This window comes from Xenopus laevis, chromosome 4S (assembly GCF_017654675.1).
Source record: "Xenopus laevis strain J_2021 chromosome 4S, Xenopus_laevis_v10.1, whole genome shotgun sequence".
NCBI lineage: Eukaryota > Metazoa > Chordata > Amphibia > Anura > Pipidae > Xenopus > Xenopus laevis.
The window spans coordinates 77,732,673-77,804,761 of NC_054378.1; the positions used below are offsets into that span (position 1 = coordinate 77,732,673).

General features: G+C 39.6%; 2 protein-coding genes across 5 annotated transcripts in view; both read left to right on the forward strand.

Moving 5' to 3' along the window:
• Positions 1–232: 232 nt before the first annotated feature.
• Positions 233–51,141, forward strand: rc3h1.S (ring finger and CCCH-type domains 1 S homeolog). 4 transcript variants are annotated; one of them, XM_018260934.2, is made up of 21 exons: positions 234–448; positions 17,533–17,697; positions 22,998–23,378; positions 25,455–25,581; positions 28,457–28,696; positions 29,344–29,519; positions 29,720–29,920; positions 30,073–30,205; positions 31,637–31,755; positions 32,647–32,759; positions 36,027–36,299; positions 36,891–37,099; positions 37,645–38,027; positions 40,403–40,573; positions 41,719–41,871; positions 44,411–44,621; positions 45,230–45,320; positions 46,074–46,182; positions 47,106–47,279; positions 48,160–48,266; positions 49,227–51,141. In XM_018260934.2, the coding sequence occupies exons 3-21, from the start codon at positions 23,148–23,150 to the stop codon at positions 49,375–49,377; spliced, it is 3,372 nt and encodes a 1,123-aa protein (XP_018116423.1). In that variant the 5' UTR covers positions 234–448; positions 17,533–17,697; positions 22,998–23,147; the 3' UTR covers positions 49,378–51,141. The 4 variants fall into 4 exon arrangements, with proteins under 4 accessions (XP_018116425.1, XP_018116423.1, XP_018116421.1 ...); XM_018260936.2 differs by lacking the exon at positions 17,533–17,697 and having other exon boundaries at positions 233–448; positions 40,430–40,573; XM_018260932.2 differs by lacking the exon at positions 17,533–17,697.
• A 9,983-nt stretch (positions 51,142–61,124) lies between these two features.
• Positions 61,125–72,089, forward strand: part of serpinc1.S (serpin peptidase inhibitor, clade C (antithrombin), member 1 S homeolog) — an 11,794-nt gene continuing 829 nt past the window's right edge. Inside the window, exons 1-6 of the mRNA XM_018260937.2 lie at positions 61,125–61,254; positions 65,007–65,388; positions 66,291–66,506; positions 69,510–69,647; positions 71,096–71,492; positions 71,797–71,861. Coding sequence (XP_018116426.1) covers positions 65,008–65,388; positions 66,291–66,506; positions 69,510–69,647; positions 71,096–71,492; positions 71,797–71,861 — 1,197 coding nt within the window. The 5' untranslated portion in view covers positions 61,125–61,254; position 65,007. The remainder of the gene's footprint in view (positions 61,255–65,006; positions 65,389–66,290; positions 66,507–69,509; positions 69,648–71,095; positions 71,493–71,796; positions 71,862–72,089) is intronic.

The window sequence follows — 72,089 nt, forward strand, 5'->3', positions numbered from 1 at the left end:
TTCCTGGTGCCAAAATGGGGCATCAGTACTTGACTAGTCCTTTCACGTGTATTGTCTACATTTACTGCAGCGAAACATTTACTGTTTATATGTGCCTGTGTATACACAGACAGAAGTGACATTGCATTCAGTTTGGTGTTTATCTGTCCCATGTTAGTCTGCTAATTAATGACTTCCTTTTCACACTTAGCGTGTGTACCTCCTGCATTATGCATTGCTAAGATGGGAGGCTAAAGACAAACAGGAAGAGCCAACTAGGAACGGCGCTTTGAGGAGGAAGTGGCAGTGGTGGGGGGAGGGACGAGCACAGAGGAGGCTTCTGGGAGTTCGGGGACAGGAAGAGGAGCAAGGCAGCCGGAAGGACACGATGCTCCCAGCTCTCCATCAGGCGAGTCCCCCGCCGGTTGCTAGACATGCACCGTATACGGACAGCTGAGACCCACCACCGGTGAGTTCAATAGCTTGTGGAATGGCCGCCATGTTGGGTGACGGGCCGCGGTGTAGCCGCCCGCTATAGTCATAATATGGTTGTGTGCGTAGAGACTTTTGTTCATAGAACCACTCCCTAACGATAGTATCCAGGGCCAGTGAGCAAGTCTCTGCCTCTAAGGTGAAGGCTGGAGGGCAGCTGAATTCGTGCTCTTGTTTACAGGTGGCTATGTGACTCGACACCTGCCCCACCCAAGCCAAGCTGTGTGTTAATGTCATGATGTGTAATCGACTCCTCTCTCTGTTCCTATTCTTCTTACTGGCACGATGGATGGGGGAGGGGTGTAATGTCCCGTTGTTTATGTTTTACAATACCGAACACCTCCTGAAATCTCTGTGATCGGGGTGCTGAGAGTTGTAGTTGAACAGGGTTCAGTGGAGTAACATAATGACTGCCGGTGTTCCCACAAAACTCCACTGATTTGCCAGGGGGTGGGAACAAAATCACTACCATTATTTCCTTTCAGCACGCTTTGTTGTGTTTTATTGGTGATACTGCAGTGGCCTGATGTAGAGGAAGATGGCAATGATGCAAGTAATGGTGTAAAAACATCATCTATTTTGAGCACTGCTTGGCTTTCTCTTCTACATGGAATGGCTAAACAAGGGATATGTAAATGTTTACCACGAAGAGCTTGTTTGATTGCAAAAGATGTTTATGCTTGGTGCAGTAATATAGTATCTGTTCCAGAGATGCCATCCTGCACACTTGAACCATAATGTGGACCATTTGGGCATATATATCACCTGAGGGGTGACAGGAGCTGCTGCCTGATGTCCTGTCATATTGGATGGTTCAGGATAGTTGTGTGGCTGTTCCCATGTGACTTTTAGAGTGTAAGCTCTTGCAAACAGAGGACGCCTTACCTCATTTATGTTTTGATTTAAATGCCCCACTCTGTATATAGAACTGCAGTATATGGTGGCTCTTTAAGCATTTTTGTAAAGCTACAAGTTGGACATCCCTCAGCTGCAGCATCTGCTGTCACACTATAAGGTATGTCTAATACAACTACTCCAGCATCTGTTTTTATTTCATACCTCTTGTGGCAATTTCTACTTACAGGAGGTGCTTCTGTAAATTCAATAATTCTGTTATTAATCTGTGGGTTGTGGTAATCTCTGCCCGATGCTTTGCCTATATACATATGATATGTGTGTGTGTTTGTGATGTAGGGAATCCCCACATCACAAACAACATCCCCTAAAACAAATATATATATACACATACACATATATACACAATCTTCAAAAATGGATCCGCACTCCAAACGATTCAATCAAAGTGAAATTTATTAGAACATCATTGATAAAGCCCCTAATGTGGGCCGAAACGTAACGTTGGACACGTGAGTGATGTTCTAATAAATTTCACTTTGATTGAATCGTTTGGAGTGCGGATCCATTTTTGAAGATTGTATATCATAAACTTGACCCAGCATACATACATATACATACATACATATATATATTTGTTTTAGGGGATGTTGTTTGTGATGTGGGGATTCCCTGAAGATGGCTCCAGTTTAGGAGCCGTAACGTTGGAATACAATTTTTTTTTGTTTATAGAAGACCTGTGCGTGCGGTTCATTTACTGCTTTAGATGTTTTTCGATATATATATATATATATATATATATATATATATATATATATATATATATATATATATATATATATATATATTCAAATTCTGGCACTTACAGGATTTGCACAAAAAGAGAGAAAAAATGTTATCTGATGAATCAAAATGAAGGTTTATTTGGCTAAATAAACCTTCGTTTTGATTCATCAGATAACATTTTCTTCTCTCTTTTTGTGCAAATCCTGTTAAAAAAATAAAAATAAAAAAAATAAATATACACACACACCACACACACACACACCACACACACACACACACCCCACACACCCCACACACCCCACACACCCCACACACCCCACACACCACACACACCACACACTGTAGACTGAGCATTGTGTGTACTTTTTACTGATAGATCAATTTGCCAAACAGAATCATTTAGTACAGTATTTTTTTTAATGCAAGTCAATGATGTTCCTTGTAAGCACAGCTAAGCCACCCTATGGCATTCTGCAGTAGCAATGCACAGGAATCTGTGATAAACAAATCCAATTCCCAGGCCTGTATGTACTAGTTGCTTTGACATGGAGAAGCTCACAACTATAGTCAACACCTAGATCAAGTCTATCCAACCACAGTCCTAACGGCCAAATGTGGACCCCCCCAAATATCTTTATTGTCCTTTAAGCGCTTCATTGATATATTTGAATTACATAATTGTTTTATTATAGTCTGGCCACCAGATGTGTGTAGTTTATTAACTAATAACCCAGCTATAGGGAATCACTGATCTAGGAGTTCTGTGATACCGCGTTGAACTTATGTGGCCATAGATTAAGTTTTACAACTATAAATGAGTGCAACTGGGTATTTGTTGCATTCACCAGAGAAAGAAGTCTTTTAAACTTTCATGATTGAAAGGGACTGTATGGATTTTTTTAGTGACGTCTTAACTTTTGAATGCAGTGTTAAAGTATCTCCTCTAGCTCAGATGGACACTTTCATGTGGTAACTAAATCTCCAAAATGCTTTGCAGGATTCCCCATGATTGACACTGTTCTGAGCCTGCACGGGTAAATGTTAGTTGAGACATCGTTTGATACTTGCTGATCATTGGGGAAATTCTACCCTTTCTAGGTGCATCGCCAGATATAGCTAAAGCAGCAGATACAGACAGACAAAAATTGTCAATACAGCAATACTTTCCAGTCAACCAGTAGAATATGGTGAGATGTGTGGGCTTGTCGAATTGCATTTTGCAGGAGTAACCGTTCCTTTTAAGAGTATTCAGACTGCTGACAACTTCTTTCATTTCACTGAATAACATTATGCACTGAAACTGTTTTTTTAACTGAAACTTTTTAAAGTGCTATTGTTTGTTAGAATGTACAGAAATGTAAAATCTACTGTTGGCCACAGTATTCATTCCGCACACTTAAGTTTATTGCAGCTTTTAGGGTATTGGCTGTTTCTTGTTTGCAAATGAATGCTCCATGATGTTACTGCATCTATAGGCACATTGTTGGCCTGTTTGTTGAAACAAATTTCTGTGCTAAAATGCTTTCTTGGGCATTTCCATGCTGAAATCCACCATATCTGGCATTAGCCTTAACCCTTTTGCCGAATGGATGTACCAATTAAATTCTTCCGGGTATTTTTGATCAGGGTTGTTAGGGTTAGTCTTGATGGGATGACTGTCTCAATTATCAAACCTGTTGATTCTAGATGCAAGGAGCAAGTAATAGTGTAGAGCCTCGTAAATGAATGCTAAATACTGACTGTTAATATCCTGATCTGTTTGACTAACTGTAGTACTGTTTGAAAATGCACCAACATCTTCATACAAACCTTAGCAGCCTGGAGGAAATCTGGTTGAAAAAATAGGCAAAAATCATATAAATGTAAACACTTATAATTGCTACAAATAGCATTCCTACTGAATGCTTATGTACACAGCATATACAGGTATGACACCTGTTATCCAGAATGCTCAGGACCTTGGCACTTACGGATAACGGATCTTTCTACAGTTTGGATTTTCATACCGTAAATCTACTAGAAAATTATGTAAACATTAAATAAATCCAATAACCTGGTTTTGCTTCAAATTAGGACTAATATCTTCGTTTTGATCAAGTACAAGCTACTGTTTTATTACAGAAAAAAAATCTGGATTATTTGATTATAAAAAGGTCCATGAAATATAGCCTTTCTGTAATTTGGATCTGGAAAACCGGTTTCCTGATAACGTATCCCATACCTGTATCTTTTTTTTTTTTTTTTTTTAATTTTATTTGAGAATCCTGGCGTGACCCCTTTTCCACTTGAAAACACAAATATGAGAGGGGGCGTGGTCTGGATGGCAACCTAGCAAGACGTGCGCGCTAGGTGCTCTGTACTTTCTACATCCTGAACTTTACTTTAAGCTACTCTGAAAAGCTGCAAAAGGCTCATTTTCTCTCCCCAACACGATTTGGTCTGCCCAGACGAGGATATGGGGAAAAATACCCAGAAGGTGCGCTCAGAGGCCGCTTCCAAGTTGGAACAGTTCGCGCGGCAGCAGGCCCAAGATGGCGGTGGGCCCTCGCGAAGTCCCGCGCAACAACCCTCACCAGATCAGCCATCTGACGCAGAAGCAATAGAGGTAGACCCGCAGCCAGCACCTACACCGTCTGATCTAATGACGGCTATTCTGCAATGTCAAACCACCCTGACTACCACCTTTACCTGCAAGATAGAAGAGCTGCGGGTGGATCTCTCCCTGATTAAACAGGACTTACAAAATGTCCGCGAGCGCACCGGCAGGGCCGAAAACAGAATCGGTGATTTAGAAGACCGCACTGCCTCTCTGCCAGAGGATCTGAGGCTTCTGCGCCGCCAGGTACAGGCCAACACAGACCGCCTTGATGACATGGAGAACAGGCTGCGCAGGTCTAATGTTAGAGTGGTGGGCCTGCCGGAGCGGAGCGAAGGGTCCAACCCTGAACAATTTGCGGAGGCCTGGCTCAGGGATCTCCTAGGCCCGGCTACCTTCTCGGCACACTTTGTGGTGGAAAGGGCGCACCGTGTCCCTACTAGGCCTGGCCCACCAGGAGCGCCACCACGCCCTTTCCTGATTAAGCTACTGAATTACAGGGACCGGGACGCGGCCCTTAGGGAGGCTCGCAACAGGGAATCCCTCTATTACTCGGGGGCCCGTATATCGCTGTACCCTGACTTCTCCGCCGCAGTGCAGAAAAAAAGAGGCTCCTTTATTGAAGTCAAAAGGAAGCTGAGGGATCTGGGCCTCAAATACGCAATGCTGTTCCCGGCCAAGCTGAAAGTGCTGGAGGGTGACAGATCCCTTTTCTTTGACCACCCAGCGGGTGCCCAGGAGTGGCTGGAAGCCAGGCCCGGTGGGAACCGCCCGCCTAGAGATCCGTGAGTACCTGTTTCATTATGACATGGCTGCGTTGGCCTCACTGCTGTCCTTGGTTTTCTACCCCTACTTTCCATCCGGATGTGCATAGAGTTTCCCTCTCTCACGGGGGTATCCTGCGGGGCCCATTTCCACCGCACGGGGCTGCGACACTGTCGCTGGCAGCGGATCCTGGTGCGGCTAGCCCCTTCTGCACTGTTTGCAGTGATTGGAACCTGGATCTCTGCCCTCTTGCTGCATCCACGCCGCAGGCTCTACCTAAGCTGACCCCGGGACCCAGGGATCCGTCATTCTCCTGCTTTCCGGATGGGATACTGTCCCAGTTGAACGGCCTGCTGTACGTTCCGAAGGCCTCCTAGTTTATTGCCTCCCCTTTCTAGCACACGATACAGCCGTTGCGGCCTTTTACTCTGCTTTACCCCGGCTTTTATGGAGCCTGTTATAATGAGAGCACCTAGAGGCCTTTTCTCTAGTTGTAACGCCCTTGTTCGACGAAGGACTAGAGACTGGAACTGCTTTGACCACGTTCTGAGTTGGAATTTTCTTCTGTTATGGGATACAGGTATCCCCAAGTTGGGGGGGGGATGCGGGGTGGGGGGTTAATGTGGGTGATATGTATGTATTTTTTTTTGCTTTCTCCTTTCTCTCTTCTTTCTCTTTTCTGGGAGCAGGTAATGATAGTCGTGCTTAGGTCTTCTATAGGTGAATGCTATGATGTGCACGCACCGTGGGGGCGACCTGCCCTGGGCCTGAAACCTATGGCTGTTTGCCACACTTTACATGAAGCTACGGGCCTTTGGGTAGCGGCTCCCGGATGGGGACCCCCCACCGGTGCTGGGTTACTTTATACAGTAAATTATGTCTGTGAAATTCACGGTGTTGTCCTGGAATACCCGGGGGCTAAATAATAAGATAAAGCGCTCTGTAGTGATGGGCCAGCTTCGGAAATCTGGAGCAGACATAGTACTGCTTCAAGAAACGCATCTTATAGGTCAGCGAGTGCTAGCTTTGAAACGTAACTGGGTAGCAGCTGTATATCACTCGGAATACTCTACCTACTCAAGAGGTGTGGCGGTCTTAATTAGGAAATCCCTTAATTTTGTGCTAGAACGGGTGATCACTGATCGGATGGGTAGATATGTTATTGTTAAATGCAGGCTGAATTGCCTGCTGTACATTTTAGTGACTGTTTATATCCCCCCCCCTGCAGACACTACTCTACTCAATGAAATTCTCCAAAAAGTGGCCACCCTTGGACCCTATCCTACTATTTGGGGAGGGGACTTTAATATGGTACCCGACCCTGGCCTGGATAGGCTAAAGCCAAGTGTCAATGACTCCCAGGTGTTTGGAAACTGGCTAGATTCCGCGCACTATGTAGACGTGTGGAGGTGGAAATATCCACACCTCCGACAATATACCTGCTACTCAGTTGCTACTTCTGCCCTATCTAGAATTGATCTCATTCTGACCACGTCAGACCTTCTGGCAATGGTATCGAATATTCACTTTGGCACCCGGGTATGCTCTGACCACTCCCCTGTACTGCTGACTATTGAGACTGGTGAGACCGCCCATGCCCGCACCTGGCGCCTTCCCACAAAGTGGGTCTCCAACCCTAGGGTAAAAGATAGATATGTCGCCCAGCTACAAAGTTATTGGGAGATTAATGCGCACACAGCCCCTGACCAATCAGTTTGGGACGCCTGCAAGGCACATACTCGAGGCCAGTACACCCCACTGATCTCTGCAGCCAGGAGGGAGGTTGAGGCGGACTTGTCAGTGGCTAAAGTTAAGTTAGGTGAGGCGGAACGGGCTCTAGCCGCTAGCCCCAGTGATGAAGCTAAACAGGGTATGGTAGCTGCACAACGGGATGTAGACCTGATACACATAGACAAATATTCCCAAAAAGAATTATACCGGTCAGCGGCATGGTTCAGCCAGGGAGACAAAAATGGGAAACTTCTCGCCATTCTGGCCAAAGATGACACCCCCCACTTAGCGATAGCAGGAGTTAGAGATCAATCTGGGGTTCTTCTCACTGATAAGGCCCAAGTCACTAAGAGATTTGGGGAGTACTTTCAGGGAACGTATGCTGCAGTTCCTCCTCTGCCTGACCAGTTGCTTTCGGAGTATCTGGGGAAAATAGACTTTCCATCCATCCCCATGGACATGCGGCTCTTTCTAGATTCTGATATCACGGAGGATGAGATAGGGGCAGCTGTAGCGGCCATGCCGTCCGGCCGGTGCCCAGGGCCGGATGGCCTACCAGCTGAGTGGTACAAGGCGCACGTCCAAATCCTTACCCCCCAGCTTCAGCCCATCCTGAACAACGCCTCTGAGACATGCCCACTCCCCGATACGTGCTATATGGCGCATGTCACCCTCATTCATAAGGAAGGCAAGTCCCCGGACCTTTGTGACTCTTACCGCCCCATCTCGCTCCTCAACTGTGATGTTAAGATCTTTGCTAAGGTGCTGGCCAATAGGCTTAAGAGAGTGGTGCGGGGGATAGTCCACCCAGACCAGACAGGTTTTATGCCAAACAATGCCACGGATATAAATATCAGGCGCCTTTTTAATAACCTTGATGCCCCCCATGACAACGCAGGGAGTAGGCTAGTCGTGTCCCTTGATACTGCGAAAGCATTTGACACGGTCTCTTGGGCCTATCTTTGGGAAGTCCTCCGACACTTCGGTATCGGTCCTCGTTACATCTCCTGGGTAAAGGCTTTGTACCTAAAGCCTCAGGCTAGAGTAATGGTTAATGGCAACCTCTCTGATGCCATACAGCTGGAACGGGGAACTAGGCAGGGCTGCCCCCTCTCACCCCTGCTCTTTGCACTTGCAATTGAGCCACTTGCAATACAGATTAGGGACTCCCCGACTGTAACTGGGTTGCAAATAGGCAGACTTGAGGAAAAGGTCTCCCTTTACGCAGACGACATGTTATTGTATTTGGCTAATCCTAGAGGAGCCTTCCATGCTGCCTTAGACCTCATTGATGACTTTGGGAGGTTTTCTGGCTTAAAGGTCAACCGAGAGAAGTCTGTGATTTTTCCTATAGATCCCCTCCCTGCTGAATTTGCTGCTAGCATTGGCCGCCTTAGGGTGGTACAGTCCTTTAAATATTTAGGGATCACCATAACGAAGGATTGCAGGGGTTTTGAGGAGGCCAACTTGTCCCCATTAACCAAGGCGCTGGCCGACAAAATTGATGTATGGACGCAACTACCCCTTACCCTCCCTGGCAGAGTGAACCTTTTTAAAATGGTTTTCCTCCCCAAATTCTTGTACGCCCTCCACAACTCCCCCATTACACCCAGATCCCAGTGGTTTAAATATGCGGATAGGCTTATTAGGAGACTTGTCTGGGCTGGGGATCGTCCCCGTTTAAGTTTTAAAACCCTACAAGCCCCAGTCGCTAGAGGAGGACTAGCCCTTCCCAACCTTAAGCTATATTTTCTTGCGAGCCAGTTGACATACTCGCACTGGTGGCTGGTTCCCTGTCGGGACAACACCGCTACAATCCTAGAAGCCAACATTGTGGGGTCATTGGAAGCCCTAGCACACCTCCTTTATAGGGGACCTTCTATTAGACACGCTACCACGACCCCCATGCGAACAGTACTGGCGGCTTACCAAAAAGCACTCAAACTGGCACATGGGTCTCGACCAACATGGTCCAAGTGGACACCTCTCTGGGGTAACAGCTGTCTTCCTCAGTTTCTCACTATTCCGGATGTCTCTCATTGGGCTGCATGTGGTGTCAAACATTTACAGGATGTAATTAGGGAAGGGGACTTAAAGTCATTCCAAGCTCTGAAGGAAGAATTTCATCTGCCCCAGGGTATGTATTTCAGGTACCTCCAGCTTTCCCATGCCTTTCGCTCCCAATTCCCTGAGAGGCCATTGCACATATCAGACACTGCTATAGAAAAATATTTACGTAAAGAGGGCCTAACCAAGCCTCTCTCCCATTCGTACACACTGCTAGGGTTGGCCTCCCCTGATCCACTAATTTCCGTCCTGGGTAAATGGAAAAGGGATATTCCTGAACTGTCCGATGACATGTGGGAGGACAGCCTCAGGCAGATCCCTGAGATTACTATACCTGTGAGGGATCGGTACATTCAGTTGAAGTTCCTAAACCGGGTCTATCTGACTCCCTATAGGCTGAGTAAAATGTTCCCTAATGTGTCTGATGTTTGCTTTAGATGTGGGGGTGATGTTGGATCATATATGCATGTATTTTGGTATTGTCCCACCATTCAGAAATTTTGGAAGGACATTGTGTTTTATTGCTCTGAAGCAGTAGCCATGCCCCGTGTTGTGTCCCCACTGGTTTGTCTACTTGGCATATTTGAGGACCTGGATCTGGACCGCTGCTCCAAAAGCTGCTATCTCCAACTTTTCTACTTCGCTAAGAAGGCCATTCTACTGAATTGGAAAGCTACTGCCCCTCCGTCTCTACTGTTCTGGCTGAATCTAGTTAATAGCTCCCTGTCTAACCAGAAACTGACATACCTCTCCCGAGGCTGTCCGGACAAATTTACCAATATATGGGGCTTGTGGCTGGCCTACAGAGAAAACCCGGTTAATCTGCTGAGAAATGTGAATTGTTGAACTGTGCTGTTCCTGATTGCTAGACATGTTAGCTTGACCTGCTCCCATTGCCTTCGCTCTCCTCTCTTCTCCCTTCTCTCTCTATCTTTCTCTTCTCTTTTTCTCTTCTGTTGAAAACCTGAAAATAAAAACTTTTAAAAAAAAAAAGAAAACACAAATATGAGTATTTTTGGGAATTAAAGCGATCACCCCCCCCCCCCATTTAAGTCTCAAGGAAGCAGTCATGGGCATTTTTCAGCTTGCTGGAGCATGCCATTCGAAAAGTGCTCATTTTGATGTTAGCCTAAGATCGCCTGAAACTGCATCTGGCCCTAGGCTTGTGTAGCATAGCCCAAGTATAAAGCAATGCACATTCACCACTGTTTTTCCTCTGACTATGGCACAAAAGGTGTATTGACTGCCCTCCAGTGTAGAAAAGAGGTGGTCAAAACATTGTCTCGAGGCATGGAGAAGAATAGGTCTGTTTTGTCCATAATTGTTGGAGTGCAGTGGTAGAAACTGTGTGTAGATTGGTGCTGTAAGCAGGCCCGGACTGGCAATCTGTGGGTTCTAGCAAATGGCAGAGGGGCTACTATAAGTTGCCATAGAAAGTCAGTATTAAGTGGGTTGGTGGGGGCTGATTGGACCTCTGTGTACATGAAATGACTGCCTATTTTAATTCTCAGTCCGGACCTGGCTGTAAGGATGGACTGTTGCCAGGGATCACAATAGTTCAGTGCTAGTAGAAGCATCTGCAGTGGAGTGCTCCTTCATTCACTTCCTATATAGTGTATATATCTATCTAAGTGTGGGGGGCTGTTTGCTTTGTGTGTTTCTGGTTTTTAGCCAAATCATTTTGCATATGTCACAATATTTAGTCCTGATCAATCCTTTTAACTGCTGCAGGCAGAAAAAACAGAGGTCAAACAACCAACTCTGCCTTGCAACTCTGCTATAGTAATCTGTGGAAAACGCAATGCCTAAAGCTAGAGCAACACTAGGTGCTTATTTACCTGCAGGGAAACACAGGCTGAGAATCCACTCCTGTGCTGCTGTTGTTTTGGTTGATGTGCCTACACCTGGAAGCATTGTCTGTGCTCGGACACAGGCAGATGTAGTGGATAACGACTATAAAATGCAAACTCAATTTTTTTTGGCTGTGCCAGACTGCGCTGTGCAGTCGGAAACAATTTTAGGTGCAGAGAGTTTCAATGAAGGAGAATATGGCAGAAGCAATTCTGTTTCTAAGAACAATACTTCAGTCAATTTCTGATTGTATTTAACAGCTATTCTACAGCTATACACAAGGTTCAATTAATATAAAAGCTATTTTTAGGTTTTCCAATTGTTTTTGGTTTATGTTTTAACTTTGATTTTTTTAGAATTTCCACAGGATGTTATTTTATATTTTTTAGCTTTGGCAGTGAAAGCATGCCTTATATGTCATTAGATTAACCTTTTACTCAACATGGAAAATTCATTAGAAACAGTAGCATCAAAAAATAATAGCATTTTAAAGGGATCCTGTCATCAGAAAACATGTTTTTTTCAAAACGCATCAGTTAATAGTGCTACTCCAGCAGACTTCTGCACTGAAATCCATTTCTCAAAAGAGCAAACAGATTTTTTTATATTCAATTTTGAAAGCTGACATGGGGCTAGACATTTTGTCAATTTCCCAGATGCCCCTGGTCATGTTGAGTCAAGTCGACTCCAAAGCCCTGGTGCCAGAGCGGAGACCATGCTTCTATGTACAGGCAGAGCAAGAAACAGGCGATACTGGGGCTGAGGCCCCAAGCTGAGATCCCCTTTCATGTGGTCCCAGCCTAAGGCTTATCTGAGCACTTCTAACTGTTTATATAGCACTGACATATTTACAGTGTCTTACAGATCAGGAGGGACAATATTAGCTGCCAACTAAACTGTTTTTGGTGTACTTTGAGAAGTGGTTACAGATATACAGTAGGTTTTGTCTACTACTATCTTCTGCCTGATGTTTTTAGCCTCTATGACAATAGCCTAATGGTGGCCATAGACGCACAGATAACATCGTAGAAAACGAATTTTCATCCGATATTCGTTGCGTGTATGGTGGAAAAAGAGCCGACCGATATCTGCAGAAGACTTGGATATCGGTCGGCTCATCGATCGGGCTGGACGGAAAATTTTGATTGGGTGCCTTTGAAGGGACCCAAACATCGGGCATTGTTAGTGCTGAATCGTCAGATACAGGTAGAATTCTATTGTTTCTTCCCGTATATCTACCTGTATATCTGACGATTCAGCTCTACACGTGTGTATTGAAATGAACGATCTTTCTTGGAAAGATCTTTTCCAAGAAAGATCGTAATTGTTACGTCTATGGCCACCTTAAGGCCTTCCAGAAGCCTCTGTAACAATAGCCTAAAGTCTGCCACACTCAAGCCTACAATATAGTACATAACTCTTTCATATTATTACTGGAACAGTAATCAAAATAAGTAGAAAGATGTGGATAATCTGTGTGCCCTCTCATCTGCTCTTCATCCTTTTGACTCATAGACCGTTGTATAGACAACCTTATTGGATCTTACCACAAGCTTCCAAATTACCACATGTGCATGAGCAGTTTCACCTCACTTATGCGAGGCATGCATGCAAAGTGACTGTTAGTGCTGGGTCAAATGATTAGCCTTGCCACTGTTACTGAAACATTATTATCTTTATGGGTTGTAAGAACAGCACAAGAAAATATGTTGCTTTCCATGTTATAGCAGCTGTGTAGAGTGTACCACATAGCACAAATGCCGCCCTATTTAAATAATTTGCTCAGTTGTAGAGGATGGTGTTAATAAAGAATTGGTGCTTCATGTGCAGGCCCAGTGAATAAGCAGTGTTTTTCCCCTTTTTTGAATATCGTGTTAGTGAATCAGAGGATTGGCAGCCCATTAGCCAGCCATGACACACAGCAAGAAAACTGGGACATTTATGGGGAATTGTCAACTCTGTCTCTCAGCCCTTACATTCCATTAAGACATGTCTAGACAGGGCTCAAGTGTACATTTCACTAGTAAGTTAAAATAATAATGGGTAAGAAAATCACATTTGAGTCTTTCAAAATGTTTTTACAATGTTTTTCAAAAGAGCAAACGGATTTCTTTATATTTAATTTTGAAATCTGACATGGGGCTAGACTTGTCATTTTTCCAGGTGCCCCCAGTCATGTGACTTGTGCTCTGAATTCCAGTCACGCTTTACTGCTTCACTGCAAGTTGGAGTGACATCACCTCCCCTCCCTTCTCCCCCCAGCAGCCCATCAGCAGAACAATGGGAAGGTAACCAGATAACAGCTCCCTGATAGATATAAGAACAGCACTCAATAGTTAAAATCCATGTCCCACTGCGACTCTTTCAGTTACATTGAGTAGGAGAAACAGCCTGCCTGAAAGCAGTTCCATCCCGAAGTGCTGGCTCTTTCTGAAAGAAAAAGACCATGCCAAATGACCTGACATGGCTGCCTACACACCAATATCACAACTAAAAAAAAAAAAAACACTTGTTTGGAATGAAATTTTACACGGTAAAGTGAATTATTTGCAATGTAAACAGTGTAATTTAGAATAAAACACCATAAAAATCATGACCAAATCCCTTTAAAGTTACAATGAAGGAGATATTTTAAGATAGTCCTTCTAGGTTTCCTGTGAACAAACTTAAACAAAATGATTCTAACACCTCAAAAAGGGGATCCTTTATGAACACCGTGTTCTCAGCAGTCTTTAACCTAGTGAATTTTTTTCCGATGCAGTCCCACAAAAAAAGGTTTTGTTGCTGATTTAACTCCACACTATCTGCTGTGAGTCAGGCTCCTTGTTTGGTTGCTTTAACAAATCTATTCCAAGCTTCCTAGTAGTCTTTCATGATTTTTGTGATCTGCTGCAAGTCGTCATTTCTAACACTGTATCCTATGTAAATTTTAGACTTGGTGGTATGATTGCATTTTGTCTCCTGTAATAATGAAAAATAATGTGATTTGCTATCTATATCATAAATGGCAACTTTCTTTTGTATGGTACCTATGAGTCGTTATGGCTCAAACCTTTATGCTGGCATATTATTATGCAGTAATAGCAACTGTGTGTCGTAACCAGGAGTTTCCTTTTGCTTTTCAGAAAAGTAGTCCGTGGCTGTATCCTGCATCTTCACACCACATAGACACATTTTCCAAAATGCTTCTTTGAGAAATATGATAAATGATGCATTTAAATTAAAACTACTTCTTAAACTATAGCTAGAAACCTTTGTTAAAGGATTATGGAATTTGTAATGGTATGTTATCACCCAAATGCCGCACTTCATACTTCAACTGAGGTATTCTATGCAAAGTCACAAATCACAGGTGCGCAAAAGAAGATGAGCTAAACAGATTTAATTTAACTTTTAGTATGATATAGAGAGTGATATGCCGAGACAGTTTGCAGTTGGTTTTCATTTTTCTATTATGTGTGTTTTTTGTTCAACAGCTCTTCAGTTTGCAATTTCAGCAATCTGTTTGCTTGGGTCCAAATGCATTGATTTGAACAATAAACTGAAATGTAAATAGGACAGGGCCTGAATAGAAGGATGTCTATTAAAAAGTAGCCATACAAAGCATTTTTAGATGGGGTCAGTGTCCCCCATTTGAAAGCTAAAAAGAGCAGAAGAAGATAATTTAAAAACTATTAAAAAATGTTAAGCCCAAATGAAAAGTTGCTTATAATTAGCCATTATATAATAAACTAAAAGTTAACTTAAAGGTAAGCCACCCCGTTAATGCTAGTGATTTTATGTATGTTTTGTTATATTTTGTACTTTTAAAACTTTAAATCGAATACTTTGGATGATAGAAAAACCTTACTCAAATTATGTAATTTAATAATTTGTCTGAAGATTAACTGAGCAGTTTGTTACAATCATAAGGGCAGTAGTGCAAATATTTTAATTGCAGAGTTCTAACCTGGGAAAGCTAGATACATTAAAATCCTTTGTTCAATCAAATATTCTATAAGAACCTATAAAAGAATATATAGAACCTCATATTTACTTAACTGGAAACTGTGTATTTATCACAGCCCGCTTCGTTTCTTCCTGCATTTTAGTTTTCTGGAATTTGTGTACAATCTAGATTTTTTTGCGGTCTACTGTAGTTTTTTTTAAATTTGCTTTTTTAACCATTTTCAGTTACACTTTGCTACATTACTTGATACATTTATCAACATATCAGAGGAATATCGACAACCAATGTATCATTTGTAATAGTTGACTGTAATAAAGGAGTATGCTTAGTAGGGAACAAATATATTAAGTAATTTATTAGAGTATACAGAACTGCATCTACTAAGGTTAAGGGGAGATTTAGTCGCCTGGCAACTAATCGCCTCTTCTGCGGGGCGACAATCTCCCCGAACTGCCTTCTTCCTGCCTTCCGCCTGCTTGAATGAGAAAATGCCAGCTCAATGCACTCACAGCGCATTGATTTCCGAAATCGTCTGAAGTTTCCTCACAAGGAAACTTTAGGCGATTTCGTAAGTTGAAGCGCCGCAAGTGCATTATACTGCCGGCATAGAGGCGGGGCAGACACTTACTTTCACTTTCCATTTGGCACTTCCTAGATTTCGCTGCTCTCCCCACATTCCCCCATTCTCTTTACCATTTAATTTTGTAGCCAGGGCATGGGGATGGACATTGGGTCCCCGTTCTGGTGCATAAACAAGATTCTGAGATGATGCAAGGCTTTCCTTAAAAACAGTGTCCACAAAATGGCTGCTGCCTGCTTGCTATCATTTTGAATTCCCAGACTGAAGGAAACAAGATTCAAATAATTTATATAGTGTAATTAAAGTTCATTTTGCTTGACTAATGTGATAAAATAGGATTTTGAATAATTTATTTGGGTGACGGGTCCCCTTTAAGAATTCAACCAATCCAGAAACCTTACCAAGGTGCACCAATATCTAGTCCGTTTTAATGGCTGTTGATAAAGTTAAATCCTTGTCTCTTTTTGAGTGCATTGTTTTGATTGGTGCACTTGTTTTTAAATATTTGAGGCATGGATCTGTAAAGCCTATGATTAAGTGTTCATGACACGAAATGTGTAAGGCTGTGGACACAAAAAACTTTCTTCACTTTGAATTATTTGCCTAGTGGAAGTTTGCCTTCATTGAGTGCTTGCTCCAAAAAGATTTTTCGCTTTGTCTGCTCCCCGTGCTCCTCCTGGTGGTGAGTTATAACGTAATACTCGGAGACCCTAATATCTCAGATTTATTATCAATTAAAAATTCTGCCAGAAACCTTATCTTTGAGTTCTCTATTGTGGCTTTATGCTAATAAATACATTTAGGATGTAGATAAATTCTACAAACCAAATAATGGGCATGCAGATATCATAGGTGTCAAATTTAATGGCACGTCACACACATAAGTAGATGAATTGCCCAAAGCAAGTAAAATGCAATTCTGCACATGTATCTGGTTGCAGGGATATGTCACCATGGGCTAGGTACCATGGAATGCACCCTATTTGGACACTGTATTAATAAATTTCCCTTTCACAATTTTCATTTTAGTTATCCCCCCCAGCACTGACCTGAATCATAGGGCCCAGTTCAGCTTTGTTGTTATACTGTAGACCAGAATAGGATATATTATGGCAAACAATGAATGGTGTAGATTGCATCTTTTTAAGTACAGTGCATGTGTTTTAAGTAAGGGGTTAACAGAACTGTTGCTGAAACCAGTAGCCCCCCCCCACACACGGTTTGTTAGTTTATTAAATATCAATATCAAGCTTCTGCTTGAACTTGCTGTGCCTTTAAAGGAGGTGTAACCTGCGTGAGGCATCAGAAGAATGAGGAAGAACTGTTTGTAAGGAATACAATTAGTACATAGGTGGCAGCTCTTTATTTCTTTTTTTTTTTTTTTAAAGGATCAGTAACATCCAAACACTTTTTTTAAAAAAAAAATTTGTTAGTATACATAAAAAAAAAACACCAAGACAAATTAAACTTTAAAATTGCAAAGTCTTTAATAAGAAATAACTTACCAAAACTCCACTTCCGCTCCTTTTCAGGAGTTGGCGAGTGACTGCGGATCGGGCGTTTGGTGTTCCTTGTGCACCGGCAGCAGCACCACTCACTCCGGGTTGCCATCACATCAGCTGCCTGGCGGGGTCACTTGCGTGCTTTCCTGTCCTATGGATAATGCCCCCACTGAGAAACAGTCCGTACATTGCGTTCCCCCTTACACGCTCCATACTGCCAGTGCTGCTGCTGCTTGCGGGACACCAGGCAGCTGATGTGATGGCACCCCGGAGGGGTGCTGCTGCCGGTGCACAAGGAAACCAAACTCCAATCCGCAGTCACTCGACAACTCCGCCTCCTCTCAATGCCATTCATTGCACAACATGGTCACATCTACAGGGGAGCAGCCGCAGCACCATGACCTGGAGCTCCGGACTTGTCCAAGTTATTCTGCCTTCACTTCTTGCTTCACAAGCTGTCCATAGCCAGTGAGGAGCAATCCAGCGCCGCAAGATGGATGGTCGCCATGTCGCCTTTTCTGAAGAGAGCAGAAGTGGAGTTTTGGTAAGTTATTTCTTAAAAAAGACTTTGCAATTTTAAAGTTTAATTTGTCTTGGTGGTTTTTTTTTTTTTAATTTTTTTTTTGATGTTCTGTTCCTTTAACCATTTTGAACCATCAGATTGATGGAAGAACACAAAATAGGTAAGTGGCCACTGATGTTTCTAATAAGAGAGCAAGAAAATGTTATATCTGTCCATAGCTGATAGGGATTGTATGCAGTTTGCTGAGTTGGGTGTGGGAGCTTGTGTAACATCTTACAGGAAAAGCTGAGGTTTTGAGAAGAACACAAATTTGTATGTCAAATTGCAGTGTCAGTAATACAATCCCTGGTAGTTCTGTATGTTTTGTTTTTTGGTTGTTTGCAACTGTGTAGTGATGCAGCCAAGAAGATTCTTGGCAAAGCCAGGCTTACATGAACAAATGGGGCTATTATGAAAGTAGTGCAGTGAATGATTTGACTAATGGGATATAAACAAATATGACCTGTTTATAAAAAAAATGCTACTTTGTGTGCTGTCAAAGTACTGTAACAGAACAGAAATGTTAAATAACACTCTGGATTATTAAAAACAGTTTTTTTTGTTTTTTTTTGTCTTCAAACATACAAAACAACCTTACAACTGCAATATCCAAATATTTCCCAGCTAGTATTGTGTACTCTCCAATGATGTGCACAAAGCACCCCTGCTTCCTGCATCCAACACCAACTGCAGCTATTCCTGTCAACACTGCAAATATCCATTCTGCCTTTACCTTTTAAATCTTTGCTTTCTCCTCCAAAAAATAACTGCCCCCTCAGTGCTCTGACACGGTTTATTCTGCTGGGCCTCAGCTGCTATACCAGTGCATCTTGTTGGGAAGCATACTGGGGAAAGAACAGAAGCATCACACTGCCAGGCAATTCCATTTGCATGTTGGGAATCTGCACTGCAAGTTCTATGATAGTGGCTCCTAAATTGTGCTGCTGGCCCACTGAAAGGTGCCTAGTGCAGGGGAAGAGAAGGCCCATGCTGAAGGCCAGGGTGAGATTTCAGCATTGGACAGAGGGGAAAGGAATGCTAATTATATCATACCTACCAACATTTTGGAAATAGAAAGAGGGACAAAAAGATTAGCAATTTGTTTTTTTACCATGCCCATGTTTGTGGCCACCCCCCCCCCCACTTACTATGTTCATTTTACAAAATTTGGCAGGTTATGAAAGTTTGAACACATTTTTGAGATTTTTATGTGTTATTACAGTTTTGCTAATGAAGGTGAATTGCCCTTAAAGCATGGGGACCTGCTTATCTTAAATTGTTACAAATGTTCTTAGCTTATCTTAAATTGTTGCAAAAGTAATCTAAGTGCACCTGCCACATATTCTGGGCTCTGCCAAAAGCCAATTAAATGAGAAGCTTTGTATTTTTTTGGCTCTTGAGTGCAAGAGATCAAAGAGAAAGTCAGGATATTTCAGTAACAATCCAGGATTTTGGATTGAGCTATCAAAATTGGCACTGTCCCGCAAAATAACAGGACAGTTGGGAGTTATGTTTAAATGGGTCTGGGACAGGTAGGAATTGGAATGCTGTAGTTAGTAACACACAGCTTGTGGTTAGCTACATGGTTATACAAGAATCTGGCCTGTTCAGTTTGCATGCCTCATCTGAGGTACACTGACTTGCTTCAGTACACCCTACCTGTATATCCAACCAACTTTTGTTTCTCAAGAGTTGTAGAAATTTCAGATTATTGTAGAATACAGTACTATTTGCAAATCTATTTTAGTGCATCATGATATTGAATCTATTGTATTGAATCTATATGTGACAAATTTCAGTTGCTTTCCTTATCCACATCTGCAATATTTTTTTGTGAATATACTTTAAAAGTAAAGCTGTTTTAAAAGAGTAAAGTGGAGGCCTAGTTTACTATTTAAAAACATGGTTAGGGCAAGCATCTGTTTGAACTTTAATGGGGGGGTTGATTTATAAACTGTGGGCAAACTTGCTCTTGGGCTATAACCCATGGCAACCAATCAGATTATTATTTTCAGTGACCAACCTGCAGATGGCTATAAAAAGATAATCACTGGTTTCTATGGGTTACAGCGTCTTAATGTGTTTGCCACGCACCAGCAACTGCAGTGGATGCAGAGATTTCAGACAAAACAGAGCTTGGTAAATATTCTGATCAGTATACTTGCCTTAAACTGCTTTAAAACACAGTGGCTGCCCTTTAGCCAATAAGGGTAATCCCATGAAAATTGAAACATTAGGAGCAAGAATAGGTTTTCCTCCAAGAATTCCTTCTGCATGCAAATAAAAAGAGAGGGTCTCTTTAACCGGAATTACTCACAAAAAAAGCATTTTGGGTAATCTTCCATTACACTTCACATGGTTAAATGTATAGTGTTGTAAACGATACAGACTATTGGCATCTGATGTGTAGGATTGGGGCAATACCCAAACTGAGCAGACAGTTTATTTTTTATTTATAGTGAGGAAGACCCCTTTTTAATCAGCTGTTGGAAGGCTTCTGTATAGAAGACCATTTTAAGGCTAGTGTTGCTTATCTTGAACTACATTTTTCAGGCAGTCCGATTTGGCAACCCCCTGTCACTTCACAAAAAGGGTGGGTTTTTTGGATCAGTATGGATTGGGTTGCTCTGTTCTGTGACACCTACCGTATTTTTATTCATTACAGTACCACTTCAAAATGGTTTTGACCAATATTTAGATTGAGCTATAATAGAAAGTTTTGTGCTTCCGAAATACGGGCACATTCCTGTAAAAACTTGAATATTTCTCTGTGTCTCAGATGAAACTGCCTTGTGTGTTTCTTTGCCAGACAGGCAAATCTACAGCCAATTTAATGGAGATAAAATCTTCCCAGGAGCTGTGGTGTGTTTTGGGGGACTTTTCAGAGTTCTGCTTTTTATAGACATTTTGTCTTAGCTGACACCTTTTTATTGTCTCGTATCATTAGGTATTTGCTTATTGAAAGTTGTGTGTGTGTGTGTGTGTATATATATATATATATATATATATGAGTCAACTACAAGAGGTCCTCTGCACTCAACCCATTATCAATATATTTAAGACAGAGACATTTTGTGCATACTGCTACTAAAAAATGCCTTACCCTTTAAACAACACAGGGATTGTTTGTCCATATATTGCAATATATTTAAGCTGGCCAACTACGTCAAAGTCATCCCATATCTGGCCAGTCCTACGCTTAATTTTCATCTGATTCATTAAGAATTCAATTGCTTAATTATACATTTTACAAAGGGACTACGTTTTACCTACAACTTACTAGCAGCTTTCAAAGTAAAACTCCCAAACTTGGCTGCCCTTTTATTAGACATCAGTGGGATCACCTGACTATAGCTGGGAAGGGTGGGAGCTACAACATGGAGCTGGTCACTGCTCCTGTATAACTATAACAAACAAGGGAAAGTTGTGCTCACCACTATTTTTTAAAACCATTAGGCGGGGGTACAATGAGGCTGTGACCACAAAATACATATAGTCAACTACAAGAGGTCCTCTGCACTCAACCCATTATCAATATATTTAAGACAGCGACATTTTGTGCATACTGCTACTAAAAAATGCCTTACCCTTTAAACAACACAGGGATTGTTTGTCCATATATTGCAATATAATTAAGCTGGCCAACTACGTCAAAGTCAGACAGACATGGCATTTTCAATATGACAATCGTTTAGCACTTTTTATCGAAGTACAGGCAGGTTAAAATGGTAGTGTGAAATGTATATAATATGTATGTAATTGGTAAGAGACATAGCTGAGATTAATTGGTGTGAAATAATCTAATGTAAAAAATGCTAATCATCCAGTTCTCTAGTCAACTGGTGTACTGCTGTGGTATATTTCTTCTTTATCTATAATACCTCCATTTTTACCTAGGTCATCAGAGCATTTTTATTACATTCAGTCTGTACCATTAGCAACAGGGGATTCACTCTTTTTGTATAATCTGAAATGCAGTTAATGTTTAGAATTGCATTTTATACTATTCTAGTACCCCAGACTACATACAGTAGGAAACTGATGATTGATATTAGTTACTGGGCCTGGACAAAACTTGCTACACCAATTGTTTAATCTTATAAAATGTCAAATGCACCTCATATCGAACCCTAATTGCTTAGCATTATTTGATTCAAAGCAGTTAACTTCTATTTGCTTAGTAAACATAACTTGGACCATGTGCTGCTTCATCACTGCTTTCTATATTTATAACCCACTAAATGTCATTAGTGTTCTTAACTATCTATGAGCTGACCTTTACATCCCACAGGGTAGCTTGTCAGAAAGCAATGGGGATGCCTGTTTGTGCGTGTGTGTGTGTGTGTGTTTATTTTAATGGTGGGGAAAACACTTCCTCAAGTGAGTCAGTAATGCACGTGAGCTTTTTTGTTTTTCTGCTTAACCTTTCCGTGTTTGAGAATGAGTCACTCTCCTTGTCACACTAGCTAGGCACCTAATGTAATGCAAGTAGGAAAGTGCTTGTTATGTTATGCTGTACATATATATTGAATATGTGTTTGTCACTCCTTTACAAAAGTAACTATCGCAAAAAATAAAAAATGTATATGTTTCAACATTCTGAAATAAGAAACTTTCTAAATACAATCAAATACATATTCTGCATCATTTCTGAAATAATCAAGTATATGTTCACTATCTCTCTCTCGACAGCATCTTTCTCTTCGTTCTGTCTACTGCAGCAGTTGGGTGGCAGATAATCATTGACAGTTACAGACAATATATCTTCTAGGGGAGGCTTCCTTTCCTAGCAGATGAATTCGAGCTCACTCAAATAAATGATTCCAGTACAAACAAAATCTAACAAAATAACTGCCTTTTGCACAAATTCTGCATGTAGAGATACATGATGTCTGGTGATTTTAATAGTGAGCTCTAATACATCTTCAAGCCAAAAGGAGCACTCCTATAAGATATATTGGCTCTATCTGTCAATGATTATCTGACACCCAGCTCCTGAAAGAAGACAAAATGAAGAGAAACAGATGCGGAGAGAGGAATAGTGAACATAAACTTTTATTTCAGAAGCAATACAGAATATTTAATTGATTGTTCTTAGAAAGTTTCTTATTTCAGAATGCTGAAGCTTATATTAAATTTTCATTTTTGGTATAGTTCCCCTTTAAAGTGAACTTTTCCATTTAGCAGTGAATATATAATAAATTAATCCTTAAAAACTAGCCGAGTCATTCCTTTAACTGTACTTCTGTGTAATTAGGTTTTTTTTTTCTCTCTCTCATTAGGTCATCTCTTCCGCTATGTGCTGATTGTCTGTATTTACAGAAGATATATAAGAAAGACAAACTTTATTTTGGAAAGGTTTATTGATTCCAGTGGAATCTGTGCTTAAGTTTCCCTTCGCTTTGCGAGCCCTTATATTTTAGAAGGACGCCATGCCTGTACAAGCGCCGCAATGGACCGACTTTCTGTCCTGCCCTATTTGCACCCAAACTTTTGACGAAACAATCCGGAAGCCCATCAGTCTAGGCTGTGGACACACAGTTTGCAAGATGTGCCTGAACAAGCTTCACCGCAAGGCTTGTCCATTCGATCAGACCACCATCAACACAGATATTGAGCTTCTTCCTGTCAACTCTGCTCTCCTGCAGCTGGTGGGAGCTCAGGTGCGACTTTGTTCTTTTTGTTTGTTCTTTTTGTTCTTAAGTAAAAACTAAAGACAAAATTATAATTATGTCATAAGGGAAATGTCACATGGGGTTGTATCAGGCCCTTTATGCACTGTGTTTTTAAATAGCCCAAAAACATGGTGTTCTTCTTTAAAGTGGACCTGACACCCAGACACACAAATCTATATAATTAAAGTTTTTTTCAAATTAAACCTTTTTTTTTTTTTTTAAAGCATTCATAGCGTTCATATGCTGGACAGTCACCCCTAGTTCATTTTTAGTGTGCTCTGGGAATTGTCAAACAGCAGTAAGCCAGGTAACATCTGCCATAGAATGAGGATGCAATTAGTATGATTATTAATTGAAATAAGCAGAATTAACTGGTTTCTCTGCCAGTAATTTAACAATAGGGTGCCCCTTAAGATGTAGATCTTTCAAAGCTGATTATCTCTGTTGTATTGAAAACTTTTCAAGTAACTAAGTAGCAGTCAGATATAAAGTATTTTAGAGTAGGTTAAGACCATCTACTTGAGCCACTTGTAGCTGACTGCTTTTTTGTTCAAAATTACTAAAATAGCAGATTACAATAAAATCCATTTATTTATCAAGCATGTTATTTATCAAGCAGTGGGAGCAAATCTATAATGAATTTCAGAGTTTGTGATCATTACAGAATTTAATGTAAAATGTCTATTTTTGCAGGACTAAAATTCATCTAAATCATAGGTGTCCAGAGCTTTAGTCACATAACAAAGGGACCAGAATGGGTGTAGCTAGACAGCTGAACATAGCATGTTTTGTGAATGTCCTCAATCAAAAATTTATAAAGAGCCTTAGAAATCAGATGTTGGGCACTATTATAGGCATCTTGAAATCTATAGGGCCATGTAGCCCTTGGCCTTTCTGTGTAGGGCTGCCACCTTTTGACTTAGACCGCCTGGTTTTCAGAAGGGCTGTCTGGATGAAAACTGCCTGTCTGGATTTCAAAAAATTGGTCTTTAGTGAATGATGGGGTAAGCAGCCAGTCACAGATTATGTAGTCCTGCCCTCCGCACAAGACCACACATGAAACATGATTGCTCTGCCCCAGTGACAACCGCTCTATCTAATGCCTGGACTTCCTTGAAATCAAAGGTATCAACCCTAATTCTGTTTTTTCCCATTTTGTTGCTGTTTAGAAAAAGGCATTTCCTGTTTCGGCAGGATAATAGCCCTATGCACAAAGTAAGGTCCATACATAAATGATTTGCAGAGATTTTGTGGAAGCACTGCACAGTGCCATGAATTCAAACTCTGTGGGATCATGGCTGAACACCCAACTTAAGTGCCAAGCCTCATATGCATTAACAGAATTAAACCCCACCAAGTGATGCCTTCCCAGAATAGTAGAGGGCAAAGGTTGTTCTAGCAGGAAACATGGGCTGTCTTCACGCTGATATTTTTAGGACAGGCAGGTGTTTACATACAATTGGCCATAGTATAGAACAGGGGTCCCCAACCTTTTTTTTACCCGTGAGCCACATTCAAAAATAAAGAGTTGAGGAGCACCACAGGCATGCAAAAACTTCCTGGGGTGCCAAATAAGGACTATAATTGGCTATTTGATGGCCCCTATGGGGACTGGCAGCCTACAGGAGGCTCTGTTTGGCAGTACATCTGTTTTTTTATGCAACCAAAACTTGTCTCCTAAACTGGAATTCAAAAATAAGTACCTCCTTTGATGTCACTAGGAGCAACATCCAAGGGGTTGGTGAGCAACATGTTGCTCGCGAGCTACTGGTTGGGGATCACTGGTATAGAAGGACCATGATGGAGTTTACAGTGTAAGGTCCTAATCATGGACTGATTGATATCTAACATTTCAAAACTCAGGGTAATGCCGGGTTAGGTACAAAGGGTAAAAACAAAACAAAAACGCATTTATATTTTATGAAAAAAAGACTTAACTTTTTTTTTTTATACAGGCCCTATTTTTTGGCTTATGCTGAATGTAGGTGTGTACCCCTCTAAGTCTGATTGCACATAGTATGCTTTGTACTGTCTTTAAATCACTGATATGTTTTTGATTTGTAGGTGCCTGAGCAACAACAGATCACCCTCTGTGGAGGATGTGGAGCAGAGGACACCAAACATTATGAGGAAGCTAGGAAGTGTGTAGAAGAGTTAGCTCTGTATTTAAAGCCCCTTAGCACTGCAAGAGGTATGTGGGTTTCATTTGATTGTTGCTCTTAGCTGAGATGGTAAAACAATATATATATCTCTATATAAATATAGTCACTAGATACTGGCACTCACCATATCACGACCACTTGTCAGGTGCTTTCCCAAACCGAATCAATAACCAAAACTTGAAGCACTCCTGGACATGAAATAGTGGATTTATTGAAACTTCACATGATCCCCCTGCTCATAGTAATACTGACTCATTCTTATGGATTTTATAGAAGTGTCAGTGTCTCTTTAAATACACATATATAAACATGCATTTTCCTTTTTGTACAAGGCCTGACATTTGTGGCATAGATTGTAGGTTTTGGTTAAACGTGAAGAATACTGTGTTGGTAATCTCTTAAATGGTATGCATCAACTATATGACTAAAATTTCCACTGAAAATCTACCTCCGTAATTTCATCTCTTATAGCACCAATGGCATTTTATTGTCAGTGCAACTTTTTGGGCTGTTGACATGTCGACAAAACTTGTATGTTATACTAGAACAGATTTTTTTTTCTTAAAGGAGAAGCAAAGGCTAAAATTAAGTAAGCTTTATCAGAAAGGCCTATTGTGTACACATGGGCTTCTGTATCAGACTTCCTGTTTTCAACTTAAACCTCCAGGGCAGGGCTTGAGCATGCCCAGTTTTCTCCTCCCTCCTCCCCTCCCTGCTGTAATCTGAGCCCAGAGCTATAATTGAGCAGGGAGAGACTCAGGCAGGAAGTGATGTCACACCAAGATAATATGGCAGCTGCTATCCTAAACAAACAGAGAGCTTCTAGAGCTGTTTATTCAGGTATGATAAAGCATTCTGCAGAATAAATATCTTCTTATAGTTTGCACTATTGTGGCTAATCTATTGGCAATAAACTGCTTCAGTGTCTTTCCTTTTCCTTTAACTAGAAACCAAAAAATACAAGGGGGGTTCTTTGAGCACTCCCGGCTAAAAAAATTGTTTAAATACAATGGAAGTACAACTTATTTATCCTATTAATCAATGTACATTTCCTGCTTTACAAGTAATTCAGTATCTCCAGACCTTGGCTTTGGTTTTAATCAGAGGGCTAGATCCTCCCCCGCCACTAACTTTTAAGAGAGAGAGATTGCCCAAACCAACGCCCATTTTTAAAGGCGTGAGACCACCTTTGTTGAAGGGGAGGTATGGGGGTGCTATAAGCCACTAGTAAGCATTGCCTGCTTCTGGCTACAAAACAAAAAAATACAAGGGGGGGTTGTGGGAGCACTACAGGCTAAAAGTTTTTATACATATATGCACTTGCATATATATACTGAATTACTTGTGAGGCGGGACCAGGGAATGTGCATTGATTAATAGGATAAATTGGTTGCACTTCCATTTTATTTTTTAGCCTGGAGTGCTCCCACAATCCCCCTTGTATTTTTTAACTAGAAGCCAGACAGACAGTAGTGTCCTGCTCCATTTTGCCAGCATCCCCTGTTAAAGGGGTTGTTCACTTTCCAAACACTTTCAGTTCAATTGTTTTCAGATTGTTCACCAGAAATGAAGACTGTTCAATTGCTTTGTTGTTTTTTTTTTTTTTGTTTTTTTTCACCGTTTTTCCACAATCGAAGTTTAAAGTTTAAGGTTCCTTGTCTGGTGTTTGTCTGGCAGCTCAGTGATTTGAGGTGCAGATTCTGAACTGTTACTATTTTGCAACATTTAGTTGATACATTTCTCTGCAGTATCTATGGAATATTTGCAACTATTGTATCAATTGGAACAGCTGCCTTTCATGAAACTCTGGGATTCTCTTAGCAGGGCCAAAGATAACAAATGTATCAACTAAAAGTATCGATTTAGAACAGGGGTGTCCAAACTTTTGGCAACGTGGGCCAGATTTGGTGAGATGACCATTTAGCCCAACATTCTTTGAACCATTAACACCATTTAATTCATTTAAACCAGGAATCGTGTAGCCGTAGCAGTAATATTTGGGCACATTAGAGAAATAATCTGCCACTTGGTCTATACTGCTGCCTGTGTGCTGAAAGGTGTTAGCAATAAACTAAAACTACTGGCACGTAGTGACGCGCCACTCTCACATACTTCTTTAGCGCTGAAGGCGCAATAGAAGTAGTGACGTGCCAGTACAGTAAAGTGAAGAAGTATGCGAGAGCAGCACGTCACTACGCGCCAGTATGTTTTTATTGCGAACACCTTCAGCACACAGGCAGCAGTATAGACCAAGTGACCGATCATTTCACTAATGTGCCCAAACTGCTACGCACTATGCTGGTGGCCCACATTATTATTAACTAGACATTAAGCCCGTTAAATTAAGGGGCGCTAGAACATATGTAGTCAAACATTTATAAAAACAGAATTGTTCTAGTCTAAAAAAAATTCGCCAGAGACGGTCCGTGGGGCACATGCGCAGTAGCGCAATCCCACGGACACAGGGACTGGACGCAGAGACACTTCAACTTTAATTCGCCAGAGACGGTCCGTGGGGCACATGCGCAGTAGCGCAATCCCACGGACACAGGGACTGGACGCAGAGACACTTCAACTTTATTATATAGGATTCCATGATGGAGGCTGAGGGCCAGTGTAAATTTGATAAAGGGCCGCAACTGGCCTGCGTGCAGCACTTTGGACATGTCTGATTTAGAACCCAGAGAATCGTCTACTCCTCTCCCAGAGCTGCTTTAGAAAGAAAATGTAGACTTTACACTTCAATATTAGAAAAAATAGAAAGTAATTTGAAAAAGTCCTTATTTCTGGTGAACAATCCGAAACGAACTGAAATGAAAAAAGTGTTGGATGGTGAACAACCCCTTTAAGAGTTAGTACTAGGTTAATTTCCTTCTCCTGCTTAACGTTTTTTTTTTTAACCAGGTGTAGGTCTCAACAGCACAACTCAAAGTGTGCTGAGTCGCCCAATGCAAAGGAAACTGGTAACACTTGTGCACTGCCAGTTAGTTGAAGAGGAGGGACGTATTAGAGCTATGAGAGCAGCTCGTTCACTGGGAGAGAGAACAGTCACTGAGCTTATCTTGCAACACCAAAATCCTCAACAACTGTCTTCTAACCTTTGGGCAGCTGTCCGTGCCCGTGGCTGCCAGTTTCTAGGACCAGGTATGTATTGCATTTAATGGACATTTCATGATTTGGGGTCCTCTGCACTCAACCCATTATCAATATATTTAAGACAGAGACATTTTGTTCATACTGCTACTAAAAAATGCCTTACCCTCTAAACAACACAGGGATTGTTTGTCCATATATTGCAATATATTTAAGCTGGCCAACTACGTCAAAGTCATCCCATATCTGGCCAGTCCTACGCTTAATTTTCATCTGATTCCTTAAGAATTCAATTGCTTAATTATACATTTTACAAAGGGACCAAGCTTTACCTGCAACTTACTAGCTGCTTTCAAAGTAAAACTTCCAAACTTGGCTGCCCTTCCACTAGACACCATTGCAATATATGGACAATCCCTGTGTTGTTTAAAGGGTAAGGCATTTTTTAGTAGCAGTATGCACAAAATGTCTCTTTCTTAAATATATTGATAATGGGTTGAGTGCAGAGGACCTCTTGTAGTTGACTATATGTATTTTGTGGTCACACCCTCATTGCACCAATGGTTTTAAAAAATAGTGGTTAGCACAACTTTCCCTTGTATATATATATATATAATGTGTAAGCCTTATAAAAATATGTTTTTGCTGAGATTTGTACAGAATTGATTAGTTTAATTAATTTGATCATTGCTTCTTAGCTATGCAGGAAGAGGCACTAAAGCTTGTCCTCCTGGCTCTGGAAGATGGATCTGCACTCTCACGGAAAGTCCTTGTTTTATTTGTGGTGCAGAGACTTGAACCGCGGTTCCCCCAAGCCTCGAAAACTAGCATTGGGCATGTTGTCCAGTTGCTTTACAGAGCTTCTTGCTTTAAGGTGAGAGTTTTAACTTGTGTGTTCTATAGACAAGTAATTTTTCCTTTCATTACAAATAGTATATATTCAATGACATTAAGTAATGGTTGAGTAAACCGTCCAATCAGATTAAAATTTATTTGGTATGCTTTTGCTGCTTAATAAATTCTGTAAATTTTGTTGCGAGTGTTACTTTAAAGCCCATTTGTTCTTTATATCAGGTAACAAAACGTGATGAAGACTCCTCCCTTATGCAGCTGAAGGAGGAATTTCGCACCTACGAAGCACTGCGTCGAGAACATGATTCTCAGATTGTTCAGATTGCTATGGAAGCCGGATTGCGCATTGCTCCTGATCAGTGGTCCTCCCTCCTCTACGGGGATCAGTCACATAAATCACACATGCAGTCCATCATTGACAAGGTAACAGCCTTATTTCTCTCTGTCTTTATGTATGATTGATCTGCTATCAACTATTTTGTTAGCAAATTTGTTGTTAACGTATAAATCATACGTTCCCTAGTCCTTAGAGTTTAGCTCACTGGTTAATTTATTACAAGAAAGTTTGTGTTAAGTTGCAGACCCCAGCCTCGTTTGCTCAGAGTGTCCAGGAACTGACCATTGCTCTACAAAGGACTGGAGACCCTGCAAATCTTAATAGACTTCGGCCTCATTTGGAGTTGTTGGCAAACATAGACCCAAGTCCAGGTAAGCATTTGGATAGTAACTATGGCATAGAAAATTTGAATTATAATTCTATGCATTTAAAGGGGTGGTTCACTTTTTAGTTAATTTAGTATGTTATGTAATGACCAATTCTAAGCAACTTATCAATTGGTCTTCATTACTTGCCTCCTGCTTCAGACTCTTCTAGCTTTCAAATGGGGGTCACTGAAACCATGTAAAAACAAATGCTCTGTAAGCTAAAAATGCATTGTAATTGCTACTTTTTAATTACTCCTCTTTCTATTCAGGCCCTCTCCTATTTATGTTTGTCTCTTAATCAAATCAGTGTATTGTTGCTAGGGTCATTTAGACCCTAACAACTAGATTGCTGAAATTGCAAACCAGAGACTTGAATAAAAAAAACCTCAAAAACCACAAATAAAAAATGTATACCAATTGCAAATTGTCTCAGAACATCACTCTACATCATCCTAAACATTAACTCAAAGATGAAAAACCCCTTTAATCTCCAGTAAAGAGATTAACACGGGGGGGGGGGGGTTATTGACACTGGAGGCAAACATTATCGATGTTGTTGCCCATAACATGGTACTGAAGCCATTTATGTACTTTTAGATTGTAGGCTGGAGATGTTTTTGTAAAGACATTTTTTTTTTTTAAACAATGCCCCTTTTTTAAAGTGGGAGTCTTATCCAAAAAGGGCATTTATTGTTTCTAATAGGCTTGATTTTAAAATGTGAACATGGACTAGATCTAATTTATCATCTGCATCAGTTACCACCTTTCCTTCCAGCTGCCTAACAAGTTCAATGACTTTAAAATCCATTATGTCCCTTCCTATCCTGGAAGTGCACTTTGAATGTCTTGCTGTGCAGGTTCCTCATAGAATTTTTAAAACGAACTGGACTTTGAGAAACATTCATTTTCTCTTAATCACAGATTTAACACAAGGCCAATTAATACTAGAATTCCTTTTTAGGATCGGCATTCGTGGACAAAATAAAAGGGTCTGGAACCTATAAAAAGAAATGACTTAATTATAATAATCCTTAATTAAAGGATTGTGCTGACATAGCAGTATGGTATTTCTCTGTTCTTTTTGATCAGAGGAAGTTAAAATGTTAAAGAACAGATATAGTATTTCTCTGTGAGGGTTATGAACAAATGTAGATATTTTTAAAGAAGCTATAATAGATCAGTCTTTGATTTGATCTAGATCTATGTCCTTTTTGATCAGAGGAAGTTAAAATGTTAGAACAGATATGGCAGTGAAAAGGTAGGTTGTTACAAGGGCAGCCAATGAAAAGTTGGATATTATGCAGATACTGCAAACTGAGACAATAATACCCTCATAGAAGCTGGAGAAAATGTAAGTTTAGCTCTTGAAATATTCAGTAGATACTCGTGTTAAATAAAAGTGGTTCTAAAAAACCATCACTTGTTTCTTTTTAGATGCCCCTCCTCCAACTTGGGAGCAGTTAGAGGATGGTCTGGTGGCAGTGAAGACTGTAGTGCATGGATTAGTGGATTATATTCAAAATCATAGTAAGAAGGGAACAGACCAACAGCAGGTGAGAGAGAACATGTATTGTGGTTTAATAGCTTCACAATACAGTCATGTTGGGATTATTATTTATGTGTAACATTCACATCGATTTTTTTCCTGTAGCTTTATATTTTGTACGCAATGAACAACTTTTGGAATGGCAGTCTGAGCCATTACCAGCCTCTTAAAGGAGAACTAAACCCTAAAAATGAATAGGGCTAAAATGCCATATTTTATATACTGAACTTCTTGCACCAGCTTAAAGTTTCAGCTTCTCAATAGCAGCAATGATCCATGATTTCAAATTTGTCACAGGGGGTCACCATCTTGGAAAGCTGTGCGACACTCGCATGCTCACTGGGCTCTGAGCAGCTGTTGCGAAGCTAAGCTTAGGGGTTGTCGCAAATGATCAAGCAGAAAAAGAGGTTGGCCTATAATATAAACTGATGCTACAGGGCAAATTATTAAATTTTAATGGTAGTTACACTGTTGTCTGTTCTGCCATGAAGTAATTATCTGTATTAATTACTAATCAGCCCTATATTGTGACATTTATATTCTACGTGGGCTGTATATTGTGAGTTGATCCCTTAGCTCAGGTAAGGGACAGCAGCACAGAGCATTTGCAGTGATATCCTCTTACGAGTCCAAAATATGACTGCAAATAAGCAATTGCCCCAAATCTCATCTTCATTGATTCTGGGAATTTCAAGAAAGGCTGACTTACATTTTTCCTAAATGCTACCTAATATGACATTGAAACACAGTGGTGTGCCTTTTTGTAAGACTAATCACTGTATTGTGGATGTGCCAGTTCATGGGAATTTTAACAAATTGGTACCACCTCTAATGTTGGGTATCCTTGACAAATGGGTTTTTTAGTAGAGACATGCTTACCCATTGCTTTCTTTGCCAGCCTCCACAGCACAGCAAGTACAAGACATACATGTGTAGAGACATGAAACAGAGAGGAGGCTGTCCCCGTGGGGCAAGCTGCACCTTTGCCCATTCTCAAGAAGAGTTAGAAAAGTAAGTTAAAACATTTTCAAAGGTGTACTCTTTTTTTATTTATTTTTTTATGTGCCAGTCTTATTCACTGTGTCCTAAACATTTAAATATTCTGGTGTTTTTTTTTTTTTTGTTTTTTTTTTGCTTTTGAGGTGGTTTCTATCTCCCACCTTTTATTTTACCATTTCTTTCTCTCCTGTTTCTTTGTACTCCTGCACTTTAGCTGTCTTTGCTTAACTTTCAGTCAGACTTCATATTCTTCTCCCTGGTGCATTTTTTCATGTTGCTCTTTCTTTATCTAGTAAGATCTTGACCAATTTTTTGTGGATTAAGTTGAAGGCATCTCTTGTCTTAACATTGGTAGTGAGATGCTATATAGTGTAAAGATGTTTGATTGGGGTAAGAGTGTGATTATAGACAAACAAATACAATTTTAGTCAGACTGTAAACTGGTCAGTTTGATGACAAATCGTTCACATAATCCAGTTTTTCTTTTTTTTTTAATTTTGCAAAAACATACAGGAAAAGGTAGAAAAGTTACAACAAAGTATTTTTCCAGATATAGTAATTAGTGTACTTTTATAGTATATTATATGTTGTATACACAATGTAGAAAATAAAGAATGTCAGTTTGAATAAGAAGAAAAGAAAGAAAAAATTGAAACCAAACATATCATAGAAAAATTTGTATCCGTAGGGATATCTGCAGTCCGTATAAGGGTAAATATACTTTATCTATAAAAGGGCCAGAACAATAGCAGGTCAGTCAGATCTTCACTTTCAGTAGTTAGGGTTGCATTCTTAGGTTATCCCACTGTTAACCCTCTATAATGGGTCCATGGATTCCAGATCTTATGAAGGTGTCAAGTTCTCCCCTGGCTACAGGTTTTTCCATCACCAAATAGTTATCGAGCCCAGTTTTTACTTGCTGGAGGTCATGTGAAAGTGTTTTTTAAGTCTTGACTATGGTCTGTTTGGCAGTTGAAAAAATACATCCTAATAGCTTCCTAACGTATTTGTTGCTTCCTGCCACCCTACCATGAAGCAATGCTTCTGAAGGAGATTTTTTTAGGTTTAGCCCTGTAACACTTGTGATTATTGTATAAATTCTGGTCCAGAATCTATCTGCTTTAGGACAGGACCACCACACATGAATATCATTCAGTTTTTTGAGCTTACAATGGTAACATATCAAGTCAGAGTGTAACGATAATAAGGGTAAATGACAAAGTATTAGCCTTCAATATAATTACAATTCTTACCTACATCTTAAAAATCATTACTGCTACTCCAAAATGTCATTCTTAGGCTTGGTAGCATTTAAAAGAGTGGCCTCAGACATTGCCTTTAACAAATGTTTCTCAAAAACTAGAGATGAACCTTTTCCATCTATTATTATTAGCGTTTAGACTTGAAATATAACCTATTCATATTATAACCAACAGGATATTTAATAGGCACAGTTTTAAGGTCTATTGTCAGATCTTGTTTCGACACTCTGCTTAAAGGACCAGTAACATCAATTTTTTTTTTTCAAAAATTCGTTAATACACAACGAAAAAAATAACACCAAGACAAATTAAACTTTAAAATTGCAAAGCCTTTATTAAGAAATAACTTACAGAAACTCCACTTCCTGTCCTCTACAGAAAAGGCAATAGGGTGACCATCCATCCTGCAGCGCTCAATTTCTCCTCCCTGGCTATTCACTGACAGCGTGTCCTCTGCCCCAGTCTCCTTCTCCAGCTCTTCTTCATTCTCCTTCATCCAGCAGCAGTAAGAAGCGATGTCGGCGGGCTACACAATAGGTGTAGGAAGTAGAGGAGGGCAGCGCATCCATTCCAGCCTGGCCGAACCGGTGCCGATACACAGCGAGCTTTACTCAGCCCCTTTACCAGGGAAACACAATGAACTTTACTCAGCCCCCGATACTTGTTTAGGTGCCACTGTGTTGGACCACTGCACTGTCATTCAGCTTGTTGGAAGATTTTGGGGCTGGACACTTCTCTGGGGGCTGCTGGGCTTAGTCCTGAAGTCAGACGCGTCTGCAAGTCTGAACCGGGGAGTGGGAATTCCGCAGCACTAAATGAGACAAGGAGACAGTCGTCCTTTTATTACCCCATTACTTCTAGTAGACTTTCACCTGTTTGAAAAACATTGGGTGTCAGATCAGCAGAAGAACAGCAAACAAGGATTTATTTGCTTCTGATCAATTGCGCGCACTGGAGGAGGAAGATGCACATATTGCGAGGGATGTACCAGCGACCGTACACAGCTGTTCCACAGAGCCATGGATTTATATGGTTCGGCCAGGCTGGAATGGATGCGCTGCCCTACTAAACCCCTACTATACCAGCCTGTGTCTCGCCCCGGGCATCCCTCAAACCAAGTTACAAGGACTGTTTGCGCCTGCACCATTTGCACCGCAGACAGTCTAACCGGCATTTAGTATCCCGCTCACTGGCAACAGCACCTTGCCACAGATCTTCTGCCGATCTGGCACCCAATGTTTTTCTGTTTATAGGACAAACAGGTGAAAGTCTAATAGAAGTAATGGGGTAATAAAAGGACGACTGTCTCCTTGTCTCATTTAGTGCTGCGGAATTCCCGGCTCAGACTTGCAGACGCGTCTGACTTCAGGACTAAGCCCAGCAGCCCCTGGAGCAGTGTCTAGCCCCAAAATCTTCCAACAAGCTGAATAACAGTGCAGTGGTCCAACGCAGCCGCAAATAAACAAGTAACGGGGGGCTGAGTAAAGTTTGTTGTGTCTCCCTGGTAAAGGGGCTGAGTAAAGCTCGCTGTGTATCGGCACCGGTTTGGCCAGGCTGGAATGGATGCGCTGCCCTCCTCTACTTCCTGCACCTCTTGTGGAGCCCGCCAACATTGCTTCCTACTACTGCTGGATGAAGGAGAATGAAGAAGAGCTGGAGAAGGAGACTGGGGCAGAGGACACGCTGTCGGTGAATAGCCAGGGAGGAGAAATCGAGCACTGCAGGATGGATGGTCGCCCTATCGCCTTTTCTGTAGAGGACAGGAAGTGGAGTTTCTGTAAGTTATTTCTTAATAAAGGCTTTGCAATTTTAAAGTTTAATTTGTCTTGGTGTTATTTTTTCGTTGTGTACTAACAAATTTTTGTAAAAAAAAAAATTTACTGGTCCTTTAAATGCTGGAGAATTTATGCCCAAAATAGCTGAATGACCCGGGAGGACCAAAGCATGTGCATATGTCATCTCGCAGTCAATCAGTTGTTTATTCATTAAGACTTATTTTCCTGATCTTGTTTAATAGGTTTCGAAAAATGAACAAACGTTTAGTTCCAAGACGGCCACTCAGTGCTTCACTTGGTCAGTTAAATGAGGTTGGACTACCTATAGGAGTACCTGATGAAGGTCCTATGGACTTACCACCCCGAAAGCCTAGTGGGCTTCCCAACGGCATCATGCCAGGAAGCTCAGTGACACAGCTCATCTCAAGGAGTACAGATTCTAGCTTTGAGTCAGTACTGAAACCAGTAAAATTGGATCACTTAAGCAGCAGTGCACCTGGATCTCCCCCAGAACTGTAAGAATCTCTGGATTTTTTTTTTTTTAATTTTTTGGTCTTTTCATTTTGTTTGTCTTGATAAAGGAACCCGAAATGTTGCCCTTAATTTGTATGCACATGGGCTAAATACGGATTCACCTTTCAATTTTATCAGTGTGCTACTGGTTTTACTTCATATTGAATGCAATACCTGATGGGCAGCTAAATGTCATCCAGTTAAAGCACCTGACACCCCCCCTCGGGTGTACAACAAAGGGTTTGAGCACTCCACAATAGATACATTTTAATTTTGTGTGTCATTAAACATCCTCAGAATTATTTTCATTCAGATTATGTGAGAATATATATTTGGTGGATGGATAGCATGTTTTAATTATGTTGCTTAAAGTTCAAGAGAACCCCATAAGTAAAACTGCAAACAATTATCCACCAAACCCATTACATTCGATGCAGCACTTTTTCAAAACGTTACTCATTCATTGAGGTTTGTGGTTGCCAAATTACTGGGTTTTTTTTTTACCTTCACATTTCACTTTTCTCTCTTTGGACTCTTTTGGAATATTTCTGTGGTGCCTTTATCCTAATGTTATATAATAAATTTTTGACCAGGCATGATTCGGTCTCCAAGACATCTATGTCTGCTTTGCCTATCAACTCTCATCCCGCTGCTTCGCGTCTCTCCAGCGATTTGCCGGTTTCCAAGCAGATCCAAATGGTGCCACGAGGTTCACAGATATATGCCCCTCCTCCAGCTGATACATTTTACCAAGAATGTCGGGTAGGTGGACCCCCATTTGATGCAGCTCCCTATGCACAAGGTAAGTGATGCCTGACTCCCTAAATAAATAGTCTCTTAATAAATTAAAACAGAACTTTCTCTCTCTGCATGTTAGATATAATATTAGGAGCCCTCAATTCCGCTCTCTGCGCACTAGCGATGCACCCCCCCCCTTATACCCGCTCCGGTGCTTGAAATGGTATGTGCCAGATGTGAGGCCGGGCGGCGGGGACCCGAAACACCCCTGGACAGTGACTTGTGAAACTAGAGACCAATATTTTGGGATTTAATCCAGCTTGTATTACCAGTCCCTGATGTTTGACACTCAAGATAAAATGTAGGTGTTTGTAGTGAGCACAGCTTGGCTGTCTGTTGGTTGTGATGTGTCATACACTTTATGCTGACCACATGCCTCACAGATTGTTGGCCTTAACTCCAAATCACAGTATCACACAAGCAACATTTAACTTACTGGCTGTAGTCGTAAGACCAAATGGAAATCTTAGTGGCCTTCAATGTATATCATAACTGATTTTGTTAATAAATTTCTGGGCAAGTTCTCACAATATTTACTTTAACTTTTAGGTGTCTATTACCCCCCTCAATCTTCCCAATGTGTTTCACGCTTTGTCAGACCACCTCCTGCTGCCACTGAACCAGCCAACGCCTACCTCGACCACTATACCCCATACTTGCAGGACAGAGTTGTCAGCACACAGTATGGCACCCCCACTCAGCAGTACCAGGCAATGGTACCCACCCAGTACCAGCCACATTATGACAACCGTCGTGCTTATCCCTCAAATGCACCACCTTACCAAAGGGAGGACATGGTTCGCGCCAGTCCGGTGCCTCTGGAAATGCCTCCATCTGCTGCCTCACCTTATGTTCCTGAATCCAGAGAGAGATACCAGGGAATTGAAGGTTATTATACACATCCAGGACAGGTCAGGCCTTCATATCATAGGGTAAGTGTAATATCCCGCTTCGTGAATTTAACTTTGAGTATATGCAAGATTACACATCATGAGAAAAAGTGCTCAAGGTCAACAATAGTGAGGGGCGCATCTGACCCGTTTCGCTTCAGTGAAAATGTGCGAAATTGCAAAAAATTTGGCAAATGCATTAAAGTCTATGGGTGAGAAATGTCTGTTTTTTCACGCATTGGCATCTTTAGGTGTCTATTCACCTGTTGAAAAATGTCACTTACCACTAGTCAGCAACTAAGATTAGGTAAGGTATTTAAACTATGACTAACGTAAAATGCAACACTGATGATATAGTGGTCTAATATATTGCCATTACAATGTGCTTCATTCACACATTTTAAATTTTTTATACAAATATATACAGTTTTAATATATTAAAAGCACAATAGTTCTCCATAGCCAAGTTGTTGCTTCTTACTACTCATAATGTGCTTTAAGAGCCCCAGTATTGCATGCTCAGAGTCTTTGTGATGTCTTGCCATTACACATATAATGAGGATGTATTGTTTTACAATATAAACATCTATATAGCCACTTGATTACAAGTTATAAGGTCGAAGTCATAATCCAATGTTCAAGACGTAATTTGTGAGTTTAGCATTGAGGAGAATAGAAAGGTGATCTGTAGGGATCAGTTGTTTGCACATGTCTAAAACCAGACTTCATAACTTCAACAGTATGCATTTTAGATTCCAGAAGAAACATGGAACAGTAGTTTATTGTAGTTGAGCTGTTTAAGTGTAGAACTGCAGCACATTTAAAAGGGCATGGAGTTGCTTGAACAAGTTGCGAGCAAAGACAACGAGTAGTGCTTCAGTATCAGAACACTCAGTTCAGGAAGAAGGGGGCTTAGGCGGGAGAAAGTATTTTTGTGGTAAGGATGTGTGGGTGCTGGATTTGTAAAGGTTTATATGAGTCAATTGTAAAGAAAAAAATTAAGTTGATCAGTAGGAATCTAGTTGATGGGTCAAAAGGGCAGGTATTCTGACAGTGGTGGAAAGTTAAGGTGAAATGGAAAAGTCAACAAGATAGTGGTCTGGAAAAAGGAAACTGCTATTGTTAGAAGTAGAAAGTCAGATTTTGTGAGTTAAAGGAAGGTCTAAGTTGTGAGGATTCATCAGCATCGGAGTTGAAAACACCTAGGAGATTGTAGGGTTTTCAGTGCAAAGAAGGAAAAAGAACAAGATTTTGAAGCCAGAGGAAGAGGTAGCATTTGGTCTTTAAATAATCGCCACACCTACAGTGCGAGGGAGGAATATTTAAAGGGATCCTGTCATTGGAAAACATGTTTTTTTGAAAACGCATCAGTTAATAGTGCTACTCCAGCAGAATTCTGCACTGAAATCCATTTCTCAAAAGTGCAAACAGGTTTTTTTATATTCAGTTTTGAAATCTGACATGGGGCTAGACATTTTGTAAATTTCCCAGCTGCCCCATGTCATGTGACTTGTGCCTGCACTTTAGAAGAGAAATGCTTTCTGGCAGGCTGCTGTTTTTCCTTCTCAATTTAACAATGTGTCTCAGTGAGACATGGGTTTTTACTGTTAAGTGCTGTTCTTAGATCTACCAAGCAGTTGTTATCTTGTGTTAGGGAGCTGCTATCTGGTTACCTTCCCATTGTTCTTTTGTTTGGCTGCTGGGGGAGAGGGAGGGGGGTGATATCACTCCAACTTGCAGTAAAGAGTGATTGAAGTTTATCAGAGCACAAGTCACATGATTTTCAAAATTGAATATAAAAAAATCTGTTTGCTCTTTTGAGAAACGGATTTCAGTGCAGAATTCTGCTGGAGCAGCACTATTAACTGATTTATTTTGAAAATTTTTTTTTTCCCATGACAGTATCCCTTTAAACTGCTTGCACATCAAAAAAATTAAGTAGACTAGAAGTATAGGGATTTATTTTGAAATGACAGCCAGAGGAAACCCCTATTTGTCACTTTTAAGAAGTGGTGTTGAAGATCTTGCAGCCTTAGTGGCAATATCATTTTGTAGAGCCAAGTTTCTGTCAAGGAAAAGATATCAAATAGTTTGAATATGAATAACGATAAACTGGATAGAGGAGTGAGAGAGTCTTATAAGTAACTGGAGGAGAAGGATGAACAATACAGGGGCCACAGTGTAAAAGGAATATAATGCACAATGTACCACAAAAAGTACGCAATGCACGCTATACACACAGTTCATTCTAGGTATGTTCATGTTTTTTATTGAATTCTCCTTTAAATAGATATTTTCCTATTTATTTATGTTTGTGTTATCAGTGAGGAGGCAAGAAAAGGTCTAAGAAAATGGTGACATACCATACATATGCAAATAAGTTTCTTGATGCCTGTGTTTAATTACTTAAATTTCAGGAGCCATATATTCGTTTGCCTCCTCAGCACACAGCACAGTCTCACCCCAGCCTGGATGAACTTCATAGACGCCGCAAGGAGATCATGGCTCAGCTAGAAGAAAGAAAAGTTATTTCCCCTCCACCCTTTGCGCCCTCACCCACTTTGCCTCACAGCTTCCACCCAGATGAGGTAAAAGTCTTTGACAGAAAAGTATCATAAGGTGTTTCAACTTACAGTCCCCACATCATCACTGCACTGTAGAATAGGAACCAATCCGCAACTAGGCTGACCTGATAGGGAACTGAAACCTGTCTTTGCATGTGTGAATGCAGGCCTGTGATTGGCTACTTCCCTGCTACTATAGGGAGTTCCAATAAAGGGCCAATTTTAAAGATACCATTTATTTTTAGCCCAAAATAAAGTCTGTACCATATGTTATGCAATCTTTAGAGCAGCACAACAAAAAAACGTTTGTAAATTAGAAACCACAACAAATAGCTGCATCAGTCTACATCAGTGCTATCAAACCATTTCCATATAGTGAGCCAACTATTTAAATATATGTGTGTTTAGGGACTGCATTGTATTAAAATTATGTAATTAAAGTGCTCTGGAATCATTTCAAATCTTTTTGATGGACCTATCTGTCCATTTGACAGCCATTTTACTATTTCTTGTCTGCATCATACTGAAAGTAAAATTATGCTGCACTACTCTTTTAAGAACAATAGTTAGGCAAGGCTTATAAAACAGGGCTGCTTTTAAAACATACCTATAAGTCAGTAGGCACAAGGATCTTTGAAGATCTAATTAAAGGACAAGGAAAGTCTAAAATAGAATAAGTCTAGAAAGGCTGTATTTTGTATAGTAAACATAAACTTACTGCACAACAAGCCTAATCAAACAAATGATTTATGCTTTCAAAGTTGGCCACAGGGGGCTGTCATCTTGTAACTTTGTTAAACATCTTAGCCTGACCCTGCGCATGCTCAGTGTGGTCTGGGCTGCTTAGGGATCGTCATAAACAAAGCTGCTTGAATTCTGCATGGCTGGGAAGTAAGACGGGGGCTCCCCCTGCTGTTCATAAGTATGATTGTTTCCCTGCTCAGCAGTTAGGGACCATCTGACCATTCCTATCCACAGCAGTAAATGAAGGGAGAATTATTTCACTGCATACAGTCAGGTTTCTTATAAAAACGGTACACATTTTTTAATTAAAGTATATTGGAGATAGGTTTCTTTTTCATTAAAGAAAGTAAAAATGGGATTTTACTTTTTTGCCTTTCCTTGTCCTTTAAGGACTCCAATTTTTTCTATCTCATTTATTTACACAGTACCTTGATGAAGAATTAAAAGTACCTGGAAAATTTAAAGGGAATGATTACAGTCAGTATTCACCCTGGTCCTGTGATACATTCGGCTCCTACATTGGAACCAAAGACAACAAATCCAAAGATCTTTCAGCTGGTGGGAGTGTGGACGTAGCTGTAAGTAGACAGAACTGGGTGCTGGGATTTTGTTTTATACATTGTGTTATTTTGTAAAACCCAGTAGACTTTGTGCTATTTTTTATTCGTGTGCCCACTTGGCACATAATTGCTGCCACTTATATCTGTTCCGTTTATTATGCTTGAATAGTCTTATGGACATTTATATGAAAAGAAAGTGATAAAAACAGTGTTTTATTTATATATATATATATGTGTATGTGTATATGTAATTTTTTTTTTTTCTCATTCTTACTTAAAGCCTGTGTATAATGGTGTAGCAAAAAATGAGTGAAGAACACCTTTGGTTTTGGTTGGTAAAATGGAAGGCCAGATGGTTGTTAAATTTTCAAGGCAAAATATGTGATATGTGTGTACAAAAAAGAGATTTTTGTGAGTTGAACTCTGGCAGTGTTGCATAATTAAAAGCACCAAGTAAAAATAACACATACGCAGTGAGCTATTAAGAAGTAGTAGTAGTAGTAGTAGTAGTGTTTAAATGTCTACAAAAATCCCATGCATGTGATATGATGGTGTGAAAAGGGATCTTGGTGGCATTTGCAGTAAGGTGAATCTTGTGTAGCTGAAAGTAAGACAACTTAGAGCAGGGATTGCCAACCTTTTTTTATTTATTTTTTACCCACGAGCCACATTCAAAAAAAAGTTGGAGCGCAACACAAGCAGGAAAAAGGTTCAATGTGATTGGCTTATTTAGTATCCCCTGTATGAACTGAAAGCCTTTAAGAGGCTCTGTTTGGCAGTACACCTGTTTTTATGCAACCAAAACTTGCCTCTAAGCCAAGGATTTTAAAAATAAGCACCTGCTTTGGGGACAGTGGGAGCAACATCCAAGGGGTAGGGAAGCAACATTTTGCTTACAAATCACTGGTTGGAGGCCACTGACTTAGGATGTTGCAAATAACAAGTCAAAAATAACACACAAGCTCTGAGCGTTTAAGTTAAGCGTGAAGATGTTTAGACTTATCAGATACAATAGAATATTAAGAACTGTGTATTAGATATTGTTAGACTTTTGACATCTATAAAGATACAGCGGAGGGACAGATAGTACTATAAAATCTTTGTGTTATCATAAACATAATGCTGAAGCCTGTGAAATTAAATTCATTTTGAGAGGTAAGGAATTAACCACTGAGCCTTGAGGTCTCCCAACAACCATGTCTTAGGCAGGAAGCACCAAGAATTTGTAACAAAGATTTAAAGGAGTTGTTTGCCTTTAGTTTGATTGGTCTCCATTCACCAGAAAGATACACTTTTTTCAATCACTTTCTATAATGTATTTGTAACCATTTTTCTAATATTGAAGTATAATTTTTTTTTACCTTTTTATGTTTTTCTAAAGCAGCTCTTGGAGGGGGTCGCGGACTATAACTGTTTTAAATTGATACATTTATTATCCTTAGTCCTGCTGAGCAGAACCCTCTGTATCAGCTATTGAGACAATTCTATTGATAAAGTTGTTGCTAATATTCTACAGATGCTGCTGAGAAATGTATCAACTAATGAAGCAAATTGTAATAGTTCAGAATCTGCACCTGAATTACTAAACTGCCAGACTGAGACCGGAGCATTAACTTTAAACTTTAATTTTGGAAAAACTGTAAAAAAAAATAAAGATAATTGAAAGCAATTAAAAAAAAAGTCTATTTCTGGTGAATAATCTAAAAACAACTGAAACGAAAATAGGGTTTGGATTTTTAGTTTCAGTTGTTTTCAGATTATTCACCAGAAATTGACTTTTTTCTATTCGTGACTGTTTTTCTTATATTGAAGTGTAAAGTTTAAATTTTCACCTTCAAAAGCAGCTCTGGGAAGGAAAGGTTGCAGATTTTACTGTTCTAAATTGATATATTTAATTGATACATTTGTTATCTTTGTCCCTGCTGAGCAGAATACCCAAGTTTCATTAAAGGCCGCCGTTCAAATTTCTACAAAAGTTGCACTTGTTTTCCACAGATGCTGCTGAAAAATGTATCAACTAATTGTATCAACTAAATGTAGAAAATTTTAACAGTTCAGAATGCTCCTGGATCACTGAGCTGCCAGACTGAAACACTAGAGACAGGAACATTAAACTTTAAACTGAAATTTTGGGAAAACGGTAAAAAATCAAAGATGGAAAGCAATTGAAAAAAGCCTTTGTTTATGGTGAACAATCTGAAAACAACTCAACTGAAAAAGGTGTTTGGAAGGTGAACAACCCTTTTGCCAAGTTTGTAGTACAAATGTTTATTTTCTGTCATTGGGAAAAGAGAGGCAAGAAGACAGTTCTGTGGCAGTCATAGTACAAACAGGGGAAAGGCAGTCTTTTAAAGAAATCAATCTTCTGCTGAAGGGCTTGGGAAGTAACTATAAATATATGGACCATGACAGATTTAGATATGCTAGTCAGTAGTAGCTTTCAAAGGCTAAGTCCACTAATTCACTGCCAATGCAAACTGCTAGAAAGTTATAAAGAAAGGTCAGGAAAAGTTTAAAGGCAAGCATTTTTTTCAGAAATGTACTTTTCTTTTTAAAGAATGTTGACGGCAAATCCCTACGAGACCAACGCATTGAGCTTCATCGAAGAGCTGCAGAGCCTGGTGAGGATGATCTAATCCCATTTGGAGACCGACCCACCGTTTCTCGCTTTGGGGCTATCTCCCGCACATCAAAAGCTCTTTACCAGCCACCAGTCCCAATGCAGCAGGCCATGGCAGCCCAAGGAGCTGCCAAATCTAATATTACAGGTGTGTGTTTACATTTTGTAAAAGTAAAGCTACATTGATGTACTGGTGTATGTCATTTATTTTTACTTGTACATTTGTATTCTCTTGCTTCTGAGAACCCAAAAGGAGGGCATGCCTTAGTGGCTATGGGCATCTCCCACCTTAATTGAGGGCGCAGCCAGTCAAAAGTCAGCCCTGTATGTTTTTTGTTGCAACTGCACAAATGATTATAGGCATACTATAGTGTTACTAATAGTGATCCGCAGCAAGCGCAACATTTTTGTGGAGCAGCTTCTTTTATCATAGATCTGGAGTGATTTCTTCCTTTTGCACTGTATCTGCCTCCTCCAGCTAATAGTCTGTGTCTTTTCATCCCTCTCTGTCTGGTGACTACTGCTGTTCACGTTGCCTTTATATCAAAGCTCTGTAGTAGAAATATTGATTGAACTTTTAGTATTTCCATTACACATAGGGAGTGGAGTGTATGCAAAGGTATTGATGTGCCATAATTCATAAAGCAAATTTTCTACTGAGTAGTTTGACAAAGTGTAATTCATTTGTAAATTTGCAAATTGAGTTGCTGGTAGATTCTATAATTTAACTCAAATTACCTTGATTTATCCTTCAAGATTACAGCTTGTACAGCAGTCACAGTGGCTTGAGTGGTCCATCATATCCAACCCATCAAAACCTTCCTTCTCAGGGACATTTGAGTGAGCGGTAAGACAACCCTAGTTAGACTTTTTATTTATTTATTTCTTTTTACCTCCCTCCCCCTTCTACTTTAAGATAGTATTGTAATTAGAAAAGTGCTTATGTAAAATATACTCTTGTTTCCAGTAAATATGCTAACTTCCTTGGCAGAATGTATCCTGTCTCCAGCATCAGATGTATTTTCAGTATCTGCTGACTTTGACAACATGCTCTTAGCTGCCCCTGTTCTCCTGTTTCAGATAATATCATAAAGCATTTCATTTGCATTTACAGTCAAATAAAAGCACAACCAAACAATTTCCACAAAGTAAGCAACACAGGCATTACCAGAAAAATTGATACTCAAGTGAAGAAAAGGGGAGGGTGGAAAAGTGAAGTGGATTAAAAAAGTAAACTGTTATTTCTATAAAATCAAGTCCCTTAGGACACGAGAAAAGTGGTTGTGGGATAAAGCAAACACAAAGACACACAGTGCTTTACCATAAGTTGTGCCACAACCACAGTATGCTTATTATATTACTGTACAATATACTGAATAATAATATGGGTTGATGGCAACATCAGTTGTGCATTAAAAAGCAGCATTTAGCAATTGGCATTGTTAGTGCTCTACATAATACTTGAAGTTAACTCAAAGGTGAACAACCTCTTTAAGGTAGGCAATTTTGCCGTACACAATCACACTGTATGTATGGTGCCCTTTATTGCGTACTCAAAATTGTCGTAGAAATGATGTTCCTGCATTGTGATGTGTTACAGGGAAAGGATATCCAAGCCTTTGCCAACATCTGAACGAGAACAACTCAGGATGGAATTGCAGCAAGTGAACCAGCAGATCAGTCAGCAAACACAAATGCGTGGCATGGAGGTATTTGCTATATATATTGCTAAATTAATCTGTTTGAAACTGAAACGTGGACGTGTTTTCTTATACGTTGAAGAAAAAGTAGTCCATTCTTTTCATTAAGGCAATTTTTGTTGGTAATCTGATTATGACAGCTAAGAACAAAATTAGAATTTAGGCTTTACCACACAGCCAGCTTCTACGTTTTGACTGAATGCAGAGAGAAGTTTCTCCAAAATGTACAGCTTTTGAGATGAAATGATTTTTGAGAAAGTGGCTGGTAGCTACAAAACACTTCAAGCGTGCGGTCTTTGATATGTTCCTGAAGTCTCCTTGATTTTAATTTTTTTTTTTTTTTTTAAGTTATTGTGTCCAGCTGGTGCTCCGTGCAAAAGACGTTTCTTCTCCAAAATGTAACCATTGCTCTCGTTCTAGATGTAGGGCATCACAAGTGTATCAAAGAAATGCAGATACAATGTAGTGTTGCCCTGCACTGGTAAAAGTTGTGTGTTTGCTTCTGAAAGGCTACTATATTTTATATAAACTAGCTGCTCTGTACTACAGGGCTTATGTGTTATCGGCTATGTAACCTGTGGCTTTTTGCCTTTTGTTGTCAACTTGAATGGCTGCCCCCATGGCTACACAGCAGCTTATTTATGTAAACTATAGTAGCATTTCTGAATCAAAGAGGTCTGTTTTACAAGTGCAGGATAACATTATAATCTATATTAATTACTTTAAAACACTTGAATTTTTTGTTGTTGCTGTTCCTTTAACATGTATGACGATACCTTTAGTTTGGATTTTGTGTTCAGTTAATGTGTGAGATATACTTAGAGGAGGATGCAACCCTGCCAACCATTATGTTTTTTTCAATTGCCAATTTATGTTTTGGTTATGAGTTAGAACGTGCCATGTACTATGTGCATTTTGATATGTGCAAACAGGTAGCTACTAACCGCATGCTATTGAGAGAGGCATCTTCTCATGGAAACCAGCAGCAGCCACCCCCACCACAACCGCCAGCCAAGTGGCCCAGCATGATGTCCAGTGAACAGCTCAGCCTTGAACTTCATCAAGTGGAACGGGAGATTGGGAAGAGAACACGTGAACTCGGCTTGGTATGTTTAATTGTCAAAGGCAGTCCTGACTGACCTGAAATACAGTATCAATTGTAGTAGATCCTCTCTTTTACATTTTTCAGACCAGAAAAAATGTAAAATTCAGGGAAATTTATTTTATACTGGCAGGACCACAAAAAAAGTGCAAAATGCAAAAAATCGGTGTATGTAAAATTGAGGTTCCACTATATACACATTAATTTTCATTGTAGAATTGTGCAATGTGCTTGTCCATGCATATGTTTTGCTATTTTTGGACAGGCAATTAACAAACGTAAAGGGTCATTCTTACTGCAGGTATGCCTGTACAGTTCTATTTTAGCTGGCTCCTTGCCATGCCACCAGTGATATCTTCTAATTCCTCTTTGTTTAGAAAATTGTTTTACACGGTTGAAAAAGCTCCACGTTTTTTAAAACCCAAAAGAAATAAAATTAAGCATCAATTATACATTAAGCCCCCAATAAATATATCTGTATATATCTGTAGCATGTAGTAGTGATAACTTTGTTTAAGTCTGCAACCTGAACACTACATTGTCTACATGTTGTCATCTTATTTTTAAGATCTTATTTTTAGCATATTTGCTAACAAACATCCATGCATCCATTCATTCATTCTTTTTTTTTTTTTTTTTTTTAAAGGAAATGTCAAATACATTTTCCCCTAATAACAGAAAACCTAATTCTAATACTTAATATGCAATATACCTTCATTGCAAATTTTCTATAGTTTTAATTTATTTGTATATGTATTGCTATTCCTGAGTATTTTTAATAATTGCATATTGGAAAGTTGTTTTCTTTTATTAGGCATTTTTTATTTCGGGGTTGACTTGACCTTTATCTAAATCCAAATGACCACTATTCTATGTGTTTAAAGGAGAGCCATTCATTGAGTATGAAAAACAAACCAGAAACAATCAAAGTAGAAAACGGCCAACTGGAGGCACCAACTGTTCTGACACACGACCTCCCACTAACATTCAGGTAATTTTGTTTGTATTTTGAACTGTGCATAGACTTATACCTAAACTTTTTTTGTTAATAAAGTAAGAAATAGAGTCGTTGACCCTATTTCTACTTTGTTTTGCTCTTGTGTACATGATTATAAAATATTAAATAGCAAATGTGTACAATCAGTAACCTTTACCTTTTAATATATTTTTTAAAAGTACAATTGCTGAGGTTGTCTGAAATTAGTTTGTTTTAATGTACCTGGTCGTACAGCTGAGCTAAAGAAAATCACTGAAAAATATCATTAAATAGTACAACCCAAGGGTATTTAGCTATGGAATTGAATCAGTAAGGCTGTGGCTGGACACCTGCGGATCTTGGCCTGTGGAGAATCCGCTCCCCCACTGCTCCTCCTCTCCTGTCTGCCTTTGATGGGAAACAATGTTTCCTCTTGGGTGCAGGCAGGGGAGATTTTAGTGTCAAAATGTGACATTTTGCATTTCGCGCTGAAATCTCCCTGCCTTCAGAATACAAGGAGGACAGCAGATTCTCCGCTTGTGTCTGGCCCTAGCCTAAAGCCTACCAACTGGTAAAAAACAATTGTGTTTAACAGACATTAAAATTTTTACTTAATAGTGCATGATACAGAGGATGCCTTTTCTAAATGTTATAGAATTTTTCTGTAAGGATATGAGCAGCTTTAACCACTTTTTCTTGTTGATGCTTTGCTTCATTTTTGCCAGTTCCGACAGCTTTTGTTTGGTGGTTCGTGTATGCCATTGTATTTCCCATGGACATCGAGAATAGAACATTATGCTGCATAATTTGCCTACCTTTCAGCACTGTTAATTTTCAAAATACCTATTGTATGTAATACGTAACTCTTAAACTGTGTTTGATTGAAGGGGCTAATCTGTTGCAGGTTTACTGTGTTGTAAACTTTAACTTTTGTCCTTTAAGGTGTGTACTTATTTATTTTACTTCTTTATACAGCAGTGAGGTGCCAAATGGATCCGGCCTGACACAGGACATCACTTTGTTGTCTGGCAAGACAGCATCTTTAACTCTTTCAGAAGATCCCCAAGTCGGAGGGGACAAGAGTGAGCCGCTGAGATCTGGAGTTAATTCCACTGCTGCTCCTTAATCTGTGAAGGCCATCTAACCCACGTACCTGACACCACCCTTAACCACCCCTCTTTTTTTTTTTAAAAAATATTGATTGAAGGTGTTTTGGTCTAGTGGGTAGAAAACAAATGGAGTAGCTATTTTGTATTATGTTTTTTTGTTTTGTTTTTTTTTTTGGAGGGAGGGAGAAGACAGAGCAAGTCAAGATTTTTAAGTGGACAATGATTTTGCATTACTTACCTAAACCCCGTTTTTGGGGGTCTAGGAGGAAGAAAATCTGTGACCATGCTCCTCTTCCTCCTCTTCTCCAAAGCATGACTGTCTACATATATAATGTGCATTGAAAACACCACTATAAAGAACAACCTCTGCACATATTTTCACGTTAACACATTTTTTAATAAAAAAATATACTGAATACAAAATATATATTAAAAAGACACAGATGAAAATTAGCAGTATCTGCAAGCAATTCAAGATTAGTTGTTTTTGTTCTGTGAATGAACTTAATTTTAATAACTTTGAATGCCTTGGATGCAAGGCTTTAAAGGCGAAAAGGAAGATATTATATATATATATACTCTGTTTGATTAATTGTACGATCTTATTGCTGTAGATTACATTTATTTTTTCTTGTTTTATTTGGATGGTATTACATAGCCAGTAACTTAGCCATGCAAGCCAGACCTACCTAAAAAGATATGAATATTTGGCCTGTTCTGACCTTTTCATAAAGCTGAGACACTAATCTAGGAAAATCGCCCTTCTCTTTGTATAAATAAAATTGCATCCTGTTCTGCAAAGCTGATAGCAAGAGTATATTCAAATCAACCTGGAATTGTAGCCCATCATCCTCTGGGTATTTACCTGACCTTAGTTACCAGAGAACATTTCGGTTTTATCAGTTTCAAAGGAGGCTGGTCATGCATGGCAGCTAAATGAAAGACTCTATTGTCACTTACCACCGTTTTCCATAGCTAACATCATTAGAAGAAGAGAAGCCTCAGACAGTTCCATGCCCCATAGCACAACCGTTAAAGCAGATAGATGCTATTCTATTGCATTATCTCTGCAGGATTAAACAAAATTGGCTATGTAATAACTTCCCACATCGTTATGGTGGGTTAAAAGCGAGAATTAATTATTTTGTTTCTTGTAATTTCTTAGTGTTTTTTTATTTCTCCCCCCCCCCATTATTTCTTTCCTCTCTATTGCCTGTTGGGCCAGTGTCCGCCTCAGCGCTATGTTCAACGAATCCTATTAAGAAAGAAGTTAAAAGAAAATTGTACGATATACGTACCTTTCAAGGTGAAAATATGGGTTTTGGGTCCCACAATTGCCTACCAGTTGAGGTTTCCAAACTGAAGGTGCTTGGAAAGAAGCACCTGTTTGATTTTCCTTATTGCCAAGAGGAGGCACCGCGTTTAATATACTGTTTCACATTGAATTAAATTGAACATTTCGGACCTGCTGGTCACACATTTGATATTTACATATATTAGCTTGGGGTTCAAGCTAACTCTATTTTTTTTTCTTTTCTTTTTTTAATTTAAATAATGACCATAGATTATATTATATGTGTGTGTGTGTATAGATATATGCATGCATATATAAAATATTTTTAAGAATTACTTTTTTTTCTTTTTGGATGAGTGCAGCTGGTGCAGGAATGTCTTTCTTCTTTATAATGTAGAGTTTTCTTGCCTCTAGATCTTAATCATACTAGCAATCAAAGCATAATATAAAATTTATTCATTTATTTTGACAGCAGGACACAATAAAAGCTTCTCATCATTTCTCCTGATGACAAAGGGCTAGTACTCTTACATTTTCTGTTTCTCCATTTGGTTACATTCACTGAGGTGACCTTGCATCTTTTTTGTTGGTGTTTTTACCTCTCTCCTGAGAAGCTGTTTGTAAACGGTCTGAAGTAACTAAAGGGAACTTCTGACAGCAATGGGTCATTGTAATGCAACTGTTGGCACCAGAGGCGGGCCATGCCGGCCGGGCGCCCTAGGCAACCCAGCCGGCCAGCTCGCCCCCTTCTTCTCCTGTGGATCGGTGGCGCGGCGACACTCGCCGACTCCTTCTCCTGTGGCTGCACGCGTATGGGTTGTAACATTTTATGCGCATGCGCAGTGACATCACACGCGTGTGTGCGCATTGACGTTGCGCGCGTGATGGAAAGGGGAGCGGGCAAGCTGGCTATAAGGTGCGTCCGGTCTAGATGTAGGCAGAAGAGGCAGCTGCTCAGCGCCCCTCAATCGTTGCGCCCTAGGCAGCTACCTCTTCTGCCTACCCCTAGTTCTGGCCCTGGTTGGCACTTTATCTCCATCAACTTTGCATTTGTCAACATTTTCTTAGACTTTTTAGGGAAATATCTGCAGATTAGAACAAAGGATGGTTCATGAAATTGGAAATTTTGGGCAATGCCAACTTTAAAAGGGACCTGTCACCCTAAGAAACAATTCCAAATTCTTTATTATCATGTTAGTTGAGCAAAATAAACTTTACTTACACTATATTTATTATTTACATGTTGTTTACATCAGTCTTGAAATTACACTATCACAGCAAGCAGACAGGTGCCACTGTTATTGAGATAAATTTACCACCCCAAAATCTTCCAGAATGGGGAACCTAATGCCCATGAGCATTGCCCTACATAATTATAGAGCCTGAGGAGGGAAGGGGCAATGCGAGAAGTGCAGTGATATGTAGGAAGTGCTGAATGGAAAGTGAAAGTAATTGTCTGCCTCAGGCATGGAGGCGGGGGCCAGATAATATTTGACTCATATATTTAAATACCTTTATAACAGGTATGGATGTTTTAATAAAAAAAATTTGTGTTTCATTTAATTTGTAAAGGACTTTCATTATACAGCTTTTTATGTGTAGGTGACAGGTCCACTTTAAAAGCTGTGGGCATAATGGATGTATCCCTTGTGAAAGTATCTCTAACTAGACTGCTTTGTGGCACTATTTACTATGCAGTAGATGATATATTCACTTTCTAATGTCTCCTGAAGGTACATTTCAGAGTTTGTATAGTAAATAAGTCTGTGTTTGGGTAAAATAGTACTCTGCGTATCGCTGTGTTACTCCCTGATACCCACTGATAGTCAGTCTCTGCAAAAGCCTAAAGGTCTTCCAGTACAGATGCTGCACTGAAAGACCTCATGCTTCACAATCAATAAAGATTTCAACTTAGTTCATTGGATAGATGGTCCAAGGATAACATATAGAGTTTGTCCTAGAATTCCATGCACTTGAAGCTGCATGCTTGATTTAGTTCTCATGCTGCAGGATTTGACAGCAGCAATGACAGCCATGGAAGGTTGTAGCAAGCTATATTTATAACTGTCAAACTGACATTCGCTTCTGAAAAAGGAAATGCTGTATAGGCCAGTGTGTTTCTAGGTTTCTAACACCTTAGCCATCATGTCAGTTGTTTAGAGGCTATTTACTGTATCCTAATGCTAAAGGTGGCCATAGACACACAGATCCAATCGTACGAATTGAGGATTCGTACGATTTTCGGATCGTGTGTGGCGTGTGCCGACATCTTTCGTCCGGCGGAGATCGGTGGTTTGGTCGATCTGTCAGGTTTGATTTTGACCCGACCGATCCCGCCGGAGCTCATGGCACGAACAATCAGATTACGGCCAAACAATCAGATTACCCCCTGATATAGCCATGCCTGTTAATGGCATATCGGGGAAAGATCCGCTCGTTTGGCAACATCGCATCTATGGCCACCTTAAAATAGCTGTTCCTTTTTCCCCCTGGAAGTTCTATCCACTAACCAACAGGAACTGTGTGATTTCTTGTGCAGCTGATTGGTGCATTACGTAACCTTAGCACATGGCATTGTATTCTGTGTTGCATATTTAGTGAGACCTGTTGTGATGTGCACAACATTGTTCCTTCTTATGGCAGGCATTTTATTTCTTCTGTTGAAATAGTCTGCACAATACTGTTGGGGATGATCTTTGCTTACAGTAGAGATTTAATACCCAGAGCAGCCCTCCCCCAAATGATTACCCTATTCAGCTGCTTGCTGAGTACTGTAACTGTAAATATATCACAGCAAGAACTGTAGCATGGAGCATTAGAAACGTTTTGCAACCAATTGTTACAGATGCTGACTTTTGAGTTCAATGTTTGTGTCCCTTTCTCTTATTCTCTCAAGCACTTAAATGCTACTTGCAAATTATACTCTTCATTTTCAACTTGTATCAAAGTTAACTGCTTGGTTGCTTCTGAAGTTTATATTTTCTACAGCAGGAAAAAAAAACTTCAAAGCCTTCTTGCTTCTCTCCTAGTAATGAAAATCTACCCTATCTTCTGTTTTAGATTGACATAATTGTTTTCATTTCCATCCAGATATCAAATTAATATTCCTGCTTTTTACCATCTGCCTCATCAAAACAATGAAGAAAAAAAAAAAGAAAATGAAAAAGCATTCAGATGAATTTGTTTAGCCAATAACTTCTGTGAAGTTGCTGTTTTCTAATGGTGTTATAACTCAATAATCTAGAAACGTGGGGAAGCCTTTAACTGGCAGGCAATTACAATATTACCAGGATCTATGACTGGAAAGAAAGTCCACATACAGCGGTTTTCAGCCTGAAGAAGTCTTATGTCATGTGATAAGTATTGTGTTTCCTTGTGTAGTTTGCTTCTATAACAACAGGATAAAGTAAATGGAGGAAGGGTCTCTAGAAAGTAGATAACTCACCACAAATGAAGAGACCCAAGTGCGCCACCGTTAGCCCTCAGCACGGGGAGAGGATAAACTGAAAACCTATGGAGCAGGCACTCGAAATGAAGGCGTTCTTGCACCAGGCAGTTGTAATAAAGTAGAAAATGTTTATTATGTCCACAGCCTTATGCGTTTCGTGTTACAAAAACTTAGCTCATAGGCCTATGACTTAGTGTCTGTAACACAAAACGCGTAAGACTGTGGACATAATAAACATTTTCTACTTTATTACAACTGCCTGGTGGAAGAACGCCTTCATTTCGAGTGCCTGCTCCATAGGTTTAAAGTGATTCCATAACCATACAGGGTACATGTAGAATATTGCTCTTGAAGTGGTTTTTGTTGAGCAGCCAACCTCCAGTTCTAGATTTAAAAGCCTTGCAGTAAGGGCAATATTTTAAAGGGAAACCTTTATGGGGAAAAAAGCTCTGCTTCATTTTGAGATACAGACAGTGATAAGCATGGGAGGACACTTGTGGATTCTTCAGGTGCCCAAGTAGCTGCTTTCTGAGACATTGCTCCCTACAACTTTCACTGAGCCCTGCCTGGCTCTTATTGTGAGTTGTTGTGGGGTAGCACAGGCTTCAGCACCCAACTCCTGATGGTTTACAGATTTAAAAAGCATACACAACCCATATTTCCAAGTTTCTTAACTGGCAAGAGAGGTTATGCTGAGTTAAGCATAAACATGCTGTTTTTCTATTTGGAGCTCTACATTGCAGTTTGTGTTAGTAACAGTATTTTTTGTTATCCAGGAAGGCTGCACCTTGCCAATCACTAACTCCCCTATTCTCTTTGAAGCAGAAGAACAGAACAGTTCCCATTTAAAAGATAATTTTCACATCAGCTCAATTTCTAGCAAAATTTGACTGTAGCTGTCAAGCCAATTGTTATACGTGGGCCCAAAAACAGCTCATATCCAGATCAAATTGACTAGATGATTGAATAATAGGGAGCAGTTGCTCCACTGTTAAGTTAGCCAGCTTGGTCCCTTCCTCCATTTGCAGCTTTTGCTATTGCAAGACTTAAGACTTCTTAGGTGTGAATGGTTTGTTTTCAAGGCCCATAAAGCATCTGTGAAACGTAGGGCGCTTAATCCTTGTTTGTGTTTTTCTACAATAGAAACACACTACAAATTGGCTTTCTGAATCGCAAAGGATGGGCATTTACAGCACAATCATTACTTCAGTCAGAAACAGAAGAGTAATGTAAATATATGGCATAGAATATTTTCCATTCTTTTTAAAGATGTTGTTGCTAAATCAAGCTGAATGTTTTTCTTTTGCGATAATTACTTTTTTTTTAGCATCTTTGGGGTGATTTGGCGAAACTGAAGGATTTAATCTCTGCCTGTATCACTGCCTGTTATAAAAAAATATATATATATTAAGACTGCTTACTACCCTTCTAACATGGTGCAGTAGCGGAACAGTGTCATTTTAAGTATTACTTTTAATATTTTAGCAACAGTGGTTCAGCTTCCTGTTTCCTCTACTTTCACAGGCGTTCCAGGTATTGATTCTAGGAGTCCTTTCAATAGTTGCCCCAATAATCTTATGCTACCATTGATTAAAAAATGCCCATTACAGCTTTGTTGGTCAGTAGGTGACCTCTTGCATTTGAAGCAGTAATTTCTATGCCAGCATGTTTTCATGAAGCCCTGTCTCTGGTGCAAGTTATGTACATGCAGATAGATGCCATCTTGTGCAAGAGTGGTCTTTGGCTCCAAACTAATCTCCATTTAGTTGTTTGCCATTGGTCACTCGTACTTCACCTACCACCTGTGCAGCCCATGCAAGCGCCCAACATTTCCCCAGTTGCTAGAAGTAACCTTACTCTGAATTCTATTCTTTCCGGCTGGATTCAGTTTACAATTATTATTATTATGAATAATTTTTTTGTTTGTTTGGCTTATACCGGTCTCTCAGAGACATTCTGCAGCTATTAATCACCTTTTTGGGTGGAGTAAAAAATTTATTTTTTTTTCTTCTTTTTTTTGGTTTTTTTTTTTAACTTTTTAACTTTTTGATGCATTTTGCTTGAAAAAGAGCTTGTGATATTCACCAATCTTATTGATTGTTCTGTGACTGTGCCCTGCGGAGGTTTAATAAACAAAATTGTAAAAACACGAGGTATGCGTATTATTTAAGAAATCAGACCTGCCAGACAGCTGCAATGGAGTATCTATGCTATGGGAGCTCTGCTGCACATAAACAGTGCCCTCTGGTTGCCACAGAGAGTTGCCGACTGCAGAATGTGTACAGCACTAGCCCATAAAGTACTTTAAGATCACTACATATATTCTTTCATCTCTGGCACTCAATTGGTATTTATGGATTGATGTACAGCTATGGTGTGCAGCTACTGCCACATAAGTGTGTCACAATTGTAGCATCCCATTTTATGACAGATGCAACCTGTTCAATTACAAATTAACATATTGTTCTTGTGTACTGGGTGTTTGTGGTGTACATGTCATGCACAACCCTATACATTGAGTGCCAAAATACGGAGAAGAGTTTCTAAGGCCAGAAAATAATATAAGGGGAATGGGCATCCCTGACAAATACTATTTTATTTCTCTCTGTTTATACAGCGTACTATTCATTTACCTTAAACCAAACAAAGCAGTGGGCTTGAAATGCAGCACATTATGTTTTGGGGTTCTGTACCAGCCCAAGGCAACTACAGCGATTTGGCACTGGAAATCTGTCCCTCCGTAGCACCCCATCATGTTTTTCACGGATTCACAGTACATGCTCCCTATGTTGCTGTCCGTTACCTGAGTTTAGGGATTGACACAATATATTGTGTTTTATATATGTAAATTTATATATTTTTTTTTAAATGATTTCCTTTTACACTGTAATAATAAAACAGTACCTTGTAGTTGATCTAAACTAAGATATAATTAATATTGGAGGCAAAACCAACCTATTGGATGTATTTAATGTTAACATGATTTTCTAGTAGACTTAAGATATGAAGATCCAAATTATGGAAAGATTGGTTATCTGGAAAAACCCCCAGGTCCCGAGCATTCTAGATAACAGGTCCCATACCTGCATAATAAAATTATTAATTAAAATCAAATTCTCATTACATGGCAGTCTAGAAACTAGTGCAATTAGCATCAAAATAATTATTTTGATCGGTAATTCGTTATTTAATAATCAGCCCTGTAGTTCCATGATGTGTAGTCATTATTTTCTGTTTGGGGGCAATATGTAGCCCAGACCTTGTGTGTGTCACTGACAAGGTGTAATCCCACCTTGTAAAAGAGAGTGCTAGAGAAAGGATATAATGCTAGGAAAATGGGGAACGCAGAAAAATCTACACAAAGGGACAGATTTGTCAAAAAGTGGAGAAAACACACAGACGGGGGGGGGGGGAACGCTCAAGTTTTTTCTGAAACCTCAAGGAAAAAAAAATGAGAACAGTCGCCAGAAAAAAAACTCTGCAAGTAAAAGCTTTCAAAATTGTATAGAAATCCATGGGAATACTCTCTAACTTCTATTTATTTACTTTTGTTTCTCAACAATTGAGATTTTGAAGTGATACTAACACTAAAATGTTTCTTTTCAAAATATTAATTTTCATTAAAAGTTACCCATAGGTCATGTTGATCATTTTTTGCTGATAGTTCTGCTTTTGTAATTGTTACTTGAAGTTCCAAAACCTGACTGTTTTGCCAACCTGACTGTCCCTTCTTAACCTGTCAGAGTTTCTAATGCTAATGGACTCCTGCTGCACAAATATGGCAGCTCCATCAAAGATGAACAGGGTGGTAAGAAAGGTAATGTAAAAGCATCAGGCAAATACATTTATAGCAAAAGTATAAATATCATTTTAAGACAATGTTATGATAGATATATAAAAAAGATTTTCTGGTGTTAGTATCTGTTTAAGCCTTGTTCAAAATAAATGGGACAATGAGATTCTCTCTGGCAAGCAAAAAAACAAATGCAGGAATATTGTGAAATTTTTCTCTTAAGATAGCATTCAAGGGAAAAAAAATTCACACAAGTTTTGTCTGCGTTTTTTTTTTGGCTTTTTTTTTTTCTCTCAAGCTTGTATTTTGACAAAACTGCCCCTTAATGTTATAATATGAGCAGACAATACATATGTTCAAAGTATTTGTAGTAGAAAACCTTTTTTTGGAAGGAAGTGTGCCTTGATTGGTATCTGTTAGAAAAGGGAAATGCAGTTATACAGAGAAAAGTATGTGATCCTTTATCTCCAAATTACTGAATAACCAAATGTGTTTATTTGCTCTGTAAGTCTGTGTCCATGGGACTAGATAATCATTCACTGACAAAGAAACAATATTATTTATTCTAACCAAGCCTACTGGCAGAAAGTCATTTAGGGCAGAGACGCTCAGATTCCGGGATATTTAAGGTCCCCATAGGCACAAAGATTTCTCTTGCCGAACGTCCAATTTTAGCTAAGTCCGACCAATCTTCCGAAATTAACGTGCGATTAGCGGGATTCGACCGATCAAACGTCTTAAGATTTTTCGGCCGACATCTGTCAGAAAATTGATCGGCCAGGTTAAAAAAAATCCTTTGTCGGTCCCAGTGCAATCTATCTATGTTTGCAGGGCCAAGCAGGCAGCTATCCTTTGTTTTCCTGACAAATTGGTCTTTTTAGTTGATGGTCAATTCGTACGATCGTTCCGAGATAATCGTGGTCTCACAATGACGATCGGATCTTTTAAAAATCTCAACATCTATGGCCAGCTTTAGTTGCCCGACGATAAATCGCCTCTTCTTCGAGGTGACTAATCTCGCTAAACTGCCTCCTGCCGGCTAGAATGTAAATGGAATGGCACTTGGAGCGATTTGTTTTCCAAAGTTTCCTCGTGAGGCGACTTCGGAAAACGAAGCGCACCGATTGACATCCTGCCGGCGATTTACATTCTAGCTGGCGGGAGGCAGTTCGGAGAGATTAGTCGTTCCGAAGAAGAGATTTATCGCTGGGCGACTAATCTCACCGAATCTGAGTGTGTATCTCTGCCCATACTGGTTTATTCGTACTTGTGGCAAGCATTGCCTACTCATACTGCAAATATGGCCCAATGCGTGATCCAACAGAAATGCCAAAGACTTGGTGTGATCTGATGTACCTGTTCTATATCTGCCATCATTCTCATATCATATGCCTGTAAATAGACAGGTAATCCTATACTGAAAACATTTTACAGTAAAAAGGAAAGTTGTTCCAAAATAAAAAAAAATCTATACTGAAAGCTATAATTGGACATTACAGTCATAGAGAAATGTATGGATAAACCATGTGATACATGTGATGGTTCTCACATGGGTCTATTAAACCGTAGAACCTCTTACACAGAGTGTTGTAAATAGGATAATCTGCTATTTATGCATAGGTCTAGCCAGGCAATTCTTTGAACTCTGCTGATATCCTGACCTCAGTGGCAGAAAATGAATTTGAGTTTAATTTACCTATTATGCTTAAGAAATAGGAGGTGACTGTTGTTACCTGAGCTGCTGTTATAACTGCTGTTTACCGCAGCGAAGGAAAAGCAGTTAGGTTTCTAAGTCAAAATACACAGCCCAAGGCAGTAATAACTATTTTTACAGATACTAAGGGATGCCAATTTGTTATGCACATTCATTCACTGTAAAAAGCCCAGGTTAATATTCTAGTGCTTGCCGCACTGTCATTTATACACTTGTGCACACATTACATTGGAAATTAGACAAGAAAGGCAGAAATGTTGCTCTACTGAGCATGTGCATAGCCCAGGGCTGCAGCAAAGATCACAGGGATAAGAAGAATATGGCAGCCAGGCACTAGCTAGAATATTACCCCAGGCTATATTTCAGTGAAAGAGAAGCCCAAGCCTAGGATAGAAAATAAGTGATTATAATTGCTGGTGATTGTCTAGCAAATTAGAACACCCTCCTTTTGTTTTTTTTTTGTTTTTTAACATTGCTATTAAAGTTGCAGGTGTATTCATTGTGACTGGTTATTTAATCTTAAGGGCGATAATGGAATAAAAGAGAAAACCTGCCCAACTATGACCAGAGATCTGATATCAAGCAGGTTCAATGAGCTCACTAGTGTAAAACTGGCCATAGATGTTGAGATTTTTAAAAGATCCGATCATTATCATGAGACCAGGTACGATTTCGGAACGATCGTACAAATTGACCATCAACTAAAAATACCAATTTGCCAGGAAAACAAAGGGGAGCTGCCTGCTTGGCCCTACAAACATAGATATTTTGCACTGGGACCGACACCGCGACCGAACCTGGCTGATCAATTTCCTGACAGATGTCTGCTGAAAAATCGTAAGATGTTCGATCGTTCGAATCCCACTAACCGCTCGATAATTTCGAAGGATTGGTCGAACTTTGCTAAAATCGTTCGTTCGGCAAGAGAAATCTTTGCGTCTATGGGGACCTTAAGTGCCATTGTATGAATTGATAGCCATCTAGTGGGCCAAAAGATCAGATTGGTTCAGTTTGTCCCATGCCCTGGGAGGCAAAATCAGTCAAAGATCTACTTGTAGCATTCAATTCCACTCATTCAAATTAGGACTTGGATGCCGTTTGGAATTTGGCCAAATCCTTAATGGAAGATTCATTGTTTGGTCGAATCCCAAACAAAGTGGATTAATTCAGTTCATCCCTAATATCTTTCCAGTACTGCTCCTTTAAGACAAACCTCTAAGCCTAACCACCTAGATATGGCCATGCCTAAAATGTTTATCCGTTCTGTAGCACTAATTTTGATTTCATTTTGCTTTGTGGGTTCAACATAGGCATCTTTTTTTTTACTGTGGCTCTGAATCTACACAGCACAAATCATGTAAGCCTTATCTATAAAAAATGTTGTTTTGTATTTTGTTTAACCATTGCATTCCTTTAGAATTGTGTTGTAGGAACCCTTGGTACTGCATTGGTTAAAAGAAAATCACTCCAGGGAATCCAATCAAAGTGATAAAACACAACTGTTTAACAGGCTGGTCATCCACCTTTCCCTGTGTCCTTGTGCTTTCTGACCAATTGTTCAGTAGCAGAACTGCTCAAATATTGCAAAGATTTTCTCCTCTCTCCTGGCTCAGCAAGGATCACTGAAGCACAGGCTCAGGAGCAGGTGAGAACATGGGAAATTAGAGGTTCATTTTCCCTCAATTAGAGGGGCTGGGCAATAGGTTTATGAGCCAATATTAAATATTTCATGTAAAATCTTCAACTTGTGACAGTGGGATTGAGCTCCCTGGCATGGCCTGGAGCAGTGGTAGGGGGTGGTCTAGGCTGAAGGTTAGTTTAGGAGCACTTTGTGGAGAATGCTTATTTGCTTTTCTAGGTACACCTGAAGGCCCAGCTTGAAGGTTAGTTAGGGGGATATTGGGAGCAAACACTCCTTGGCTGTCCTACATATTTTTGGAACTATGGCAGAATGACATACACTCTAATTTTGTTATGAGCCAGCCAATGGATGGACCTCCCCATGCCCAGACTGAGATTCAAAATAGGGTATTTTAACTATACAGATGCCCAAACAGCCCCCCACCAGCCAAATAAATAGTGAGTGTTTATGACCTCTTACAGCAGCCGCTCTGGTATTTGCTAGAATCTACAGATTGCCAGTCTGGGCCTCCCATGGGGACTACTTTAAGGGTCTACATTTTAGTCTTGAATGTTTTTGAATTTAAAAAAAAAAAATCTAAAGTAATTGGCGAAGGCTTTATTGAACCATATTAGTATAAATATGATGTTACATTGTTTATGATCTTGTGCTATTGCTACATAAACCTATTTTTTAATGTTTTTTCAATGTTTCTGTCTGAAATAACTCCTGTTTTTCTGATTTTTATGTACCGGTTTCTTGTTTTCATACGTGCAATAAAATAACTAAAGGCTATAATTACAGTTTATTTAAAGTTGCTGCCATATTAATTGTGATTGTAACCGCTGAATATTTCCGTTAATAAAAAAAAAAAAGACAACTATGCAGTTTATGGCATATGAGAGGAAGTAACAGACATTTGCAGTTTACTTAGTTATTCTCTCCACATACCATAACCACACTGGAGAAGTGATCAGCTCTGAGAATTTCCGAAGGCCTGCTAAGGATTTGTCCTATAACACAAGAAACCAGTAAATACATACAGAGGTATATGTGTAAATTGCAGACTGTCAGACACAACATGTTACGGGCCCCTTGGTGCTCTTTCTCAAGTGTAGCAGCAACAGAAACACAACCTTTTAAACACACCAACTCCACCCCCTAATAATCAAGTGTCCAATTAGTCCTTGATATAATTAGTATGTAAACTGTACATTGTCTGACTTAGTCAACCGTAAGTATCAACCGTAACATTAAGTCCATATGAAATAAGTGAGTAGAGGTAAAAAGTCCAGATGGGGTGTATGAATTGTGCCTTAGTGTGCAAAGTGTGTCCATATCTGTTAAAAAAAAAAAACAAAAAAAAAAAACAAATAACAAGAGACATCGGGACTAAGTGGTACTGCATAAACTACACCTACCAAAACTACCCCCAAACATCTACAGTTAGGTCCATAAATATTTGGACAGACAACTTTTTTTCTAATTTTGGTTCTGTACATTACCACAATGAATTTTAAATGAAACTACTCAGATGCAGTTTTTTTTTTTAATTTGCTCGATTACTTTTGAGCCCCTGAAAAGAAGTGAATGTGTTATCCCACATTGTGGATAACACAACACCCCCCCCCCACGAGCATATGATTAAAAACCTTAGGAGCCCCTAACAATAATTTTCAAATGCAAACAAACCCCCAGAACAAATACCCGGCTAATGTACTACAGGCAGAGTATGGCACACACAAACAGAATATGGCACACCCACGGAGCATGGGGCGGGCAGAGTAGGACAAAGTATGGCACACATGGAGCATAGTGCAGGAGACAGGGAATCCTATCAGGGCCACTCTAAGATGTACTATATACAGTGACACAATGCCGGTGACTCTCCAGCAGTTTGTATGGGTGAAGGTGAACAATGTGGGCAGTTTCTGTCTGGGTCTCAGGTGTGAACAATACAGGGGATTACAATATAAATTGAGGTTTAAATAATGCAGGGGCCAGTAGTGTTACTATTTAAAGGCTACACATTGTAAGCAGACACAGCAGGCAGACTTTCATGTGGCAGGCCACACACGGGGAGGTCAGTTGGACACCAGTTGGACAGCCCTGCTATAGACTAACCAGTTAATTGTGGCTTAGACACAACAGCTACTACACATACAGTAACTGGTAAACTGACATCCAATGGAACTATATATGTATGTGTATATATATTTATAGCTCATTCATACATATTGTCACCTTAGCTATCCAGGCCAGTGGTAATTTTCTTTTTTTCCTCTATGGTTGTACTGGCTTTGGATCATGTTTTCTGATGATATCATTGTATATTTCTCATTAGAAAATCCTACCATATCACTGAAGCAGTCAGTCAGACATATCCAGAAAAGGAGAATGGTTTTTAAAGGGAAGCTATACCCCCCCCCCAACAATGTAGGTCTCTAAATATATATTACATAAAACAGCTCATATGTAAAACCCTGCTTCATGTAAATAAACCATTTTCACAATAATATACCTTTTAGTAGTATGTGCCATTGGGTATTCCTAAATAGAAAATTGCCATTTTAAAAAATAAGGGCCGCCCCCCTGGGGTCCTAGGATTCACGGTGCAGACAAACAAACCATACATGTTAGGTCACATGAGCCAATTAACAGAGTTCTGTCTTTTGCTTCAACACTTGTTCCTGTTACAGTTAGAGTTGTAGTATTTCTGGTAGGGATGCACCGAATCCAGAATTCGGTTCGGGATTCGGCCGAATCCTTCTGCCCAGCCGAACCGAATCGGAATCTTAATTTGCATATGCAAGTTAGGGGCGGGAAGGGAAATTGCGTGACTTTTTGTCAGAAAACAAGAAAGTAAAAATGTTTCCTCCTTCCCACCCATAATTTGCAAATGCAAATTAGGGTTCGGGTTCGGTATTCAGCGGAATCTTTCGTGAAGGATTTGGGGGTTCAGCCGAATCCAAAATAGTGGATTCGGGGCATCCCTAATTTCTGGTCAGGTGATCTCTGAGGCAGCACACAAACCATCACGAATTGGTGATTCAAGGCAAGAGATGTAAAAGGGCAATATTTACTTAAATATATATCCAGTTTGGTAAGATTCTTTAATATGCCATTTAATTTGATATACTCTGGTGCTTAAGTATTCATTTTAGGGGTATAGTTTTCCTTTAAGCAGTAAAAGAACAAGGAAGGCTTAATAAAGGTTGTATTTGTTTCCCTAGCAATAATCTACCAAACTGTAATCTCTAATGAACATGGCCCTCTGCTTCTTGTATCAGTATTTCTAGGTAATCTGCATGTTTGATGTATGCACTCTTAGATTGTACAGAGCTGTGGAATACATTGGCTCATTAGAAATAATAATTATTTAATGGCCTCTGTACAACCTTATGTGAATGGTCCTAACATACTCCTCATTTGTTCTGTTGGCACATTATGCCTAATGAAGCCAACAGACTTTACAAGGCACATGCCAGTTTACAGATGACCTGCCTAATTGTGTCACTCAGACAAAGTGCCATTTAGAGAAGATATGCAAAGCTATAATATGTACACTGTTTCCTAAATGTACTCATTCCCCATTGTCTATATAAGGGAAAATGAATGATACATTTATATACAGTTAATGCTTTTTGACTTGCCATATGAAAAAATGTATACAATGAAATCCACGGCTATTTTTAGCTTGTGTCTGACAAAGGAAATATTGTTGAATGCAACTTGATGCATTAAAGTGTATTTATTCTCCTGCCTTTTTGCTCTAGGATGTATTTGCTTTCATTGTTGCTTCTCAGCCTCCTGGGCTCAGCATACCTCCAGCCACAGCATGCTGACATATGCCTGGCAAAGCCTAAAGATATACCTCTGACTCCCATGTGTGTCTACCGGAAACCTCTGGAGGTGGTTGAAGCAGAGGAAAAGGAGAAAGAACCTGCGCCGCAAGAACAGAAGGTTCCTGATTCTACTAACCCTCGTGTATATGAGCTCTCACAGGCCAATGCTAAATTTGCCATTGCTTTCTATAAAAATCTGTCTGACTCCAAGCAAAACACTGAAAACATCTTTATGTCACCCCTGAGCATCTCTCAAGCCTTTACAATGGCAAAACTGGGTGCCTGCAATGACACGCTTAAGCAACTTATGGAGGTGGGTCGGGGAGACAACAAACAGGATAAAAATATTAAAGAACCTAAGAGACACCTCTGCTGTATTCTGTCTCCAATTAAACCTGTTATGATATTTGTTTTAGGGTGAAGTTGCTATGAATGGTTTAAATCTTAACACAGGGTACAATGATCTTTTACCACTGTCGTGTATCAATAGATTTTATTCTATATCAATAGATTTTATTCTATAGTGTAATGACCAGGAACAGATTATGTCCTAGACCAGGGGCCAGACATCACCATTCAAGGGATTGTATTGCCCCGGTCTGCTCAAGGGCTAATTTCCTTTGAATGAAATAATAATTGCAAACGTGATATAAGAAAAAATTGTCCCTCTCCATGGAAAAAGTATAACATCACTGACATAGATGGAGAGTCTATGTAGTTCTGCTGAACTTTACAGTCCCTTTGTTTTTAAATACCCTGTATATGAATTATTGATGGAGCCTGCCGGGCATAATAAGTCACTGGGGATGTAATTCTTGTAATTCTTGTCAGCAAGTAGAAAGATGGTATGATTGAGGATCTGTGTTTGTAGCCCCACACTCTGTGACGGTAGGATCACAAAGGTTAGGGTGAAACTAGCTACAAAAGAAAGTGAGATCAGGTAGTGAGCAACCAAGGCTTCAAAGATGACTTTATACTGTATATCATCCCATGGTATACAGGAAGACCTTTGCTGAACAAACTCTCATAGAGGCTGAGAAGAGTTGTGCAAGAGACCCCTCTGATAGACCAATGCAAGGACCACATGTCGGGTTTATCTGCAATGCTTATTCATCGTTTTGATTGATTATAGAGCATTTTATGTATTGTTCCTAAGTGTTTGGAGAAAATGTTATACATTTATCTAATTTTTCACTGTTCTGCCCTCCGCTGAAGGTATTCCGCTTTGACACTATTTCAGAGAGGACTTCTGATAAAATACACTACTTCTTTGCAAAGCTCAACTGCCGGCTTTTCAGAAAAGCAAACAAGTCATCCGAACTGGTATCTGTCAACCGCCTCTTCGGTGAAAAGTCTCTGACCTTTAATGAAACCTATCAAGATATCAGTGAGATAGTTTATGGGGCTAAATTGTGGCCCGTAAATTTTAAGGTAAGTCTGTCAGTCTACCTACAGTATTAACCCATATATCTACCTACCTTTTCTATCTGTTAGGGTTGCCACCCCATCAGTATTTTACCAGCATAGCCGGTAAAACACCCACCAAGGCCAGGGCTGGTATTACAAATTCACCGGCAATGTAAGTTCTGGTAAATCTGTAATATCCTTAAAGAGATACTGACACCAGAAATGTAACCTTTTTTTACATCTATCATAAAATTGACTTTGCATGCTTCTTATAATTTTGCCATAAAGTATTTGCCCAATGCTTTTGCCTATCTGCAATATTCGTGCAGCAGGAGTCCATTAAAAGTAGAAACGTTAACTGACAGCCTGAGATTGGACAGTCAGGTTTAGGAAATTCAACTAACAATTACTTACAAAAACAAAACTCTTCGCAAAAAAACAATCAGCATGACCTATAGGTAACTTTTAATATACATTCAAGTTTTAAAAAGTCGTTTTTTAGCATCAGTATCACTTTAAATCTGGCCCCTGGCCGTCCGCCTAACCCCTCAACATGCCCCAATTGTACCTTTTTCCTTCCCTGATCTTCTTGCTGCGGTGGTGCGATTGCCCCGCCACCTATGATGCCATCTGCTCCTTGCTTTGCCCCCAATAGCATGGTAACCCATCCCCTTTTGTCACTGTCACCAGCTTTCTGTCCTTAAAGAAGGAAAGCTACCGAGGCAGTCTATTGCCTATAGTGCAAGGTACAATGCTATATTTATTCTGTAGAATGCTTTACCATACCCAAGTAAACAGCTCTAGAAGCTTTCTGTTTATTTAGGATATCAGCTGCCATATTGGTGTGACATTACTTCCTGCCTGAGTTTTTAGGTTATGGCCAGACAATTGTGGATTCTCTGCAGGCAAAAATCCGCTGCCTTACTGCTTCCCTTCTTTTCTTCTTGTCAGTGCAAAATTACATGTTTTAGCAAAGAAGTCTGCCTGCACCTAAGTGGAGACAATGCTTCCGGGTGCAGGTAGATATACAGTAGGGAATGGATTCTCAGCCTGTGTTTCTCCACAGGCCTAGATCTACAATCATCTGGCCCTAGCCTTAACCTTTCCTTCTACAAAACAAATATTGTGCAAGACAAACCTGGCTGTTATGTGATCAGCTCACAAAGATATTGCGCTCAAAATTTTACAGTTCATTTTGCCACCTTATGTATGACTTGGTGGATCTATCACTAGGTACAATTGAGTGATTAACCAAAGGGAAACTGACCTAAGTCAGGAAAGCATCTGTGTTAGTTAAAGATAAAAAGATATCCCCTTAATTAATTCTATTATATTTTTATTTAAATAAGCTAATTGATTTCCAATATATTAGGATTAACTAACATTTTTAAATATTAATTTAAACAAAGTATGGCATAAATTCAAAACAAAACTTTCTAAAAAGTGATTAGGTATTACAACCCTTAGGTTTGTAAAGTGCTAGTGCAGAAGTAGGTTTAATAAATTAAATTAATCTTATAGGCATAAAGTGCTCAAAATTTGATTCAGTATTTTCAGACTATCGAATTCCTAATAAAGTGACTTAGGACAATTGAAACCTAAATTAACCGATTAAGAAAATTAATAATTAAGAAAAGATTAAATTACACCCACACCCATAAACTCAAACAGGTGATTGATATAAATCAATTTTAATTTCATTCAATTCATTAATTTCAATTGCTTAGATTCCTAGATATAGTCTATATGGTCAGTCTATATTAATATTTATGTAAAGTAAGAAATGTGCATGTGTACAGATCTCATTAAAAGTCAATTAGAGGTGTTATAACCAACCAGGGCACATCTAGAATAATCAATGTGTGTCTCAGACATACAATGAGAGATGTAAGGGAGAAGAAGTAGAGCATTGGAGTATAGGACCTTAGGTAGAACTTGGAGCAGTACAAGATAACATGCTATATGGCTGCCCCCATGGGTACACAGCAGCTTGTTTCTATTAACTACGGTTTTGTTTCTGAAATGACCAATATTTATAGCAAATGTTGATATTCTATAGACATTCTATAAATGCCCAGTAAACTATTGAATATAGCTCATTTTGCTCAAGCAGATTATATATTCAGTGACTTCTGGTGGGCACCCTTGTCTACTCGGTTACAAAAGCTTTAGAAAAAGAATTTTTTTTATTGTGTTAAAGGATCCGTAACAACAAATAATGATAGAATTTCCTATGTGTGTTTTCTTCAGTAACACTGCTAAAGTACTGGATATACCTAAACCTATCTATCAAGACCTATGTGTGCGGAAGTTTTTTTGTGGATGGCCCGAGTTATGGCGCCGAAACGTCGAAAATAAAATACAAGTTTTTTTTCACTTAAAAGCCCTTGGAGTGCGGTTTGTTTTTGATATTTTGAATGATTATTTTGACCAGCACCTAGGCAATGTGTTAGACTTTTGTGAGTGCACCAGGTTGGATATACTTTATTTATTTATATATATATATATATATATATATATATATATATATATATATATAGACCAAAAATACTGTACAAAAACCGCACTCACAGGACTTTATACAGGTGCAAAAAAGATCTGTTTATTTTTTACGACATTTCGGCTTCTCTTACTGAAGCCTTTTTCAAGTGGTGAAAGGCTTCAGTAAGAGAAGCCGAAACGTCGTAAAAAATAAACAGATCTTTTTTGCACCTGTATAAAGTCCTGTGAGTGCGGTTTTTGTACAGTATTTTTGGTCTTCATAATCTTTGAATACTGCACCCAGGCAGCTGTTTTTTTGCATGAGTGCTCCAGTATTGTGAGTATATATGTGTATATATATATGTGTATATATATATATATATATATATATATATATATATATATATATATATATATATATATATATGTGTGTGTAATTTGATACTGCAAGAAAATAGTCTAACTAAAGAATTATATGTTTTTAATTTCACCTTTTCTTATGTTTAATGAATTTTGGATTCATGCTTTTTTGGTTATTCCCTGTAGGATAAGCCTGAATTATCCCGTGAAGTAATTAATAACTGGGTAGCCAATAAAACAGAAAAACGAATAACTGATGTGATCCCTGAGGGCGTCATCACCTCTGACACAGTATTGGTGCTAATAAATGCCATCTACTTTAAGGTGAGTACTGCTGGGCCTGGACAAACCCTTTGAGATATGTTACTGTATCAAATGTCACTTCAGTCAGTTGCAGCTCTTATTAAGCTACAAAGCTGGTGTGCCTGCTCTACAATGTATTGTGGTAAGATAATTCAGAAGAGCAGTAATAAATGAAATACCAACTGAAAGTTCCTGCCCCTGTCATTCCCAGCGATGTTATTTAAAAGCTTAGGAAGTAGAGCTATTGCCTGACTACAAGCAAATCCTTACAGGTGACCTAAGATGTGTGTGTCGCAGTTAAACATCTATATGGGGGGACAGGCCCACAATGTTATGCCTCTGCTAGTTTTAGGGTTGCCATCTGTCCAGTTTTCAGGAGGGCTGTCCGGGTGAAAACTGCCTGTTCGGATTTCCAAATTAGGAAATCCAGACTGGGCATTAAAGTGAATGGCGCAGTGATCAGCCAATCAGCGATAGACATATTATCAGACCTGCCCCTGACATCATTGGATCTGCCCCAACATCATCGGGCCCACCCCCCTGACTGCCTCCCACCAGGTCTGCCACTCTGCAAAAGGTGGCAACCCTAGCTAGTCTACATCTGTATGGGTGGATGTCTCAACTCCACCCCTTCTACATCACAGCTCCTCCCATCCTAGTCCCACCCACACTCCTTACATCAGCCCAGTCCCATCTCCATTAAGGTAGAATTGCCATGTGGCCAGTAATTTTCCATCCTGGTCGGTAAAAATGTTGCTTATTGGGCTAACTTATCATTGCACATGGAATGTAGGAAGCAGTGATATGTCCCCTTTTACCAAGCCCTTTAAATTCAACAATTTATTTTATGTATAACTCAAAGTCTAAGCCAGGTTAGATGCTTGTGAGGAGTTGGGTTAGAAATTTCCCTGGTACTGTCCCACAGAACAAAACTCAGGGTTTGAATGCACCAGGGTGGATTTAACATAGTTTCCTTTAAAAAATGTTTATTACTGTTAGAAAAATGTACTTTTTTTTTTTACTTAGAATCAATCATAATTTTTCAGATCAATATCTGACTATATATATATATATATATATATATATATATATATATATATATATATATATATATATATATATATATATATATATATATATATATATATAACTTGTCAAGATGGACCAGCACTCCAGTTTGTTCAATCAAACGTGAATATTTATTTGAATAGTCACTCTCGTGTCCAACGTTTCGGCCCACATCTGGGCCTTTATCCTTGATAAAGGCCCAGATGTGGGCCGAAACGTTGGACACGAGAGTGACTATTCAAATAAATATTCACGTTTGATTGAACAAACTGGAGTGCTGGTCCATCTTGACAAGTTGCATAATACCACTTGACCGGGCACCCACCACGAACTGAGAGGGTTAAAGTGCAGGTACTTTCTGAAACTTATATATATATATATATATATATATGTTCTTGCAGGGACTTTGGAAATCCAAGTTTAATTCAGAAAATACGAAAATGGAACAATTCTACCCAGTTAAAAGTTCTAACTCCTGCTCGGTTGCAACCATGTATCAAGAGGGTACATTTCGCTATGGCTCCTTTAAAGATGATGGAGTTCAGGTCCTTGAGCTGCCTTATAAAGGTGATGACATTACCATGGTGCTGGTGCTACCTTCCCAAAAGACTCCACTAAAGATAGTGGAGCAAAATCTATCACTGGACAAGCTTGGAAATTGGCTTCAAAAGTCTCGAGAATTACAGTTATCTGTTCATCTCCCTCGATTTCGAGTGGAGGATTCCTTTAGCGTCAAGGAGAAATTACAGCAAATGGGATTGGTAGATCTGTTTGATCCAAACTCAGCAAAGCTTCCAGGTATGTGGTAGAATAGCACTTTCACTTTCTCCTATCCCAGAAGACCACTGCTTTATATATTTATCCCTTCTCATTCCCTTCAAAGTAAAATTATAATGGATGAATTTAAAAGGTGCATGGGGTGGGAGCTCCGCTAAGGGGTTGGCCTTTTAAAAAACACAATTTAATCTTATTATTAATAATAACAATTATGAAAAATAAAGGCAATGAAGTGTTTTGGGTGCTGAAAAGGGTCAAATTTTGTACCAGAACCTATGGACCTTTTAAAATGTGACGTTGTAACACTTTCTTTTATCTTGCCCAGGAATCATTGCAGGAGGAAGGACAGACTTGTATGTGTCAGATGCTTTCCATAAGGCATTTCTAGAGGTAATCTATTTGATTTTTATTAATAAATAATTCTAATAATTGGAGTAGTAACAGAAGAGGATTAACATAGAGTAGAACAATATAACCATGGTCAAAGTGTGTTATTGCATGTCGAGTAATATCATGTGATCTTCTTCTTCTTCTGTGGAACCTGTCGGGCCTGTTTATCAACACTGGGCATATTTGCAAATTGCTGGTAACTCAAAGCAACCAACTAGCGTTTCATTT

Coding starts and splice junctions, on each gene's coding strand:
- rc3h1.S (XM_018260934.2), top strand. CDS start 23,148: ATGCCTGTACAAGCGCCGCAATGGACCGACTTTCTGTCCTGCCCTATT. Junction 32,760..36,026: donor TCTCAAGAAGAGTTAGAAAA/GTAAGTTAAAAC, acceptor CTTGTTTAATAG/GTTTCGAAAAATGAACAAAC. Junction 48,267..49,226: donor GACCTCCCACTAACATTCAG/GTAATTTTGTTT, acceptor TTCTTTATACAG/CAGTGAGGTGCCAAATGGAT.